Here is a 72,089-nt window from a genome sequence, read left to right on the forward strand (position 1 = left end):
ATGAAAGGTGGCGCGGTGGTAGCTGCGTTTTGGTTGGTAACGAGCGGAAGAGCATGGGTTCGATCCCCATGTGAAACATATTATTTTTTAAACGGATTTGGCTTTCAGATCCAGCGTCGCTCCCCCACGCGCTCTACAATGCTCCTTCAGATCTACGCCACCAGATCAATTGCAAAACCACATCCGAGGGATCAGAATGCAGCTCCATGGTATACCTTCAATAACTCACCACACACAATCATAGTCCAGGTTTCTTTTGTGTTATTTGTTGTTTATTGTTTTTTATTTTTATTTTATTTGTTAGATAAAATTAACTTGTTTTAATTAGGATCACAATATTAAATTAGGATTAGGACTATGATTAGGTTTTAGGTCTAAATTCCCGATTATTTCTATTTGCCCGATTAATTAATTTAATTAATTTTAATCACAACAAACCCTATAAAAGTTACCTACAAATTAGGGTTCGCCCAATCCCATTGGCCACGTGGCCAAAGATATTAGGATTTAATTTATTATTCATTCCGACTAAATCTATTGGTCGCAATGGTTAATAATCGATTAATTATTTAATCAAATCCAATAATTAAAATAATAATTAAATGGTTTTAACCATCTTATTGGTTACGATGATTAGCATATTTTCCCTTATCAATTCGTTATTATTTGTAATCGAATCTATCGATTATGAGGGGTAACGATAAATTAATAAATTAATAATTAAAACACTTCAATTTGCTAAAAGTGATAATCGAATCAATCGATTAGAATTGCCAGCAATCCTTTACTAATCTGTTAACTATGGTGATCGAATCTATTGATCATTGCGGCTAATAGTGCCATATCAAATCAGGGTTGTACGCCCGAATCTTAAAACACTAAACCACGATGCCACAGATTTTCATCTCTTCAATTCTGCGATATTCAAACTACGATAAGGTAATTCAAAATACCTTCGAACTTCGCATTTCAAATCAAATTCAAATACAATCAATTCAATTCTAAGGCGTACAATCCTGTGCCCGAACTACGTTGACTCTGATCCTCCATAAGGAGGTACGTAGGCACTTGGTAACAAGGCGAGTCCCCCTCCCTAAAATCTCAATTTTGCCCTTTTCAATTCATTAGCTATAAACCTCATAATGTCATAAACCTTATCTTTACAATGTTAGCCTTTAGGAAAGGGTTGAGGGTGCCTAACACCTTCCCTCGACCTGAATATAGTATCTTACCCCGATCTCTCAACTACGTAAGGTTTCCTATTCGCCTTGGTAGAATAGGTGGCGACTCTCTAAGTTAATTTTTAGGCAGGTTGCTACAGCTGGCGACTCTGCTGGGGACAACAGTTTTAGTTAATTATTATGCTCCTAAGGCTTGAGTGGGTTTAGGTTTATGGCTCGTGGTTTGTGGTTTAGGGTTTGTGGCGCACTTTAGGGTTGGCAAATTGCCACATTTAGGGTTTGGGGGAGGTTTATCTTTTAACGAACATTAAATTATTTATTTGTTTATTTGTTTTATGTTTTCATCTGCCTGAAAATATTTGCCTTTATTATTATATATTTGCTCTATTTTTATGTCGGTTAAACCTTAAGTGTGGGGGTTAACTTTGAGACCAAAAGGGGACATGAATCGCCTTACGAGTCTCACTGATAACTCCACTCGGAGTGGGTTAGGTATTTGGAAAGGTCCGAAACGAAGCTTGACTTTGTGGAGGGCTGGACTGGATACTTAGCTGATCTCTCCGGGAACCTACCCCAAAAATTCGAACCTCATGGATAAAATGAGTTGTTCCAAAATCCAAAGAGACAAAAAGTCTCGGCGGCTACGAATGACCCCATGAGACCTTCTAGAACCCCTATTAAAAGGTTGGCTCCCAAGGGCCGCTACGTCGAACCTATGGACCTAGGACTTTTGTGCTGCTGTGCTCTTTATATGTTTTACAATTTATATACTTCGAATATCTATGCGCTTCGATTTTGCAGGTATCCCTACGTGGTCCCTAGCCTGTAGGGACTCAAATTTCTAAAGTCCATGTCCTTCCCACGAAGGACACCTCCATTTACGCATGTTGATTGGCCTCATGATGGCCATGAGACTTAGTGACTGTCATGAACGGTCACTCCGCGCCTACGCACTCCCCAACATGTGGGGAGTTTCCTTTCATGTCTTCGTACTCTTACAACTATGTGTCCTTCCCACGAAGGACATATTCGTTTACGCACGTCGATTGGCCTCTCGATGGCCATGTGATTCAGTGATTGTCTTGAACGGTCACCCCGTGCTTACATCTACGTGTCCCCTAGCTTGTAGGGATTCTATTTCTAAAAAAAATCACATCCCTCATACGAAGGACAAATTCATTAGCATGCGTTTGATTGGCCTCTCGATGGCTATGAGATCTAGTGACTGTCCTGAACGGTCACTCCGTGCTTGTTTCCGCACACCCTCTAACTTGTAGGATATGGATGTCCATCTATACATCTTTCATCCCTAGCCTTTAGGGATTTCACTTCATCCAATATCGTCCTTATATAGGTTGTGTTCCGCATAGAGAACCTTCCCACTAAGGACAAATTCATTGGTACACGTTGATTGGCCTCTCGATGGCCATGAGACTTGGGGACTGTCTTGAACGGTCACCAGCCGCTACCTTCTACATACTCCCGAATCTAAGGGATTTCCATTGGCATGTCATAACGTCTATCTCGCAAGAATTTCAATAGGGTCTAATGTCGCCTCTAAGGCTATCCTTAGGATTACATGTCACACGTCTGCATTGCATACACGGAGTTACAATACAAGGAGTCCCGCATACCCATGCATTCGCATTTTCATGCAGTCATACATTTGCATCTACATTTGCATTTCTATCTTCACCCGCGTCCATACTTACCGTGCTAGCCGGTTTCCCGAAATTCCTGAAGAAGACCAAAGAGGATCATAAACTATGGAGAAAGGAGGAATAAGCCTAAGAAAAAAGGGATGCCTTTCATCATGCCAGCCGCATGTCCATGCCTTTCCGTAACGGGTTTGTAAATACAATAAAGGTTGTCATCGAGCAAGGATTAGTTCAACAAAGAAGTTCCCTCATAGATACACTCAAGATGTATCTAGTCATAAAGGGGTTCATCTTAGAACATATCAAACTTTCAAGGACGCTCTACGATAACCTGGGGGCAGGGATTAGTCCAACTGGGGCAAAATCCTAAACAGAGATGCATAAATACGATGGAGAGAAGTCGACGTGTGTTAACTCCACACCAAGGGGCAAAAGGGTCATAGGTTCTCTCTATCCATCTACAAACTCTGGAGGTTACAAACGGTGTGACACTATCCTTAAGAAAAGCAAAAGAGGTTCAGCCAAAGGAAACTCATGAAGTTCCGATACGACGAAAACCCACCGCTAACAATTTATTCCCTACAGGTTTGACATGTCCATGGAGAATTCGAGATTACCCTCACTTCTACAAGTTCATTAACTAAGAAGTAAAACAAGGTCGACGGAACTACAAAGGAGGTTGTCCCTAGGATCAATAGGTGTTTACCATGCTCAGAATTTCAACCCCTACGATCGCTAAGTGTTTCTCGGGATAAAAGTTGTACCTTCGGATTCTAATGGGATGACCATGCAGGTTTTGGAATCAATTCATTTCGCTCACTACAACGACTTTCTAGTCGCACATTTCTATTTTTAGGGTTATTAACAAACTGAAGGGAGAATGACGAATAAAAATAACTAAGTCCAGCTAAACATATGCTTTCAAAGTAAGACCGAGCCGAGGATGTACAGGCATTGTTTCATTTCCCAAACAGTGGAGATATAAGGATGTTAATCCCTAGTTACCCCCTCGAGCTAGGAGTTGGAGTTTGTTTCCACTTTATCAAATAAACCTTGATTTTAACCAGGGGAAGGGTAGATTTCAATTAATTCAATGGTGTATTTTGGTTGTTAAGAGAATCAGTCAATCCAAGCAAGAATTCAAGCAAGGTTCAAGCATAAAGTTCAAACATATCTTCTTCCTCGCGTTCATCCAAGATTGAGGAAGCAATGGAGATAACATTCACAACAATCTTCTTCCTCAATAGATCATTCAAGATCGAGGAAGTATCTAAGGCGAAGCTCACAAATCAAAGTCAACATGGCAGTCACAATATCCAAAATCCCAGGATCAATATTTCAAAGGGGTATTCAAAAGAAAAGAAGAATAAAGCGCCCGCTAGGTCAAAATGAAAAATTCCATAAAAGGAAATAAAAAAGACTTAGGCAAAATTGGGGCATCCCGATGGGTCAAATCCAAAAGAATTAGCTCATGCAAAAATAAGGGATAAAAACAAAGGCGAAATACACAAGATAATATTGTGACTGCTAAATCATTGAAGCTTCCCTACAATGCTTGGATCTTTACAAAATTTTTCATCAATACTTGGATCTCTACTAAGGCTTTTGCTTAAACATCAAAAAAAAAAAAAAAACAATTCTCTTACAAACAAAGCACATTCATTGGATTAGGCGAATTTTTAGGATCTGGAGAACATCAAGGAGAAAGGGGTGGGACGAATAAAATTTTGAGCCTTATATCCATTGTTTCTTAAAACATGAACCAGGCCAAGTTATAACATTTAAAAGTCCTAATTGAGGCAAGGTTAATCATGAAAGCATATTAAGCAGGATTTGTTATACTGACTCCTATGTTTGTTAAAACTACTTCTAATCACTATGCTTCTTCAAGCATTCTTTTCAAAACCATCCAGTCCTAATTCATAACGGACTTCGATTTCAAAACTTGCATACGCATCGCATTGGGGTTACTTCTCGAAAGGTACAACACCGTCTACGAATATACACTTAGCATCGAGGAAATCTCGAAACTTGGTTTAATCAAAGGTGATCATTCCTAATAAAAACCCTGGAGTCGGGGGAACCACATCTAGAGGGTTCTCCTAAACAGGGGTAAAAATTTCAAAGATCACAGGGGCATGCAATCAAACATCCTATTGACCAGGGGCATTCTTCCTAAGGTTCAATCGACTCGGGGCACACCTCGAAGCCATGACAAACAGGGGCATGTCAAACATGGGAAGAATTCAAATTCAAAGGATAGAACACCATGGATAACCCTCCATATTCTGGGGATCAAGAGCATACCCTTTAATCTAAACGTCGAGGCATATGATAAGGTTATTTCTCGAAATATTTCCTTCATGACTTGGCAACCAGGGGCATCTTTTTTCACTAAACATTGGGCAATCGGATATCAAATCCGTAAGGTGAACAATTCAAAGGTTAAAGGTGTGGAGATCCCGGAAAGGTTAAAGGTGGAGAACCTCTAAAGGTTAAAGGCGTGGAGAACCTCTAAAGGTTAAAGGCGTGGAGAACCTCAAAAGGTAAAAGGCATGGAGTAATTCAAAAGAGCCAAACTGGGGCAAGGCGAACAACAAAAGGGAAAGGCATTCTCGTACTTTACAACCTCGATCAAATATTTCTCCTAACTACGATCCTAAAAAACAGGTATCGGGGAATCGCGCTAGCATCACACCCCACCTTATCAAACAAACCTGCAACTCCAGCGAGTTATATACGCTTAAGTTATCAACAACCTATCATCGGAGTATCATGCAAATATATACAAATCATGCATTACATACATTGGTTGATACATAACACCGTGACTTTTTATGTGGTCTTCTTTAAGACAAATCTCACGGTCCTTTCTAGGAGCCTCCTCAAATAGTCTTATTCAAGACGAATGATCACCATTTCCAAGAACCTCTTTAGGAAGTCTTTTTCAAGACATTCTTTTCTAAAAACCTTTCTAGGTAGTCTTCTTTAAGACAATCATCGTCATTCCCAAAAAACCTTTTTAGGTAGTCCTCTTTAGGACGTTCATTTTCTGAGTACCTTTTCAGGCAGTCTTCTTCAAGACATTCATTTTCTGAGTACCTTTTCAGGTAGTCTTCTTCAAGACATTCCTTTTCTAAGTACCTTTTGAGGTAGTCTTCTTCAAGGCATTCCTATTCTAAGTACCTTTTCAGGCAGTCTTCTTCAAGACATTCATTTTCTGAGTACCTTTTCAGGTAGTCTTCTTCAAGACATTCCTCTTCTAAGCACCTTTTCAGGTAGTCTCCTTCGAGACATTCTTGTTCTAAGTACCTTTTCAGGCAGTCTTCTTCAAGACATTCATTTTCTGAGTACCTTTTCAGGTAGTCTTCTTCAAGACATTCCTCTTCTAAGCACCTTTTCAGGTAGTCTCCTTCGAGACATTCTTGTTCTAAGCACCTTTTCAGGCAGTCTTCTTCAAGACATTCATTTTCTGAGTACCTTTTCAAGTAATCTTCTTCGAGACATTCTTGTTCTAAGAACCTCTTCAGGTAGTCTTATTCAAGACAAATTTCTATCCATTCTAAGAACCTCTTCAGGTAGTCTTCTTCAAGACAAATTTTCATATCCATTCCAAAACCCTTTTCAGGTAGTCTTACAGAAGACATTATTTCGTTTCACTCATTACATCAATCAACATATATACATACGCATATCATCTGGGGGCATTCACATACTACATATTATAAAGTCCAGTTCTCGTCCTGGCAAAATCATCACGAAATCCAATTCTCGTTTGGTAGTCAGTTCCCGTCTGACTGTTACATCAAAATTCAAATCACACTACAAAAGCCTAGTCTCCAACCCTCGTGTTGTGATAGGTGTATTTTCCGACCCACGTGTCGTGAGTTTCCAACCCTCGTGTTGTGAAAGGTGTATTTTCTCCGACCTTCGAGTCGTGAGTCTCCAAACAGGTGAATCTTTTTCATGCAGGTGAGTTTACTACAAACATAGTAAATGATCCTAAATGGTGCAGGCGAAGTTGCTATGAGCATAGCAAATTATCCTAAATGGTGCAGGCGAATTCGCGATAACCCTCGCGAAGGACCCTAATGGTGCAGGTGAGTTTGTGATAACCCTCGCAAATGATCCTATTGGTGCAGGGGAGTTTGCGATAACCCTCGCAAATGATCCTAATGGTGCAGGTGAGTTTGCGATAACCCTCACAAATGATCCTATTGGTGCAGGTGAGCTTGTTAGAACCATAACAGGTGATCCCTCTTACAAATCCTCGCTATGTAAGACTCAGGCTTTAGCAGGACGGTTCTTTTTTCTCGCGCTTAAGCGCAAGGTTTTACAACCAGATTTTCCAAAAAAGGTTTATCACGTTAGTCCCTCGGCAGTGATATTCTCCAAAACTTCAACAACAAACAAAGGTTTTATCTTTCTTTTCAGCTACTAACATACATAACTAACAATCATGCATCATTCAACTAACATACTTCAGTCATACATAGTACATATACATACATCGCTCTCATTTATTTTGAGAAGCTCACTGCATCATGCATCGCATGCATCATACCATTGCATAAAATTCAGGTTGCCTCTCTAGGCTATGCTATAAAAAAAAATCAATCATCTGGTTCCTTCCAAAAGGCGTGTGCTTCACACTTAAAAGAATGGTATTCACCTTGGGTGGAATCTGTAAGCCCATCTCCCGCGGAAGTTCTTCTTGATAAATGCAAATTTTAGGGCATTTCAGTGTCCAATCATCTTCTACCTTCAGATCACGATAGGCAGACGTGCCTATCTGACTCTCCAGGTTTAAGAAGATTGAACAGGGCCAGCTGTCATACCCCAAAATTTGCCCGCCTTATTTCATCTTCAAGGGTTCAAAGCTCAATGGTTAAACTCAAGTCACTCTCTCCTATTCAAGGGTTCAGATCAGGGTTTTCTAATTAAAAAGTCAACTCAACTTTGACTGGTCATAACTCTCACATGGTTTGTCATAAATTGTCCAACCAGAGTTTGTTCTCAAGGAAATTTCGTCCTCTACAACTTTGATGTTGGGCCCGGAATAAAAAATGCACCATTTGGGAGATATGGACGAAAACAATACAGGTCCCTTTTAAAAGTCAATAAGAGCACCTTTTGAGTCAAAGCTCATAACTTGAGCATGGAAGCTTCAATCGAGGTGAAACAAAAATGGTCACTTAGAGGACACTCTGGGCTTTCTAAAAAGATAAAGAACACTTCCATATCATAAAAATTGATGAAGTTATGATAGTTGCAAGTTGGGCAAAATTAAGGAAATGCTTGAAGTACAAGAGTGAAGAAACTTGATCTTTTAAACCAATGGGCCAAGGTTCTTTGATTATAAACAGGCCCAATACCTAAATAGAGATCCATGGTCCAATTATTTTAGTTATATAACATTTATTTTTATTTTTGTGAATTTCCATTCATTTAAATAATTAATAAATCAAATAAAATAGGAAGCAATTGAATTAAATCATTAAAGTTATTTTGTGGCCATATCAAGTGATCAAAATACCAAATATGGGATGAGAATTGGGCAGACCATGATTGATGAAGTTCAAAATACCAAATATTCAAGATTTTTGTGCTAAAAGTTTAGGGAGTAACACGCCTATTGGTTACTCGTTTTCTAATTCCACCAGTTTACCAGGAGGTTTAATTACTATATGGAAAGAAGGTGACTTGGAGGTTTTACATAGCTTCAAAGGAAATAGGTTTTTGGGGATTAAAGTTTCATGGAAGAACCATCTTTATTATATTGTCAATATCTATTCGTCATGTATTTTGAATAAAAAGAAGGAGTTGTGGAGGAAGTTGTTGGAGTTGAAGGAAGCCCATAGGGAGATCGCTGCAAGATAATATTGTGGGTATTAATCTTTTTGCGGATTTTGTGGAGAAAAGTGAGTTGGTGGGTGTTCCTTATAAAGGAAAGAAGTTTTCTTGGTATAGTGGTGATGGTATGTCAATGAGTCGTATAGATTGGTTTCTAATATCGGATACAATTGTAGGTAGATGGCGGGTGATTGTTCAAAAAATTGGGGATAGAGACATAACGGATCATTGTCCCGTTTGGCATGTTTTGGATAATGAAGATTGGGGCCCTAAACCTTTCAAATTCAACAATGAATGGTTTTTGCTCAATTCTTTTATGCCTTTTGTGGAGAAGGAGTGGAAAGAGATTAGTGTGGAGGGAAGAGGGGATTTTATTTTGAAAGAAAAACTTAGAATTCTAAAAGGAAGATTAATGTGGTGGAACAAGAACGCGTCCGACAAGATTGATTTGGAGGTAGAGGAGAATGTGGAGGCTATCAATTTTGGGATGAGAGATTGGAAGTGGAGTTAGATGACAATCTCTCCGAGATTGTTATAGAGAGGAAAGATAAAATAATAATGAAAGGATGAAATACGATCATATTGAGTTGAAGAGTGAAGAAGATTTAAATGTTATGTGGACAACATATCATCGTAGGCTAACTAAGGGACCAATTGAGTTTGAGGCGACAATTTCTATATCTATCGACAACATAATCAAGATGTTGAAACATCTAGAATCATTTGGTAGTGTTTAGGTTTTCTTATTTATTATTGTTTTGTTAAATTATTTAATCGTCTATCTAAAGTTATGTTTATCTTCATGTGTTATCCTATGAACTTCTTCAGCTTCCTCCCATGGGTAGGCACCTTCAACGGCAACCAGTCCTATAACAACCCAAGTAAAAAGCATCAATTATTTTCAACGTATCAATAATAAATAGTCAAGTTCAGCATAACATACACATACTTCTCCCTACCATCGTTTGAATTCCACATGATCGGCATATTCATTTAGCACGTAACAATCATTAGGCCTCCTAGAAACCCTCCACCCGTGTGTACAAACGATTATGTCGTATACGGAACAATACCATTTGTCCCAACCGAAGAAGTAACCTCCATATCACTCGTAGCACTCGCCTTAGTAGCCATCTGCAGAGCAACATCCTTCTCAAAATGATGGGGCACTTCTATCTCGGTCACCATCTGTATATCAACCTCAACTACTTCTTAGACATCTTATGTAGCTTTCTCATCAACAGAATCTCTAGTTCATCCAGCAGTAGGTGTAGATCCTCTTCGTTATATAATGGAGAGTGCACGAAATGTCTTGAGTATCATTTGCCTCCTATGAGAATCAGCCGCGACTACTCTTCCAGCCTTGATATCCGAGTCCTGGATGTCATCTCCCATCTGATTAGCCCTCATTACAACAGATACAATTCTGTCACATTACCTAGAAACCATTGTGTCATGTGATCCTTCTGTACTTACAATAAATTAAAAAAAATATGAAATTTAAACTACCAAATTTTTAAAAATCCTAACTGTAATACGGTGAACTGACTTTATCGAAATGTGCGGATAGCAAGAGTCGCCACCGACTTTTATTTTATCCAAATATCGGAAAGGCTAAAAGAACAGGAAAAACCTTTTAAATAAAAACAGGGTTCAGGGGGTAATTATGCAAAGGGAAGGTGTAAGGCACCCTTTGCATCAATGGTTTTCCATGGGCTCTTAATTGCTTTGCTCGTTTTGTTTTCAGAAATGTAGAAGAAAAAGAATATGGACTTTAGCTCGTAAATGAGCGTATCCATTTTGAAGGATTATGAGAAAGAATATGAAAAAAGGTTTTTTAGAGCAAGGCAAAGCAATTAGGGGCAATTACCTTATAGTTTAAAAGCGTTCTTTTAGCCTTTCAGGGTGAAAAGGTCTTTCCATGCCATAAGAGGGCAGGAAGCCTTTCATTTGGAGGTTGAAGGGTCATCGAGAGTTCGTTCGCCATAAGACTGTCCCATGCCAAAGGGAGGCAGGTAGTCTAAGGGAAGAACCAAAATAGCCTTTTCGTAGGCAGCCAGAAGATACCTCAGCCTTTTCGTAGGCAACTTCCGAGGGTCGAAATCATGTTTAGTGTATCGAAGGCAGCATCATTAGGGACCCATGATCTTAACCGAGGCAACATGGCTGAGGTATCCTCGTATTCGAGGGACATGGCTATTCTGCAAAAACACACAAGGCAACAGGCAACAAGGCAACAGAGAGGTTAACCCAAAAGTGTGCGTGTGTGCACCAATCACGTGATTAAATTTAGTTATTTATATTATAATTAGTTATTCTAATCCAGTTCAAGCTTGCACTCCCTACATTACTAACCACAACAATTAATATTATACAGTTTAAGTGCCTTTAAAAGGCCAACCAATACAAGCCAGTAACAGATACATAATAATAGGGGAGGGGAATAAGAAACTAGCGGGTTTGGCATAAGTAATAATTAAGATCAAGATTTAGGGTTACCGATACTAGAGGCTTTGGCAATTGGCAAACCCTGAAAAGGTGGAAAAATGGCAAGCAAAAATAGAGTGAGTGTATCATCAGTTCATGGTCAATTAGGGTTAACCCTAATTTAATGAATAAAAATAACATTAAATAAATAAATGTTTAAAACAGAAAATAGCACTTAGCTTTAATTTGATCTGATATGGTTGGCGGTCGGAGGAAGCCTCGGGGTTAACCCTGAAAAATGGCAAAGAAAAGGCAGAAAAAGTGAATGTAGGCAAGATTTATTTAAAGGCAAACCTTAATTAGAAGGACACAAAATAGACTTTAAAACAATTAAATACTTAGCTTTGGATCTTGACCAGGCGCGTAGTCGGAAGGCATTTGAGAAGTAACCCTGAAAAGAATACACAACATAAAATATTTTTTAGTGTAGGGTTGATTCCCGTAAACCCTGATTAGGGCACAAGTTAACCATGGTTAATAGAATATAAAATCGATTTAATTAATTATTGGTTTTTCAACCTAATTAATTAAATCGGCGAAAATAAAGTTTCGATTAAATATCTAACCTTTAGCGTGTATTTTAATTAGTGGATAAAATTAATAATCAACTAAACAACTTAAGTTAACTAAAAAAACAATTAAAATACAATTAAAACAAATACATATATTTTTATTATTTATTATGTTTTTAGGAAAAGAAATTATGTTTTATGTAAAGAGAAATTTGTTTAGAAAGGGTTTTAAAATTAATAATCAAAACAAAAATAAAAACTAGACTATGTAATTAAAATAAAAGAAAAAAAAGAAATTTAGAAGGAAACTTAGCTGAATATTCTGGTGTTGCACCCTCTTGAAGGAACATGGTAGGCATGCAGGCTTGAAGACGTGGATCCCAGCGTTGGCTCGATCTGAGGGTAACAAAGTAGTGTATACCGTAGGCACAAATGGGCATGCTGCGTCGGATCTAGAGCCAAGAGTAATCTGAAACAAAAGCAAAAATAAATGGTTCGGAGTGGGGATCCAACCCCCTCCCTTATGCATATAAGCCTTAAGCGCTTCTGTTTTGCCGCTGGGTCACCCTTTGTCTCCTGTAAACGGATCTCCACGTAATAATAATATATTGTACAAAGAAACATTTAAAATTTTGAAAACAATACGCGCCCCCTTCGTCCCTGTCCTTTAGTTTTTCTGGAAAAATTTACAGAGCTTCACCCACAGTTCCAAGCGTGGCCGTAGCGTCGTCTCAACCGATCCTGCCAATTATCGTCAAAAAATACAAGAAAACGAACCAGATTGTATAAATATGGCACCATAAAATCCATTGGGATCGTTAATTTAACCCGGAATTGCTTCTAACCGTAAAACCCCTTTTCGAAGCTTATAAACCCCAAAAATGGCATCTCCTTACTGTGGTATTCAAACTTCAATTCAAGGATTCAGAAACAACAAACACATCATACTGTCATACCCCAAAATTTTCCCGCCTTATTTCATCTTCAAGGGTTCAAAGCTCAATGGTTAAACTCAAGTCACTCTCTCCTATTCAAGGGTTCAGATCAGGGTTTTCTAATTAAAAAGTCAACTCAACTTTGACTGGTCATAACTCTCACATGGTTTGTCATAAATTGTCCAACCAGAGTTTGTTCTCAAGGAAATTTCGTCCTCTACAACTTTGATGTTGGGCCCGGAATAAAAAATGCACCATTTGGGAGATATGGACGAAAACAATACAGGTCCCTTTTAAAAGTCAATAAGAGCACCTTTTGAGTCAAAGCTCATAACTTGAGCATGGAAGCTTCAATCGAGGTGAAACAAAAATGGTCACTTAGAGGACACTCTGGGCTTTCTAAAAAGATAAAGAACACTTCCATATCATAAAAATTGATGAAGTTATGATAGTTGCAAGTTGGGCAAAATTAAGGAAATGCTTGAAGTACAAGAGTGAAGAAACTTGATCTTTTAAACCAATGGGCCAAGGTTCTTTGATTATAAACAGGCCCAATACCTAAATAGAGATCCATGGTCCAATTATTTTAGTTATATAACATTTATTTTTATTTTTGTGAATTTCCATTCATTTAAATAATTAATAAATCAAATAAAATAGGAAGCAATTGAATTAAATCATTAAAGTTATTTTGTGGCCATATCAAGTGATCAAAATACCAAATATGGGATGAGAATTGGGCAGACCATGATTGATGAAGTTCAAAATACCAAATATTCAAGATTTTTGTGCTAAAAGTTTAGGGAGTAACACGCCTATTGGTTACTCGTTTTCTAATTCCACCAGTTTACCAGGAGGTTTAATTACTATATGGAAAGAAGGTGACTTGGAGGTTTTACATAGCTTCAAAGGAAATAGGTTTTTGGGGATTAAAGTTTCATGGAAGAACCATCTTTATTATATTGTCAATATCTATTCGTCATGTATTTTGAATAAAAAGAAGGAGTTGTGGAGGAAGTTGTTGGAGTTGAAGGAAGCCCATAGGGAGATCGCTGCAAGATAATATTGTGGGTATTAATCTTTTTGCGGATTTTGTGGAGAAAAGTGAGTTGGTGGGTGTTCCTTATAAAGGAAAGAAGTTTTCTTGGTATAGTGGTGATGGTATGTCAATGAGTCGTATAGATTGGTTTCTAATATCGGATACAATTGTAGGTAGATGGCGGGTGATTGTTCAAAAAATTGGGGATAGAGACATAACGGATCATTGTCCCGTTTGGCATGTTTTGGATAATGAAGATTGGGGCCCTAAACCTTTCAAATTCAACAATGAATGGTTTTTGCTCAATTCTTTTATGCCTTTTGTGGAGAAGGAGTGGAAAGAGATTAGTGTGGAGGGAAGAGGGGATTTTATTTTGAAAGAAAAACTTAGAATTCTAAAAGGAAGATTAATGTGGTGGAACAAGAACGCGTCCGACAAGATTGATTTGGAGGTAGAGGAGAATGTGGAGGCTATCAATTTTGGGATGAGAGATTGGAAGTGGAGTTAGATGACAATCTCTCCGAGATTGTTATAGAGAGGAAAGATAAAATAATAATGAAAGGATGAAATACGATCATATTGAGTTGAAGAGTGAAGAAGATTTAAATGTTATGTGGACAACATATCATCGTAGGCTAACTAAGGGACCAATTGAGTTTGAGGCGACAATTTCTATATCTATCGACAACATAATCAAGATGTTGAAACATCTAGAATCATTTGGTAGTGTTTAGGTTTTCTTATTTATTATTGTTTTGTTAAATTATTTAATCGTCTATCTAAAGTTATGTTTATCTTCATGTGTTATCCTATGAACTTCTTCAGCTTCCTCCCATGGGTAGGCACCTTCAACGGCAACCAGTCCTATAACAACCCAAGTAAAAAGCATCAATTATTTTCAACGTATCAATAATAAATAGTCAAGTTCAGCATAACATACACATACTTCTCCCTACCATCGTTTGAATTCCACATGATCGGCATATTCATTTAGCACGTAACAATCATTAGGCCTCCTAGAAACCCTCCACCCGTGTGTACAAACGATTATGTCGTATACGGAACAATACCATTTGTCCCAACCGAAGAAGTAACCTCCATATCACTCGTAGCACTCGCCTTAGTAGCCATCTGCAGAGCAACATCCTTCTCAAAATGATGGGGCACTTCTATCTCGGTCACCATCTGTATATCAACCTCAACTACTTCTTAGACATCTTATGTAGCTTTCTCATCAACAGAATCTCTAGTTCATCCAGCAGTAGGTGTAGATCCTCTTCGTTATATAATGGAGAGTGCACGAAATGTCTTGAGTATCATTTGCCTCCTATGAGAATCAGCCGCGACTACTCTTCCAGCCTTGATATCCGAGTCCTGGATGTCATCTCCCATCTGATTAGCCCTCATTACAACAGATACAATTCTGTCACATTACCTAGAAACCATTGTGTCATGTGATCCTTCTGTACTTACAATAAATTAAAAAAAATATGAAATTTAAACTACCAAATTTTTAAAAATCCTAACTGTAATACGGTGAACTGACTTTATCGAAATGTGCGGATAGCAAGAGTCGCCACCGACTTTTATTTTATCCAAATATCGGAAAGGCTAAAAGAACAGGAAAAACCTTTTAAATAAAAACAGGGTTCAGGGGGTAATTATGCAAAGGGAAGGTGTAAGGCACCCTTTGCATCAATGGTTTTCCATGGGCTCTTAATTGCTTTGCTCGTTTTGTTTTCAGAAATGTAGAAGAAAAAGAATATGGACTTTAGCTCGTAAATGAGCGTATCCATTTTGAAGGATTATGAGAAAGAATATGAAAAAAGGTTTTTTAGAGCAAGGCAAAGCAATTAGGGGCAATTACCTTATAGTTTAAAAGCGTTCTTTTAGCCTTTCAGGGTGAAAAGGTCTTTCCATGCCATAAGAGGGCAGGAAGCCTTTCATTTGGAGGTTGAAGGGTCATCGAGAGTTCGTTCGCCATAAGACTGTCCCATGCCAAAGGGAGGCAGGTAGTCTAAGGGAAGAACCAAAATAGCCTTTTCGTAGGCAGCCAGAAGATACCTCAGCCTTTTCGTAGGCAACTTCCGAGGGTCGAAATCATGTTTAGTGTATCGAAGGCAGCATCATTAGGGACCCATGATCTTAACCGAGGCAACATGGCTGAGGTATCCTCGTATTCGAGGGACATGGCTATTCTGCAAAAACACACAAGGCAACAGGCAACAAGGCAACAGAGAGGTTAACCCAAAAGTGTGCGTGTGTGCACCAATCACGTGATTAAATTTAGTTATTTATATTATAATTAGTTATTCTAATCCAGTTCAAGCTTGCACTCCCTACATTACTAACCACAACAATTAATATTATACAGTTTAAGTGCCTTTAAAAGGCCAACCAATACAAGCCAGTAACAGATACATAATAATAGGGGAGGGGAATAAGAAACTAGCGGGTTTGGCATAAGTAATAATTAAGATCAAGATTTAGGGTTACCGATACTAGAGGCTTTGGCAATTGGCAAACCCTGAAAAGGTGGAAAAATGGCAAGCAAAAATAGAGTGAGTGTATCATCAGTTCATGGTCAATTAGGGTTAACCCTAATTTAATGAATAAAAATAACATTAAATAAATAAATGTTTAAAACAGAAAATAGCACTTAGCTTTAATTTGATCTGATATGGTTGGCGGTCGGAGGAAGCCTCGGGGTTAACCCTGAAAAATGGCAAAGAAAAGGCAGAAAAAGTGAATGTAGGCAAGATTTATTTAAAGGCAAACCTTAATTAGAAGGACACAAAATAGACTTTAAAACAATTAAATACTTAGCTTTGGATCTTGACCAGGCGCGTAGTCGGAAGGCATTTGAGAAGTAACCCTGAAAAGAATACACAACATAAAATATTTTTTAGTGTAGGGTTGATTCCCGTAAACCCTGATTAGGGCACAAGTTAACCATGGTTAATAGAATATAAAATCGATTTAATTAATTATTGGTTTTTCAACCTAATTAATTAAATCGGCGAAAATAAAGTTTCGATTAAATATCTAACCTTTAGCGTGTATTTTAATTAGTGGATAAAATTAATAATCAACTAAACAACTTAAGTTAACTAAAAAAACAATTAAAATACAATTAAAACAAATACATATATTTTTATTATTTATTATGTTTTTAGGAAAAGAAATTATGTTTTATGTAAAGAGAAATTTGTTTAGAAAGGGTTTTAAAATTAATAATCAAAACAAAAATAAAAACTAGACTATGTAATTAAAATAAAAGAAAAAAAAGAAATTTAGAAGGAAACTTAGCTGAATATTCTGGTGTTGCACCCTCTTGAAGGAACATGGTAGGCATGCAGGCTTGAAGACGTGGATCCCAGCGTTGGCTCGATCTGAGGGTAACAAAGTAGTGTATACCGTAGGCACAAATGGGCATGCTGCGTCGGATCTAGAGCCAAGAGTAATCTGAAACAAAAGCAAAAATAAATGGTTCGGAGTGGGGATCCAACCCCCTCCCTTATGCATATAAGCCTTAAGCGCTTCTGTTTTGCCGCTGGGTCACCCTTTGTCTCCTGTAAACGGATCTCCACGTAATAATAATATATTGTACAAAGAAACATTTAAAATTTTGAAAACAATACGCGCCCCCTTCGTCCCTGTCCTTTAGTTTTTCTGGAAAAATTTACAGAGCTTCACCCACAGTTCCAAGCGTGGCCGTAGCGTCGTCTCAACCGATCCTGCCAATTATCGTCAAAAAATACAAGAAAACGAACCAGATTGTATAAATATGGCACCATAAAATCCATTGGGATCGTTAATTTAACCCGGAATTGCTTCTAACCGTAAAACCCCTTTTCGAAGCTTATAAACCCCAAAAATGGCATCTCCTTACTGTGGTATTCAAACTTCAATTCAAGGATTCAGAAACAACAAACACATCATACTGTCATACCCCAAAATTTTCCCGCCTTATTTCATCTTCAAGGGTTCAAAGCTCAATGGTTAAACTCAAGTCACTCTCTCCTATTCAAGGGTTCAGATCAGGGTTTTCTAATTAAAAAGTCAACTCAACTTTGACTGGTCATAACTCTCACATGGTTTGTCATAAATTGTCCAACCAGAGTTTGTTCTCAAGGAAATTTCGTCCTCTACAACTTTGATGTTGGGCCCGGAATAAAAAATGCACCATTTGGGAGATATGGACGAAAACAATACAGGTCCCTTTTAAAAGTCAATAAGAGCACCTTTTGAGTCAAAGCTCATAACTTGAGCATGGAAGCTTCAATCGAGGTGAAACAAAAATGGTCACTTAGAGGACACTCTGGGCTTTCTAAAAAGATAAAGAACACTTCCATATCATAAAAATTGATGAAGTTATGATAGTTGCAAGTTGGGCAAAATTAAGGAAATGCTTGAAGTACAAGAGTGAAGAAACTTGATCTTTTAAACCAATGGGCCAAGGTTCTTTGATTATAAACAGGCCCAATACCTAAATAGAGATCCATGGTCCAATTATTTTAGTTATATAACATTTATTTTTATTTTTGTGAATTTCCATTCATTTAAATAATTAATAAATCAAATAAAATAGGAAGCAATTGAATTAAATCATTAAAGTTATTTTGTGGCCATATCAAGTGATCAAAATACCAAATATGGGATGAGAATTGGGCAGACCATGATTGATAGAAGGATTGGATCCAAAAAATCAATTTTTGGAAAGTTGAAGAAATCAAGGTTATATCGAATCTAAATATTCTCAATTAGAAAGATTGAATCATTATTTGTTAACCTAATTGCATCTAACATATATATACAAGTGACTGAGAATACCAGAGGGGTTTTTTTTTGGCAGCCCTAAAAATGAGGTTCTAGCGCAAAAAATCAAAGAAAGGGAGCAATGCCGTTTTGGAATTAGAGGCCGGTTTAAGAAGATTCGTGGATCCTAACATGTTCCTGGAGTCTTTCTGAAGGGATCTCGATCATCATCTACGAACAAAGCATTAAGAATCATGCTCCTCGAACTCACGGAAAAATCACATGAAATTTCAGACATTTTTGACTTCCTGAGGACGAGACGAGTTCAACCATGGCTTTGTTTTTTTATTTATGTTGTGTGTGGTCGATTTTCGAAGTTACAAAACCTATGGCTATGGAGGAATGTCCGTCGCTATAGCCCAGATCTAATGCTACGGTTGCGCAAGGAAGATGAAGATGTGTCGCTGCGTGATTGGACCAATTCGAAAGTCTGGGCTTGCGCGCGCGTTTGCCTTTGGGGATTTTTGAGTACTCTATATTATCTTTATTGGTCACATAATAATCAACAAATGAAAGGTGGCGCGGTGGTAGCTGCGTTTTGGTTGGTAACGAGCGGAAGAGCATGGGTTCGATCCCCATGTGAAACATATTATTTTTTAAACGGATTTGGCTTTCAGATCCAGCGTCGCTCCCCCACGCGCTCTACAATGCTCCTTCAGATCTACGCCACCAGATCAATTGCAAAACCACATCCGAGGGATCAGAATGCAGCTCCATGGTATACCTTCAATAACTCACCACACACAATCATAGTCCAGGTTTCTTTTGTTTTATTTGTTGTTTATTGTTTTTTATTTTTATTTTATTTGTTAGATAAAATTAACTTGTTTTAATTAGGATCACAATATTAAATTAGGATTAGGACTATGATTAGGCTTTAGGTCTAAATTCCCGATTATTTCTATTTGCCCGATTAATTAATTTAATTAATTTTAATCACAACAAACCCTATAAAAGTTACCTACAAATTAGGGTTCGCCCAATCCCATTGGCCACGTGGCCAAAGATATTAGGATTTAATTTATTATTCGTTCCGACTAAATCTATTGGTCGCAATGGTTAATAATCGATTAATTATTTAATCAAATCAAATAATTAAAATAATAATTAAATGGTTTTAACCATCTTATTGGTTACGATGATTAGCATATTTTCCCTTATCAATTCGTTATTATTTGTAATCGAATCTATCGATTATGAGGGGTAACGATAAATTAATAAATTAATAATTAAAACACTTCAATTTGCTAAAAGTGATAATCGAATCAATCGATTAGAATTGCCAGCAATCCTTTACTAATCTGTTAACTATGGTGATCGAATCTATTGATCATTGCGGCTAATAGTGCCATATCAAATCAGGGTTGTACGCCCGAATCTTAAAACACTAAACCACGATGCCACAGATTTTCATCTCTTCAATTCTGCGATGTTCAAACTACGATAAGGTAATTCAAAATACCTTCGAACTTCGCATTTCAAATCAAATTCAAATACAATCAATTCAATTCTAAGGCGTACAATCCTGTGCCCGAACTACGTTGACTCTGATCCTCCATAAGGAGGTACGTAGGCACTTGGTAACAAGGCGAGTCCCCCTCCCTAAAATCTCAATTTTGCCCTTTTCAATTCATTAGCTATAAACCTCATAATGTCATAAACCTTATCTTTACAATGTTAGCCTTTAGGAAAGGGTTGAGGGTGCCTAACACCTTCCCTCGACCTGAATATAGTATCTTACCCCGATCTCTCAACTACGTAAGGTTTCCTATTCGCCTTGGTAGAATAGGTGGCGACTCTCTAAGTTAATTTTTAGGCAGGTTGCTACACATACAAAACAGTATTCTACGAATTAAACATGTCTATGGTATGTATATTTGAGGCAACCGAATTTGGAAAAAATTGAGGCAAACCTCGGCAAATTGGGGCTGATTCTGAATGCGTTGGTTGAGGATTACGGTTGTAATGGCTTCAGACAATTCCTAGCAATCGATTTGTATCCTTTGTTTGGCCTAAATCTCCCTGAAATCTTGAATCCGAATTTGGTTTTCTCCTTGGATTTTTGAGCTTCGTCCCTGTTCCTCTTGACTGCAATCCTCATCAACCTTTTTTTTTAATGTCTTGTATTCCCTTAGTACTTATAGGACCTTGATTTAGGTTAACAAAATTGGTCCATATCTTTTGATTTTGCAACATTGGATGCCATGGAATATTGAGAAGATTTGATAAAAATTTGAACCAAATTTTACCAAAATTGGCCGATCCTCCCTTTGCACATTTTTTGAATCATTATGGACCATTGGATTGGAGTTGGAATTGATGGTGGAGATTGCTTTTCAAATATATCCTATTTTTTATAACTTTATTCACATTATTTGATTTTTAAAAAAATTAAATAAATAGAATATTAATATGAAAATAGGTTTTAGTAAGCTCTTGGGCCTCCTTTAGTCGTATGAAATAGGATTTGGCAAGCCCATTACTCAAAAATACTTATTTGGCCAATTAGAGTTTTGTGCATTTTCACTAATTTTTCACCAACTTGCGCAGGCCACAACTCTTTCAAAAATTATCATATGGAGGCGTTATAGGACTTTCTGGAAAGCTCAAGGAGTCCTCTACAAGGCTCTTTGGAAGCTATTTTGCATTTGATAATTTTATCTTGATGATATAGCTCCTGACAAAAAACAGCTTTTTGCGATCTTCTTGAAGGACCTGTAATGTATTGATTTGAATTTGTCTAAGAGAAATAGCATGGGCAAATTTTGGGGTATGACAGCTGCCCCTGTTCAATTTTCTTATATCTGAAGATGTAGAGTGGTTTGTGCGCCAGTCAGAATATGAAGGTAGAAGAGGATTGAACACTAGAATACCCAGAAATTTGCCCTTGCTGAAGTAGGGACCTTTGTCGGAGATAGGTTTGAAGATGCCATCCAGGTGTATGATGGAGATGGGCTTAAAGATGCCATCCAGCTTTGATAGAATTGAGAACCAGAATACGTCGTACATTAGATCATTTCTGGAGAATAGATTGAGTCATGCGTTAGTCTGAATTTAGTCTACATCAGCAGATGATGTCTGGAAAACCGTACGTTAGGCTCGAAGGATGAGTCGTGTGTTAGACTGTATCCAATTTGCATCTGTAGATGTCTGGAAAACCGTGCGTTAGGTTGGATCTAAGCTTAGTATGTTGAGAAATGTTTGTTGGAGATTGATCGTGTCAGCACCGTTTGTAGTAACTGGATTAGACTTGGGAAGGGTGATTATTTCTGAACTATCTCTAGAGAATACCCAGAACTAAGTATCAGAATTAAATTTTCGTCTTGATTTTCTCTGAACTATCTCTGGAGAATACCCGAAACTAAGTATCAGAATTAAATCTTCATTTTGATTATTTTTGAACTATCTTTGGAGGAAATCCAAAATTAAGTATCAGAATTAAATCTTCGTCTTGATTATTTCTGAGCTATCTCTGGAGGAAACCCAAAATTAAGTATCAGAATTAAATTTTCGTCTTGATTTTCTCTGAACTATCTCTGGAAGAAATCCAAAATTAAGTATCAGAATTAAATCTTCGTCTTGATTATTTCTGAACTATCTCTGGAGGAAACCCAAAATTAAGTATCAGAATTAAATCTTCGTCTTGATTATTTCTGAGCTATCTTTGGAAGAAATCCAAAATTAAGTATCAGAATTAAATCTTCGTCTTGATTATTTCTGAACTATCTTTGGAGGAAATCAAAAATTAAGAGTCAGAAGTAAATCTCTATCTTGATTATTTCTGAGCTATCTTTGGAAGAAATCCAAAATTAAGTATCAGAATTAAATCTTTGTCTTGAATGAGTGTCAGAATTAAATCGTTGAATTGATTATATCTGCACTATATCTAGAAGATGTATAAGTAGACTGCAAAAGAAACATTAGTTTTATGCAATGTCGTGATGCATGCATTGTAAATTTTTTGAAATGAATGAGAGTGTTTTGCATATGTCATGAGACGTATGTATGTTATAAATTAACTATGATACATGATGTATGAACATGAGTTATGCTATTTTTAAGTATCTTGATTGAGAAAGTAAATCTCTAGGTCGTTGCGACTCTGATGCCTGATTTTGTTCTGAAGATACGCAGCTGAGGATTTATGATTTCTGCTTGGGGATGATCAGTAACTTGATATACCCTGACTGGGGATTAGAGATATTAACAAACCATGTTTGGCGCAGAGAAGCAGGTCGGGGAACAGACGATGTCAAAGATGTGAACTCTGTTGAGGAGCTATGTCTTTGTCGGGACGAGAGCATTTGAAGACATTTTCTTGGGGATTGCTCTGTGGGGATATGATCTTGTGAAGTCAGGAAGGCATGGATTCCCTGAACATTGCCCCCAGTATTATGGTAACTACCATTCCTGGATTCGTATTGATTAGAAAACACCAATAAATGTTGATCGAAGCGTTGAACATGCCTTGTGTACTTTGCCCCCAGCTAGTAGGAACTTGAAGAGACTCACCTCGCGAGGACTTTATGAAGTGTATATAATAAGTGACATGCCCCTAGTAATCGTACACTTAAGATGATGCCACTGACTGTTTGGCCTTTTAAGAGATTCTTGGAATCTTGACTTGATTGCCCCAGATTGATTGGGAAAAACGTGTCATGCCCCTTGTATACGTAGGAGACATTGTTTCTTGAAGTAATATTGTCTGTCGGGATAACTTTCAGTCATTAGTTGTACCCTGTGCAAATTCTTTCTGTTGCTAACATTTGATATTATGTAGCAGAATTTGTTTAATAACGAATTCATGAGATGCAATGCATACGTTTGTCTTGAGTTTTTGAAAAACATTAAAACAAGAGATGTAAAAGCGTGATATTTATAAAACGTGATGTTTGTAAAGAACATGATATCAACTCAGCATTTGTGGTAAACCTTAAGGAGTCGGGGTACCTTTGTTGTGACAGTATGCTTTCAAACTAACCAGGCTTCAATTAGGACTTTTAAGGGTTGTAACGTGGCTCGGTTCACGGTTTAAGAAACAAAAGATAAAGGCTCAAAACTTGATTGTACCCACCCCTCTTCGTGATGATCTTCAGTCCTAAGATCAGTTAATTCAAATTATGCATTCACGTTCCAAGATACTTTTGGATTTGCACCTTTGATAATGATGGTGGTTCACAAGCAAAGAGAACTTTTGAGATGGCAGTCACTTCTTCCTTTTGATAGTCACAACATTGTGTTGTTCAGGAATTTATTGACTTCTCTTTTTTCAACTTTTTGATATCCCTAACTTTTGCCTGAACTGTCTATCTTGAGCTTACAGTCAGCGGGATGCCTTGATTTTTGCCTAAGTCTTCTTTTTGATTTTTGACTTAGCAGGCTTTTCTTTGTATATATGTTTTTTCATCATTTTTGTTTTTGAAAGATATTGACTGCCTTGCTTGATGATTGATGAACCATCATTGGCTTTTGATTGACATCTCCAACACTTCTTTGATGTGTGCGGATGAACGCTTGTGATTGAAACCTTTGTTGAAAGGTGTATTGAATGATTATCTTAAAATAGAATGCACAGCCAAATTAACTGAGAACTACCCTGCCCCAGGTTATGATCAAGGGTTTTGATTAGTACAAGAAAGAAACTTCTACTTCTTAGGCTCAAAGGGGTTGACGAGGGATTAACATCCTTATATCTCCACTGTTTAGGAATTGAAACAATGCCTGTACATCGTCAGCATAGTCCGCTCAAAAGCATACTGTATGAGGTTGCGGTATCATTTCGTCATCCTCCCTTTAAAGGCTTACGGCTTAGCAGGAGTTGAATATCACAAAACACATGCAAAGTAAATACATAATTAAAAATGAGAGATAGCGAAATAATTTATTCAAGACAAACATATGCAATGCACTGATGATGATTATTAAAACAGATAATGTCTATCATAATTTGAATGTTTAAACAAACAGGAAAGAAATTGCAACTGAAAGTAAATCTAATGATCTAAAAGTCTATCTTTCTAGCCATCCACAGTATTAGAAATCTTGTTGTGATTAGGCATGGGAGCAATGATCACATTAGGAGTTGCAGGAGGGTCGAACTCAATTTCACCAGCGTCGATCATATCTTGGATCTTATTCTTCAACGGCCAACAATTTTCAGTGTCGTGTCCAGGACTATTAGAATGATACGCGCACCTCGCATTAGGCTTGTAACTAGGAGCAGAGGTATTAGGATTCTTAGGAGGATCCCTCAGGGTAATCAAATTTGCCTTTTGCAGGTGTTGTAAGGTTTGAGCTAGCGACATATTGATCTTTGTGAATTGACGTCTGGGTGTATCTTGTTTGTTTTGACGACCTTGTTGAGGCGCCGGTGTGGAGCTCAGAACTGCCCCAATAGATTGATCATGGTTTATCCTTTTCTGCCCATACACAGCATTGGAATCTGACCTCCCATTGAAATGCTTCTTTGTAGTACCTGAGGATGTAGCCACTTGAATCTTACCACTTCGAATGCCACTCTCGACACGTTCCCCAATCAGTATGAGTTCGATGAATCCAGATGATGAACTTCCCAGCAAATGACTATAGAAAGGACCAGTCAGTGTACTCATAAACATATCGACCAATTCTCTGTCAGCTAAGGAGGGTTTGACTCTTCCAGCTAGATCTCTCCATTTTTGGGCATACTCCTTGAAACGTTCCTCGGGTCACATAGACATGCTTTGTAGTTGCATGCGAGTTGGTGCGAGGTCAGTGTTGTATTGGTATTGCTGATAAAAAGCAACAACCAAATCTTCCCAGGTACGGATGTGGGTACTCTCCAGTTGATAGTACCATTCGAGTTGAGTTCCAGATAAGCTCTCTTGGAAAAAGTGGATCCAGAGCTTCTTATCAGCAGTATGAGGTTGAATCTTCCTTACATAAGACCTCAAGTGTAGTTTAGGACAGGAGACTCCATCATACTTAGCAAAGGCGGGAGTTTTGAATTTTGGAGGAATAACGACCCCAGGAACGAGTCCAAGCTCTTCAAAATCCAGCCCAGGTACCTTCTGAATTTCCACGCTTCTCAGACGCTCTTCTAACATCTTGTATTTGTCATCTGGATGTTCGTCCTCATGGTAATAGTCCTCTTCTTCTTCAGAGAGTTTGGAAGAATCGTGGTTACTTTTTGCATCAGTTTTGATACTAGCATCATCATCTTGCTTATCCTCATCACTGTCTTCAGAGGTTTCAACATCCCGGAGTTGCAAGATCGGTCTAAGCTTTTTCACTCGAGTCTTCTTACCCTCTTTGGGAGTTTCAGCTTCTTCAACCTTTTTGAGTGGGCCTTTGAACCTTCTTCCCAGATTGAGAACACCTTTAGGTTTCTTGGTCTTCTTTTGCTTCTTAGTCAGAAGGGATTTCAGCTCATCTTGCCCCTTGGACAAATTCAGGATCAAGGCTTGGAATTCAACATTTTGAGCTTGGAGATCCTTAACTGATTGTTCGAGATTCATGATGCTAAAATAAACAGCGAGGACAGATGAGAGACTCATTGTAAGATACCTATTATGCGATGTTATGAATGCAAATGCAGTATTTTCATGGATTCTAAGGAATTTAGTTAGAAACTTAATCAGCCACAGCTTCAACCGGAGAACCTTGGCTTTCATTTTTTAGCGTCCTTCTTTAAGAATCAAGCTCAACATATCGAGTGGGTCATCGCCTCTGATTCGAAATACTTCTGAATTTGAAAGTATATGGCTAGAGGAAAATAAATCCCCTTGCCCCTTGATATGTATCGAGTTTCTCAATTGGAAGGTACGTGGCCAGAGGAAAATAAATCCTCTTGCCCCTTGATCGGAATTCGGTCCTTGATAAGAGCACCTGAAATTGTGCGTCCTAAATTCCTAAGATCCTTGAAAGGGTTAGTTAAATCATGTTATGCTTATGATGTCATGATGTTATGCGAATGCAGTTCATTAGGCATAGTGTGAGATAGTATGGACAAACGAGTCCTTTCAACAAATCCTGCGAGGAAACGAAGGTTAGTAGCAAACATAAACAAGTCACACAAGTCACACAATTCACACAAGTCACACAATTCCCTTAGGTTCGGCTTGCATGGAGTTTAGATCATGTGAAGTACCCTTCCCCAAAGGTATTTCTAAGGATAGAGATGATATCAGCAACGGGTTCTACCGAGTTACCCAGAATTGTCAGCCCTCCTAAAGCACCCTCGAACATGATACATACATACCATGCAATGATACTTTGAGAAAGGACCTATCTGAGTTGTAGTATCGGGTAGCGACTATGCTCTCAACATACATCAAGAGTAGTCCCCCCACTACGTTCCTAATAGTCAAGATGGGTTAAAGGTAACTAAAGGTCCTTAAGCTCCGACTCACCCACAAACATCCGCACGAACCTCCCTCATACAAGAGAAGCATGCAAACACCCATAGAGGCCTAACTTAAGCGTGAACTCTCATATTGACCAATCCTCCACATACACGAAAGAGGTCGCCATGACTATGCCACTTCCTATCTTAGATGTACTTGAATCCGAGTGTAGGATTCGTCCTTCAGTTAATTCCCAAAACAGCCCTGAAAAAATAAAGCAAGCAAAGCAAACAATAGAAAACAATTAAGTGAATCCTAAACTTTTAAGGTAACCCCTCTTTTATTCGAAAGCGTCCCCAGCAGAGTCGCCAGTTCTGTAATACGGTGAACTGACTTTATCGAAATGTGCGGATAGCAAGAGTCGCCACCGAATTTTATTTTATCCAAATATCGGAAAGGCTAAAAGAACAGGAAAAACCTTTTAAATAAAAATAGGGTTCGGGGGGTAATTATGCAAAGGGAAGGTGTAAGGCACCCTTTGCATCCATGGTTTTCCATGGGCTCTTAATTGCTTTGCTCGTTTTGTTTTCAGAAATGTAAAAGAAAAAGAATATGGACTTTAGCTTGTAAATGAGCGTAGCCATTTTGAAGGATTATGAGAAAGAATATGAAAAAAGGTTTTTTAGAGCAAGGCAAAGCAATTAGGGGCAATTACCTTATAGTTTAAAAGCGTTCTTTTAGCCTTTCAGGGTGAAAGGGTCTTTCCATGCCATAAGAGGGCAGGAAGCCTTTCATTTGGAGGTTGAAGGGTTATCGAGAGTTCGTTCGCCATAAGACTGTCCCATGCCATAGGGAGGCAGGTAGTCTAAGGGAAGAACCAGAATAGCCTTTTCGTAGGCAGCCAGAAGATACCTCAGCCTTTTCGTAGGCAACTTCCGAGGGTCGAGATCATGTTTAGTGTATCGAAGGCAGCATCATTAGGGACCCATGATCTTAACCGAGGCAACATGGCTGAGGTATCCTCGTATTCGAGGGACATGGCTATTCTGCAAAAACACAAGGCAACAGGCAACAGAGAGGTTACCCCAAAAGTGTGCGTGTGTGCACCAATCACGTGATTAAATTCAGTTATTTATCTTATAATTAGTTATTCTAATCCAGTTCAAGCTTGCACTCCCTACATTACTAACCACAACAATTAATATTATACAGTTTAAGTGCCTTTAAAAGGCCAACCAATACAAGCCAAGAACAGATACATAATAATAGGGGAGGGGAATAAGAAACCAGCGGGTTTGGCATAAGTAATAATTAAGATCAAGGTTTAGGGTTACCGATATTCGAGGCTTTGGCAATTGGCAAACCCTGAAAAGGTGGAAAAATGGCAAGCAAAAATAGAGTGAGTGTTTTATCAGTTCTGGGTCAATAAGGGTTAACCCTAATTTAATAAATAAAAATAACATTAAATAAATAAATGTTTAAAACATAAAATAGCACTTAGCTTTAATTTGATCTGATATGGTTGGCGGTCGGAGGAAGCCTCGGGGTTAACCCTGAAAAATGGCAAAGAAAAGGCAGAAAAAGTGAATGTAGGCAAGATCTATTTAAAGGCAAACCCTAATTAGAAGGACACAAAATAGACTTTAAAACAATTAAATACTTAGCTTTGGATCTTGACCAGGCGCGTAGTCGGAAGGCATTTGAGAAGTAACCCTGAAAATAATACACAACAAAAAATATTTTTTAGTGTAGGGTTGATTCCCGTAAACCCTGATTAGGGCACAAGTTAACCATGGTTAATAGAATATAAAATCGATTTAATTAATTATTGGTTTTTCAACCTAATTAATTAAATCGGAGAAAATTAAGTTTTGATTAAATATCTAACCTTTAGCATGTATTTTAATCAGTGGATAAAATTAATAATCAACTAAACAACTTAAGTTAACTAAAAAAAAAACAATTAAAATACAATTAAAATACAATTAAAACAAATACATATATTTTTATTATTTATTATGTTTTTAGGAAAAGAAATTAAGTTTTATGTAAAGAGAAATTTGTTTAGAAAGGGTTTTAAAATAAATAATCAAAACAAAAATAAAAACTAGACTATGTAATTAAAATAAAAGAAAAAAAAAAGAAATTTAAAAGGAAACTTAGCTGAATATTCTGGTGTTGTACCCTCTTGAAGGAACATGGTAGGCATGCAGGCTTGAAGACGTGGATCCCAGCGTTGGCTCGATCTTTGGGTAACAAAGTAGAGTATACCGTAGGCACAAATGGGCATGCTGCGTCGGATCTAGAGCCAAGAGTAATCTGAAACAAAAGCAAAAATAAATGGTTCGGAGTGGGGATCGAACCCCCTCCCTTATGCATATAAGCCTTAAGCGCCTCTCTTTTGCCGCTGGGTTTTGGCAAGCCCATTACTCAAAAATACTCATTTGGCCAATTAGAGTTTTGTGCATTTTCACTAATTTTTCACCAACTTGCGCAGGCCACAACTCTTTCAAAAATTATCATATGGAGGCGTTATAGGACTTTCTGGAAAGCTCAAGGAGTCCTCTACAAGGCTCTTTGGAAGCTATTTTGCATTTGATAATTTTATCTTGATGATATGGCTCCTGACAAAAAACAGCTTTTTGTGATCTTCTTGAAGGACCTGTAATGTATTGATTTGAATTTGTCTAAGAGAAATAGCATGGGCAAATTTTGGGGAATTACACTAACGACTTCATCCTTTTTCCCGAATTTTTTGAAATTTTTGATTAACCAAATAAAAATTGTTCAAAACTGGTTTTTTCAAAATCATTCATATAAGCACAAGCATTTTTACTGTGTTTGTCAAAATATCTAATAGAAACCCAGCATTTTTACTAGTTTTTTTTAAATTCCAGAAAAATGTATGTATTTTTATCGGGGTTTTAAAAATATCCTATAGAAGGTATGCATTTTTACCGGACTTTTCTAAAAATCTGACAAAAATGCATATAAATCTTCCAAAAAATATATTAACAACTAATTTATGAAAATTGGATAATATAATTTTACTTGACACATGTGTCAAAAATGGGATAATATAATTTATACATGCTACCTATATTTGATAACATTAATAATTTGAGAAATCGCGAGTTTAAGAAAATAATCTGTTATGGTTTGAAAAAAAACCTATTTTTTATGGGTTTCTCTAGTGTCAAACATCGACATGTAGACCTTCTGTGGAAGACACTTCTTTTATTAGAATTTGATCAAGGAATAGGGGAGAGAGAGAGAGAGAGAGAGAGAGAGAGAGAGAGAGAGAGAGAGAGTTTTCAATGAGTTTCTAACCGAATTTGTTATTCTCAAAGTTGATTACAAAAGAGAGGGAAACTAAACTTATATAATTCAGTTCATAATGTGTTGACTCAACACATTATGTTATATAGTTAATTACATGCTAACTTAGCTTAGTTGCTCAATTCTAACAGTTTACTCTAATATTTTCCCCTCGATTTCATGGTCCTCCTTGTGCAAGGGATGACTTATCTTGAACTTGAAGCTTATCTCTGAGTTGTAAAAACCTGAGAGCCGACATGGGTTTTGTATGCATATCAGCATACTAATCCACTGCAGATATATACTGCAAAACCAGACTATTGTTCGATACTTTCTCCCTAAGAAAGAATATATCTAATTCCATGTGTTTTGTCTTAGCATGAAGAATAGGTTTGTGTGCCAGAGCAACACTACTCAAGTTGTCACAAAATATAATAGGTGTAGTGAATGATACTCTTAGTTTAGTAAGGAGAGACTTTATCTAGAGAACTTCAAAGGTGGTGTTAGCCAGAGCCCTGTACTCAGCTTCAATGTTGGACATGGCAATAACAGTTTGCTTCTGGGAAGTTGATGGTGGACCTCATGGAGTCATATTGGTTTGATTTTTTAATTTCTTTGATTATTAGTCCATTTTACGCGTTGTGAACAGTTTGATATTGAAAATTTGATCCAGTGTTCGTCTAAGGTTGAGAAAGAATCTTTCTAGTGCGACACGTGTGAATTTTGATCTGGGAATATGATAGTGGAATTCCAAGAGTCTGATTATTTAAATTTTTTAATTTATATGTTTGTTTGTCATTTTAACACGTTGTGGACAATCTAATGTTGAAAATTCGAGTCAGTGCTCGTCCAACACTTTAAAGACGCCACCTTAAGATGGTAGATGAACACAGCTAAAATAAGTCATGATAGTGACGATTTTTACTGACCGAATTTTAACTTTGGTCTCTAATTCTTTAGTCGCAAATATCAATGACGGATATTGTTATGTTCATTTAATTCTTTTAACCTTGATTTATAAAAATCTAATTTATTTTCATATTCTAAAAGGTGTTTTGTAATTCTTTTAATTTCAAAATCAACTCCTATTATTAAATAATAATCTAGTATATCATATAATATTTTTATGTGACCTCTTGTTCTTTTAATTAAACTATTAAATTCTATAATTTGTAATTTTTCTATAATTTGAATCTTAGTGCTCTGATACCAAAAATGAAATCTCATTATTTATTGAAATAATTTTATAATTTATTTTTATTAGCTTAATCATCATCAAAATAGTCCCAAATTTCTTCATTTTCTATTAAAGCTAAATCTATTATAAATTCATCATCATAAAAACTTTCAACTAATAAAATACAATTTATATCACTTTCTAGTGCATAATCTATTTCATTTTCAAAAAGTATAGCTTGTGCACATAATTTCCATAATTTTGTTTTTAAGTCATTTGGTAAAGTAAATTTCCAAATACATCTTAGTTTTTCATAAAAATCTTTCTCTTTATTTTCAATATTATCAAAATAAGTTATATTTATTTCTTTTATTTTTATAACTATTTCTTTTTCTTTTTCTTTTATACTAAATTCAGCAATACTCATTTTGTTTAAATTTATAATCTATTTTTTAAATATGTTGTTAAGTCCTTTACTTGGTTTGAAAGTTTATCAACATCACTTTCTTCAATTTTTTTCAGGTTCATAAAATCTAAATGGTTTTGGTATTTGATTTTTTCGTAACTCTAAAAACTTTAATTTATTCATAAAAGTTCATAACTCAGTTATTTCATTTTTCTTTGGATAATAAAATTTTCCTATATCTTCAAAAAGACTTGGAATATCAATTCTATTATTATTTCTAAAGGTAATACTATATGGTGAGAATTAGTTAATGCATAATTAACACAATAAGTGATTGAAATATTTTATCTCCTGATCTCATTAAATTTCCTCTAAGAAAATTGTGTTCAAGAGTTAAAATTTGCTCTAATATTTTAGTATTTAAAGGTATTCTAATATTTGGATGTATTTCAAATTTTAGTTTACCATAAGCTAAATTTCCTTCTACTACTCCAAGTATTTTATCTACTGGGCCTGTAATTCTATCATCTTTTAATATTAGTTCTACTGGAGAATTTATTCCTTCTTAAAAAGTTGCTTTGATTAATACTTGCACTGCTTCTATATGAATATATCCTATTTTATTTCTATGTTCATCTTTCTTTATATTTTTCTTGCGTTCCATGAGTTTCTTCTTATTTAATAATTGTATATAGGTATGTCCTTGGGCATCTGTTATATCAGTTGGTGTTTCATTAATTATTTTACAATAATATATAATATTATCCTTTTGGTTAAATCTTTTCATTATTCCTCCAATTCTATCATTTCCCTTCATATTTGCATCCTTAGTTAAATCTAAGTCTTCCTTTTGTATTTTTTGAAATAAGGTTGGATCTATTAAAATACTTCCTTCGTAATTTCCATCTTCTTCAGTAATATGTAAATGTTCTATATCATTTACTATTTCTTTTTCCATTTTTGTTATGCTAGACATGTAAGAAAATTACAACACTTAATAAAAGCAAGTAAATAAAGAAATTATACCTGATCATGATTTCTTCTAAAATTTTGGTCCACCGCTGCTTCCGTAAGTTTATGTGAGATAGTTGATTTGTAGATATATATATATATATATATATATATATATATATATATATATATATATATATATATATGTTGTATAATTTAATTGAATGATTCTTGAATAAGTAGAAACATGGTTTTATTGATATAAGTTTATGTTACAACAATGCACACAAAAGGTGCCAAGCTAAATCCTAAAGGATTAGCATATGTTTCTAAAGAGAAACTTACACAAACGTTGTTTTCTACAACTTGCTTCTTCCCATTGTAGAAGCACTTATTTATAGCCCTAAGCACACATTATAATATTATTTTCTGTTCATAATGATGCATAGTACTATTCATCTATAGTACTACTTATTTAAGACACTTAAACACTACATGACAAATGACTTTACTTTTTATCTACATCATGACTCTATTATTTCTTCCCCTTATCCTCATCTTCATGACTCTTTTATTGCTTTCCTTTATCCTCATCTTCATGACTCTATTATTTCTTCATCCTTGTCCTCATCCTTAAGACACATGGACTTTTCTAGACACTTGGTCACTTCCACTGCATCTTTTTCTTGAAAACATCTTTCACATGCATGATTTTCACTCTTTTTTATACTTGAACATAACTCCTTAAGTACACATGGCTTATAATTCATTATCTCCTTATTAAATGCGTAGAATGGTAGCTCAAAAGATGTCAATAGATGGATATCTCTATCCTTTAGTACCTTTCCACTTGTCTTGCTTAGTAGTAGGAGATTAGGTGCTTTGTACAATACTTTCATACATGAATTCTTTCCAATAGCTTGACATTGAAAGAATATGCTTGAAAGTTGATTGGATAAAATTATATTTAAGTGATCATCATCATACATTTCTTCTTTTGAGTCATCTCTTAAAGGAAATTGATTATTGCTTACTCCAATGAAGACAAAGTGCTTGGCTGGTTGATTCGTTGTAAAATCCGGATAGGCTGAATAAAATTTTAAATAAATATTTCTTTCTCCAGCAGTATTCTTTTTAAAATTCTTGACTGATTCTTTAAAATTATATGGGAAAAGATTAATTTCTTCCAGATTTTTACTTAAATTAAGGCATTCAATAAGTCCAAATTGGAACGTATTAAATGTTAGTAATTGGGATGCTCCTGGTGTAATTATAGCTTTTACTCCAAAAAGCTTTCTATCCACCATATAGAAACAATTAGTATTTTCTTTCTCAGTCCAGTAAGTAAGTCTTTTTAAATTCTTCTTAAATTTTTCTTTAGAGAATTTAACCTGGTTTTCATTCTCTTTTCGAGATATAATTGGCAAATTATCCAGGGAAGAAGGGATTCTTCCTAAGATTTTCATGGATGTTCTTTCGGGTGCATTATTCTTTGTTGTTTCTGAAAAAGTTCTTGGACCAAGATAAATCTCTTTTCTTGATTTTTCTGATTCTCTATGATCATTCATTGCTTTTTCAGCTTCTTCTTTGGTGGCATACCCTTTATAAGTAACTCCTGAGATTTTTGTACAGTGAGGGGCTGCTTTATACCATTCATCATAAATTCCTGGAAGTGGTCCGTTAAATACTGCATACCATTTCTTAGGTTCTTTTAATTTAATCTCTTCAAAAGGATTCTTCATTCTAAGTTGAGATTTTATAATTTCTATTTCCTTATTGATTAATTCCACTTCCTTTCCAATCAGTTCTTGCTCTTTTATTTTGTGAATTCTCAGTGCTTCTTTTAACTCCAATTGTTGTTTCAAAATTTCTTCTGAGATTCGCTCCATTCTCTAGAAAGTATATCTGCAAGTACGTTCTTTTCGCCTTTAATGTGAGTAATTGAGTAATTATTTCATCTGCCATCTTATAAGCCTGCCTTGCTTGTAAGTTCCTTTATGTTTAATATTTTTGAAACCTGCAACATAAGTAGAATCGGTTCAAACAAGAAATTCTTTATCAAGAACATAAATTCGATGTTTTTCTAACATCCGAATTGTAGCAACCTGCCCTAAAAATTAAAGATTTAGAGTCGCCACCTATTCTACCAGGGCGAATAGGAAACTCTATGCAGTTTAAGAAATATGGGTAAGATTATTATAATCAGGTCGAGGGAAGGTGTTAGGCATCCTCAACCCTTTCCTAAGGTTTGATCTTAAAGTAAAGGCTTGTGGCTAAACATAAAGAAAGGTGACAGAAAGTTAATAGGGTTAATGATTAGATTTAAACTTGATTAGAATTTTGAGGAAGGGGACTCGCCTTGTTACCAAGTGCCTACGTATCTCCTTAGGGAGAATCAGAGTCAACGTAGTTCGGGCACAGGGTTGTACGCCTTTGAATTTGATATGATATGGTTTGAAGGCTTTTTGAATGGCCTATCGTAGTTTTGAAACGCGAAGTTCGAAAGTATTTTGAATTACCTTATCGTAGATTTGAAAATCGCAGTATTGAAGAGATGAAAATCCGTAGTTTCGTGGTTTAGTGTGTTTTAAAGGTTTCGCGTTCAACCCTGGTTTGATGTGTTTTTCGTTAGGTGCGATGATCAATAGCTTTGACCATTATAATTAACGAATTACATAAGGTATTGCTGGCTATTATGACCGATAGATTCGGTCGTCACAGACAGCAAATGAGGTGTATTTTAATCTTGTAATTAAATTATGAGTTTTATCATTGCCTATCATAACCAATAGGTTCGGTTACTACATGACAACGAATTCCGTTATTTACGTTTTATTATTTTATCTCTCGCCAATGCGACTAATGGATTTAGTCGGATCGAGGAGAGAATTAAACAAGAATTAGTCAAATTGATATTAATGAATAAATTGATTAGATTAAATTTATTTCTCGCCAATGCGACTAATAGATATTGTCGGATCGAGGAGAAAATTACATTAATCAAGAATCAATTCAATAAGAACTAATGTTTTTCAAAGGGCCAGTAGGATTGGGCAAACCCTAATGTATTGATAACCTCCCTAGGGTTTTTGTGATTTTTAGCAATTAAAAACAATTAAATTAATTAAATCAAATAATCGAGATAAACAAAAAAATCATTCTAAAAATTCATAACCCTAAGCCTATATTCTTCCCTTGATTAAAAAAAAAAGTTAATTGAATTAAAATAATTAATTAATTTTTTTTCTAAACAAATAAGTAACAAAAGTAAAAAAAATATATGATGAAACCTGGTTATTATTCTGTGTGTATGCCCTTGGAAGGAATATGGTATGCCTGCATATTCCTGTGCGTCAGATCTAACATCAAGATCATCCAAGGGTCTTTCTATGCGGGCGTACCATGGTTAATCGCGAGGGGATAACATAGGATCTGCAGAGCATACACTTTATAAAAAATAAAGCGTGGAGGGTATGGTTCGAACCCAGGCCCTCACGCTGATCACTAAACATACATACCACTCGGACTGCGTCTTTTGTCTGCTTTTCCAACAACGCGCGCAAAACATAAGAACAAGCGCATCCCAGAAATTTTGAATAAAAACCTGCGCCGCTACGGTTCCTCCAGCGTTTCCGCCATGCTTTTTCCGGACCAGCAGATTTCATACTCATATAACACAGCAAATAAATGTTAAAAAATCAAATGGTTCAATTGGAAATTACATTTTGGACGTGATAATGTCTTCTTTTTGGTCCAATTTTACTTATTTTGAGGAACCCTAGTTTAGAGCTTGGATAACCTAGCAATGGTGAAACACCACACTTGCATTCAAACTCAAATTAAATTGCCCAGAAACGTTGTATGCTTCACCACGAACACGAATACGCAGTCAAATCGGGCTAACACCGCGGGAATGTGGCTGCAAAATTGAAATCCGAGTTTTTGTTTTTCCCTTGAAATTTTGCGCGTGAGTTGCTCAAGGCTGCCGGAAAAAAATCCCCCTCTGACTGTCTAAATCCCGTCCTTTTATAATGTCAATTTAGGTTTTTTTCAATAATCCTTGATTGATTCAGATTAAAATCTGATTGAGATTTTGTTGCAATAAGAGATTTGGGAGTGATATTTGGAAGGCTTGCAAATCTTTTTTTCCATGAACGTGAACAGAATTTGGCCAAATTGGTTTTTTTCTCTTTTTTTTCATTTTAATAGCCTAATAATTAATAGTACCCATAATAAAATAATAATAACATTGAAATACTAATATAATATATTTTTATTTAACTAAAAGAAATCTATAACACTAATCAATAAATATTAACCCTAAATAATAATACTAATTCTAATAAGACTATTATTACCCTAAAAATAATCCTAACGTATATAATTACCAAAACCTAATTACAATAATAAACCTAATTAATTCTTATACTACCTAATAGTAATCTTATTAATACTAGCAATTTTGCCTCTGTTTAGGAGAACCCCCTAGATGTGGTTCCCCCATTCCAGAGTCTTTATTAGAAATGATCGCCTTTGATTAACGAATTTTGAGATCTTCTGGATGCTAAGTGTATATTCGTAGATGACGTTGTACCCTCTGAGAAGTAACTCCAATGCGATGCATATGCAAGTTTTGAAATCGAAGTCCGTTATGAATTAGGACTAGACGATTAGAAAAGAACGTTTGAAGAAACGTAATGGTTAGAAATAGTTTTAACAAACCTAGGAGTCAGTATAACAAATCCTGCTTAATATGCTTTCGTAGTTAACCTTGCCTCAATTAGGACTTTTGAATGTTGTAACTTGGCCTCGGTTCAGGGTTTAAGAAACAACGGATATAAGGCTCAAGATTTATTTAACCCACCATTTTCTCCTTGATGTTTTCCAAATCCTAAAAATTCGCCTAATCCAATGAATGTTCTTTGTTTGTAAGAGATTCGTTTCAGTTTCGATGTTGAGCAGAAGCCTTAGTAGAGGTCCAAGCACCGATGAAGAATGTTGTAAAGATCCAAGCATTGATGTGAAGCTTTGGTGGTTTAGTAGTCACAAGATTATCCTTTGTATTTCGCCTTTGTTTTTATCCCTTATTTTTGCATGAACCAATTCCTTTGAGTTTGATCCATCGGGATGCCCTAATTTTTGCCTAAGTCATTTCGTTTGTTTTCATGGAATTTTCCATTTTAACTTAGCGGGCGCTTTTCTCCTTTTTCTTTTGAATGCTTCTTTTGAGATTTGATCCTTGGATATTGAATGTTGTGACTGCTATGTTGACTTTGATTTGCAAGCTTCGACCTTGATACGTCCTTGATCTTGAATGATGTATTGAGGACGAAGATTGTTGTGAATGTTATCTCCATTTCTCCCTCATTCTTAGATGAATCTGAGGAAGAAGATATGCTTGAACCTTTGCTTTGCTTGATCCTTATGCTTGAACCTTTGCTTCATTGATTGATTCTCTTGACAACCAAAATACACCATTGAATTAATCGAAATCTACCCTGCCCCTGGTTGAAATCAAGGTTTATTTGAAAAGTAGAAAAAAACTCCAACTCGTGACTCGAGGGGGTGACGAGGGATTAACATCCTTATATCTCCACTGTTTAGGGATGGAAACAATGCCTGTACATCGTCGGTTCGGTCTTACCTTGAAAGCATACGTTTAGCGAGACTTAGTTATTTGTATTCGTCATTCTCCCTTAAGTTTGTTAATAATCCTAATTTTGAAATTGAAAATAGAATAGAGGTATGCGAGTGAAAAGTCGTATTAGTGAGCGAATGAAGCGAATTAATTGATTCCAAAACCTACATGGTCATCCCATTAGAATTGCTAATCCGAAGGTACAACTTCTATCCTGAGTAACACTCAGCGATCATGGGGGTTGAAATTATGAGCATGACAAAACCTATTGATCCTAGGGACAATCTCCTTTGTAAATCCGTTGACCTTGTTTTACTCCCTAGTTCATGGACTTGTAGGAGTGAAGGGTAATCTTGAACTTTCCTCGAGCACGTCAAACCTGTTGGGAATAAAATGTCAGCGGCGGGTTTTCGTCGTATCGGAACTTCATGAGTTTCCATTGACTGAACCACTTTTGCTTTTTCTAAGGATAGTATCACACCGTTCGGAATCTTTGGAGTTCGTAGATTGATAAAGAAAACTTATGACCCTTTTTCCCCTCGGTGGGGAGTTAACATATGTCGCCTTTCCTCCATCGTAGTTATGCATTGCCACAGTTGGACTGACCCTTGCCCCCAAGTTATCGTAGAGCATCCTTGTAAGTTTTGATATGTTCTAAGATGAACCCCTTAATGACTAGATACCTCTTAAGTGTATCTACGAGGGAACTTCTTTGTTGAACTAATCCTTGCTCGATGATAACCTTGGTTGTATTTACAATCCTGTTACGACAAGGCGTGGACATGCGGCTGGCATGGTGAAAGACATCCTTTTTTTTGTAAGAACAAGATCATTCTCGATATTTTATCCTCCTTTCTCCATAGTTTACGATCCTTTGATTTTTTTTCATGAGTCTCGGGAAATAGGCTAGCACGGAAAGTGTGGATGCAGGCGAAGATGCGAATGTAAATGTATCAATGCATGAAAATGCAAACGCATGCGTATGCGAGAGACTCCCTTTTTTATGTATTACAACTCCTTGTATGTAATGCCATGCAGACGTGCGACAGATATAATCCTAAGGATAGCCTATGCGGATTTAGGGATGACATTAGACCCTAGTGAAATCCTTGCAAGATAGATGTTATGACACGCCAATGGAAATCCCTTAGATTAGGGAGTATGCAGAAGGTAGCGGCTGGTGACCGTTCAAGACAGTCACCAAGTCTCATGGCCATCGAGAGGCCGTTCGACGTGTACCAATGAAGTTGTCCCTCGTGGGAAGGTTCTCTATGCGGAACACAACCTATCTAAAGACGATATCGAATGAAGTGAAATCCCTACAAGCTAGGGATGAAGGATGTATAGATGGGAATACAAAACCCTACAAGTTAGGGGGGGCGCGAGAGCGAGCACGGGGTGACCGTTCAAGACAATCACTAGATCTCATGGCCATCGAGAGGCCAATCGACGTGTGCTAACAAAGATCTCCTTCGTACGAAGGATGCGATTTTAGAAATAGAATCACTACAGGCTAGGGAATGCGTGGATGTAAGCATGGGGTGACCGTTCAAGACAGTCACTGGATCTCATGGCCATCGAGAGGCCAATCGACGTGCATAAACGAATATGTCCTTCGTGGGAAGGACGCATAGTTGTAAAAATACAAAGATATAAAAGGAAACTCCCTACAGGCTAGGGAGTGCGTAGATGCAGGCGCGGGGTGACTGTTCATGACAGTCACTAAGTCTCATGGCCATCGAGACGCCAATCAACGTGCATAAATGGAGGTGTCCTTCGTGGGAAGGACATGGTCTTAGAAATAGAGTCCTTGCAGGCTAGGGAACACATAGGAATACCTGCAAAAATTAAAACGCAAGATATTCAAAGTATATAAATTGCAAACATATGATAAGCATTTAAGCACGAAAGCCCTAGGTTCATAGGTTCGACGTAACGGCTTAGGGTGCCTACCCTTCCCATTGGTATTTTCTAGAAGGTCTCATGGGGTCGTTCGTAGCCGCCGAGACTTTTTGTCTCTTTGGATTTTAGAACAACTCATTTATCCATGAGGTTCGAGTTTTAAGGGTAGGTTCCCAGAAATATCAGCCTGATACCAAGTCCTGCCCTCAACAAGGTCAAGCCTCGTATCAGACATTTCCAGATATTCAACCCACTCTGAGTGGAATTATAACAAGACTCGTAGGCGATGTAGTTCCCCTCTGGTCTTAAATATAATTCCCACGCTTAGGTTTAACAACAATACATATATCCCAAAAAAAAAACAATGAAATAACACATATTCAAATAAATAAATATTTAATTGAATTGCAGTAAATTAATGAATTGCGATAAATGAGTGTAATGGCAAATAAATAATAAATAAATAAATAAATAAATAAAATTTAAATATTTATAAAAAATCATAAACCCTAAAAATGGTGAATTAGCCAAACCCTAAAAATTTCGCCAAAAACCTAAACCGTTTACAAAAAAAACCTAAACCCTCTCAAGCCTTAGGAGCATAATAATTCACCATTATAGTTATCCCCAGCAGAGTCGCCAGCTATAGCAACCTGCCCTAAAAATTAAAGATTTAGAGTCGCCACCTATTCTACCAGGGCGAATAGGAAACCCTACGCAGTTTAATAAATCTGGGTAAGATTATTATAATCAGGTCGAGGGAAGGTGTTAGGCACCCTCAACCCTTTCCTAAGGTTTGATCTTAAAGTAAAGGCTTGTGGCTAAACATAAAGAAAGGTGACAGAAAGTTAATAGGGTAAATGATTAGATTTAAACCTGATTAGAATTTTGAGGAAGGAGACTCGCCTTGTTACCAAGTGCCTACGTATCTCCTTAGGGAGAATCAGAGTCAACGTAGTTCGGGCACAGGGTTGTACGCCTTTGAGTTTGATATGATATGGTTTGAAGGCTTTTTGAATGGCCTATCGTAGTTTTGAAACGCGAAGTTCGAAAGTATTTTGAATTACCTTATCGTAGATTTGAAAATCGCAGTATTGAAGAGATGAAAATCCGTAGTTTCGTGGTTTAGGGTGTTTTAAATGTTTGGGTACAACCCTGGTTTGATGTGTTTTCGTTAGGTGCGATGATCAATAGCTTTGACCATTATAATTAACGAATTACATGAGGTATTGCTGGTTATTGTGACCGATAGATTCGATCGTCACAGACAGCAAATGAGGTGTATTTTAATCTTGTAATTAAATTATGAGTTTTATCATTGCCTATCATAACCAATAGGTTCGGTTACTACATGACAACGAATTCAGTTATTTACGTTTTATTATTTTATCTCTCGCCAATGCGACTAATGGATTTAGTCGGATCGAGGAGAGAATTAAACAAGAATTAGTCAAATTGATATTAACGAATAAATTGATTAGATTAAATTTATTTCTCGCCAATGCGACTAATAGATATAGTCGGATCGAGGAGAAAATTACATTAATCAAGAGTCAATTCAATAAGAACTAATGTTTTTCAAAGGGCCAGTAGGATTGGGCAAACCCTAATGTATTGATAACCTCCCTAGGGTTTTTGTGATTTTTAGCAATTAAAAACAATTAAATTACTTAAATCAAATAACCGAGATAAACAAAAAAAATCATTCTAAAAATTCATAACCCTAATCCTATATTTTACCCTTGATTAAAAAAAAAGTTAATTGAATTAAAATAATTAATTGATTTTTTTTCTAAATAAATAAGTAACAAAAGTAAAAAAAATATACGATGAAACCTGGTCATTATTCTGTGTGTATGCCCTTGGAAAGAATATGGTATGCCTGCATATTCCTGTGCGTCGGATCTAACATCAAGATCATCCAAGGGTCTTTCTATGCGGGCGTACCATGGTTAATTGCGAGGGGATAACATAGGATCTGCAGAGCATACACTTTATAAAAAATAAAGCGTGGAGGGTAGGGTTCGAACCCAGGCCCTCACGCTGATCACTAAACATACATACCACTCGGGCTGCGTCTTTTGTCTGCTTTTCCAACGACGCGCGCAGAACATAAGAGTAAGCGCATCCCAGAAATTTTGAATAAAAACCTGTGCCGCTACTGTTCCTCCAGCGTTTCCGCCATGCTTTTTCCGGACCTGCAGATTTCATACTCATATAACACAGCAAATAAATGTTAAAAAATCACATGGTTCAATTGGAAATTACGTTCTGGACGTGATAATGTCTTCTTTTTGGTCCAATTTTACTTATTTTGAGGAACCCAATTTAGAGCTTGGATAACCTAGCAATGGTGAAACACCACACTTGCATTCAAACTCAAATTAAATTGCCCAGAAACGTTGTATGCTTCACCACGAACACGAATACGCAGTCAAATCGGGCTAACACCGCAGGAATGTGGCTGCGAAATTGAAATCCGTGTTTTTGTTTTTCCCTTGAAATTTTGCGCGTGAGTTGCTCAAGGCTGCCGAAAAAAAAAATCCCCCTCTGACTGTGTAAATCCCATCCTTTTATAATGGCAATTTAGGTTTTTTTTCAATAATCCTTGTTTGATTCAGATTAAAATCTGATTGAGATTTTGTTGCAATAAGAGATTTGGGAGTGATATTTAGAAGGCTTGCAAATCTTTTTTTCCATGAACGTGAACAGATTTTGGCCAAATTGGTTTTTTTCTCTTTTTTTTCATTTTAATAGCCTAATAATTAATAGTACCCATAATAAAATCATAATAACATTGAAATACTAATATAATATATTTTTATTTAACTAAAAGAAATCTATAACACAAATCAATAAATATTAACCCTAAATAATAATACTAATTCTAATAAGACTATTATTACCCTAAAAATAATCCTAACATATATAATTACTAAAACCTAATTATAATTATAAACCTAATTAATCCTTATACTACCTAATAGTAATCCTATTAATACTAATAATAATAATAATAATTAATAATGCTAAATACTAATAGTTAGTCATGATAAAAAAATAATAATAATCGAAACAAATGTTAGTAAAACCCAAAATACTCCCAAAAATGATAAAACCCTTGTAATAATTGGGCCCAGCGTTTGGGTCCTTAACATCTGTTAATTACGCCCTTGTTTTAACTCAACCTGATTTATAAGAGAGCGGGTTTGACAATAGAAATGTCAAACCCCATGACTCTTAATTTTGAACCTTGATGGATTAACAGACGTAGATTTGATCGGGCAAATTTTGGGGTATGACACGAATTAATGCTAATGTTTCTTTTTCATGAGTAGGATAATTAATTTCACTGTTTGAAAAGGTTCCAGACATATATCTGCATAGTAATTCTCTCTTTTGGCCAGGGGGCTTAGCCTTCATAACACCACCCCAACATTCATTTGATGCGTCAATTTCAATAATAATTAGATCATCATATGATGGGCGATATAATTCAGGAAGATCTCGACATAAATATTTCAAGTTAGTAATAAGTATTTCGTCTTCTTCGGTCCATGACCAAATAGCATCCTTCTTAAGTTTTTGTTGAAGTAATTTTCTTTCAGCTGCAAGATTTTTATTAAAACCTTCATTTGAAATATATGTTAGTAATCCAAGAAATCTTTGTAATTCCTTTTTGTCTTTTAGTTTAGTGGGAAATCTTTGAAGTATTTCTAATACATGTTTTTGCATTATTATTTTCCCTTTTTCAATTTCTAATCCTAAATAATTGATTTTATTTCTAGCTACTATAGCTTTTTTCTTACTTAATATTACTCCATGTTCTAAACACCTATTAAGTACTAATTCTACCTTTTTAAGTGATCATCTAGATCCTTATTTGAAAAAACTAATATATCATCAATATAAATAAGACAAAAATATTTGAATTCTTTAAGGATAGAATCCATCCTGCGTTGGAAAATACCTGGTGATTGTTTCATTCCCATTGGAAGAACATTCCATTCATATTGACCTTGAGGACAACTAAATGTTGTTAAAGCTTTAGATTCTTCTGACAATCTTATTTGATAAAATCCAGATTTACAATCAAAAGTACTAAACCAATTCATATTTCTAACTCTTTCAATAATTAAATCCTTTCTTGGAAGAAAATACGCATCTCCTTCCATAGCATCATTTATTTGTTTATAATTAATTACCATCCTTCTCTTTCCTCTTTTAATCTCATTATGATTTTCAACATAAAATGCTGGTGCTGAATGTTTACTTTTTGATGGTCTTATTAATCCTTTTTCACACATTTGCTTAATATCTTCAGCAAATTCATCTCTATCTTGTATTGTGTATATCATGGGTTTTCATTTAATTTCTTTTGTTGGATATTTTAGTTTCAATTCAACTAGTTCCATGTTTTTATTATTAATTTTAGGATCTAGTGGGTTTTCACTACACACTTTGTTGTGAAAAACGATGTCAAGAACAAAATATAATAGGAATTAGGGAAGATAAGAAGAACACAAGAATTGGTTATAACTGTTATTCTTTTACTTTCTCTTAACACAAGATTACAAGTTTACAAGAATAACAAATAACCTCTCTCACCCTAAATTAGGATTTGCAGCTTAGCAATGATGAGAGACTAGTATGCTATTTATAATAAAACCTAACATACTAACTAATGGGCTTTTTCCACAAGGCCCATTACACAAGCCAACTTAATAAACAAGCTAACTTAACAAATTAGGGTTTAAACACTAAAACCTAATTTAACATGCTAACAACCCTAGCATCTTCGACACAAGCATGTGAACAACCTTCGACTTCATGCTTAATCCTATCGAACCAGGAAGCTACCCTTCGGCCATACTAGAGTTCGATCCAATATCTCACAAATCTCCACCTTGGACCTAACTCTACAACATCAAGGGAACAAACTAGCTTTCTTCGTGCAGCTTTATCAACTGCATACAGTGGAAAAACTTGCAACTCGGCAATGTCTTGGTGATCATATCAGCAGCATTTTCTTCAGTCGAAACCTTCAACACTTGGACTTCTCCACGCTCGATTACTCCTCTGACGAAATGCAGCCTCACATCAATGTGCTTAGTTCGCTCTGTTAGAACAAGATTTGTTCTGATCAATATTCTTAGTTTTGATGATAACAAGTTTATGAATTTTGTATGAGATAATGTGGTACTCTAATACTATGCAATTTCCATTTCAGGAATTATATAAAGAGTACGCACAAAATCAGCGCAAGAAGCACTGACTCAGAAGGTTCAGCATGCAACATCAAAACATGGTCTGGCAAGACATCAGAAGATGGTCAAGCAGAATCAGAACATGGGTCTATGGAAGCATGAGAAGAACTTGAGATCAGAAGCAGAAGCACTGAAGTTCTCATGGTATCACGCTCAGAAGCACTTCAAGGTCAGAAGACAAGAAGATGCTCTGCACCAAGCTGTTTGACTCTGATGACATTCAAACGTTGTTTACATAAACATCAGATCAGAAGCAAGTACTAGACTGGCAGGCTACGCTGACTGACAAAAGGAACGTTAGAAGCTATTAAAGGCAATGTCAGTAGACACAGCGGAAACAAGGCTCGAGGTAGTTGACAAAAGAGTAAAACATTAAATGCAATGTTGTACGGAATACGCAAAGCATTAAATGCTCCTAACGGTCATCTTCTCAAGTGCCTATAAATATGAAGTTCTGATGAGAAGCTACGTTACGAATTCTGAATACAACACTTGTGCACTATCCAAAAACGCTGTCAAATTCAAATGCTCTCAAACTTCATCATAAAGCTCACAACATTGCTGTTGTAATATCTTAGTGAGATTTAAGCTTAAACTTAAGAGAAAATCACAGTTGTGATAATAGCTTTATAAGAAGCATTGTAACTCTTAAAAGAATTTGTTTACATTAATTTGTAAGTTCTAGAGTGATCAGGTTGTTGATCAGTATACTCTAGCAAGTCTTAGAAGTTGTCTAAGCAGTTTGTTCCTAGAGTGATCAGGTTGTGATCAGGATACTCTAGAAGACTTAGCAGTTGGCTAAGTGGAAAACCATTGTAATCAAGTGTGATAAGTGGATTAAATCCTCAGGTGAGGTAAATCACTCCAAGGGGGTGGACTGGAGTAGTTTAGTTAACAACGAACCAGGATAAAAATCATTGTGCAAATTGTTTTTATCTTACAAGTTTTAAAGCTACACTTATTCAAACCCCCCCTTTCTAAGTGTTTTTCTATCCTTCAATTGGCATCAGAGCGCCGGTTCTAAGGTGCAAGCACTTAACCGTGTTTAGAAAAGATTCAGGAAGAGAAAAATGCTTCAGTAAAAGATGGCTGGTGAAATTCCAACAAACACACCTACATCTACATCTGGCTCTGCTGAGCAATACAATGGAAATGGTAACAATGGTTATACTAGACCACCAGTATTTGATGGTGAAAACTTTGAATACTGAAAAGATAAACTGGAAAGTTACTTCCTTGGTCTAGATTGTGACTTATGGGATCTTCTGGTGGATGGTTACAAACATCCAGTGAACGCTACTGGCGTAAGTCTTACAAGACAAGAAATGAATGATGATCAAAAGAAGCTTTTCAAAAATCATCATAAATGTAGGACTGTTTTGCTGAATGCTATCTCTCATGCTGAGTATGAGAAGATATCTAACAGGGAAACTGCCCATGATATATATGAGTCATTGAAAATGACCCATGAAGGAAATGCTCAAGTCAAGGAGACCAAAGCTCTTGCTCTAATCCAGAAATATGAAGCCTTCAAGATGGAGGACGATGAAGATATTGAGAAGATGTTCTCAAGATTTCAAACGCTAACTGCTGGATTAAGAGTTCTGGACAAAGGTTACACCAAGGCTGATCATGTAAAGAAGATCATCAGAAGCTTACCCAGAAGATGGGGTCAAATGCTGACTGCATTCAAGATTGCAAAGAATCTGAATGAGGTTTCTTTGGAAGAGCTAATCAGTGCCTTGAGAAGCCATGAGATAGAGCTGGATGCAAATGAGCCTCAGAAGAAAGGTAAGTCTATTGCATTAAAATCTAATATTAAAAAATGCACTAACGCTTTTCAGGCTGAAGAAGTAGATTCTGAAGAATCAGAATCAGAAGAAGAAGATGAACTGTCCATGATCTCCAGAAGGGTAAACCAACTCTGGAAGAGCAAACAAAGGAAGTTCAAAAGCTTCAGAAGTTCAAAGAAGTTTGAACGAGGAGAATCTTCTGGTGGCAGAAGATCTGACAAGAAGAAGGTCGTCTGCTATGAGTGCAATGAGCCTAGACACTTCAAGAATGAATGTCCAAAACTTCAGAAGGAGAATCCCAAGAAGAAGTTTCATAAGAAGAAAGGTCTTATGGCAACATGGGATGATTCTGAATCAGAATCAGAATCAGACTCTGAAGGAGAGCAAGCCAACTTTGCACTGATGGCTACAGTGGATGATGGATCAGAATCTACATCATAATCAGATTCTGAAGAGGTATTTTCTGAACTATCTAGAGAAGAGTTAGTTTCCAGTTTAACTGAACTTCTGGAACTCAAGGCTCATCTTAGTATCAAATACAAAAAGCAGAAAAAGCAATTTGAATTTGAAACTAAGAAGCTGGAAGTGGAAAATTCTGAACTGAAGGAAAAAGTTTTAAAATTATCCAAAGATAGTGGATCTCCTTCTGAATCAGAAAAATCCATTCCTAGTCTCAATCATATTCTGAAAGAATATGACTCGAGCTTCAGAAAGTTCCTATCTAGAAGTATTGGCAGAAGTCATCTTGCTTCTATGATATATGGTGTTTCTGGAAACAAAAGGTTTGGTTTTGGCTATGAGGGTGATACCTCACATAAATTTGAACCTGTTGATGATTTGAAAATCACATACAAGCCATTGTATGATCAGTTCAAATATGGCCACTCACATGAGATCAAGCTCACATCACATGCACAGAGTTTTAACACAACACACACCAAGAAGCATGTGACACAACCTAAAAGATATCATGCTGACAAACCCAAAGAATATCATGCTGTTTCTCCTGTCACTTATCATGCTAAACCCAAGTTCAACCAGAACTTGAGGAAAACTAACAAGAAAGGACCTAGGAAATTGTGGGTACCTAAGGAGAAGATAATTTCTGTTGCAGATATCCTTAGCAACAAAGAAGGCAAAGCACAAAATGTCATGGTACCTGGACTCTGGGTGCTCGCGACACATGACGGGAAGAAGGTCTATGTTCCAAGACCTGGTGCTTAAGTCTGGTGGAGAAGTCAAGTTTGGAGGAGATCAGAAGGGCAAGATTATTGGCTCTGGAACCATAAGTATTGGTAACTCTCCTTCCATAACTAATGTACTTCTTGTAGAAGGATTAGCGCATAACTTATTATCCATAAGTCAATTAAGTGACAATGGTTATGACATAATCTTCAATCAAAAGTCTTGCAAGGTTGTAAGTCAGAAGGATGGCTCAATCCTATTTACAGGCAAGAGAAAGAACAACATCTATAAAATTGATCTTTCAGATCTTGAGAAGCAGAAGGTAACTTGCCTTATGTCTGTTTCTGAAGAGCAATGGGTCTGGCACAGAAGATTAGGACATGCTAGTTTGAGAAAGATTTCTCAGATTAACAAACTAAATCTGGTCAGAGGTCTCCCAAATCTGAAATATAAATCAGATGCTCTTTGTGAAGCATGTCAGAAGGGCAAGTTCTCCAAACCTGCATTCAAATCTAAGAATGTTGTCTCTTCCTCAAGGCCGTTAGAACTTCTGCACATTGATCTGTTTGGACCAGTCAAAACAGCATCTGTCAGAGGGAAGAAATATGGATTAGTCATCATAGATGATTATAGCCGCTGGACATGGGTAAAGTTCTTAAAACACAAGGATGAGTCTCATTCAGTGTTCTTTGAATTCTGTACTCAGATCCAATCTGAGAAGGAGTGCAAAATCTTAAAGGTCAGAAGTGATCATGGTGGCGAATTTGAGAACAGATTCTTCGAGGAGTTCTTCAAAGAAAATGGTATTGCCCATGATTTCTCTTGCCCTAGAACTCCACAGCAAAATGGAGTTGTAGAGCGAAAGAATAGGACTCTGCAAGAAATGGCCAGAACCATGATCAATGAGACCAATATGGCTAAGCACTTTTGGGCAGAAGCAATAAACACTGCATGTTATATTCAGAATAGAATCTCTATAAGACCTATTCTAAATAAGACTCCTTATGAATTGTGGAAGAACAAAAAGCCCAACATTTCTTATTTTCATCCGTTTGGATGTGTATGTTTTATTCTGAATACTAAAGATCATCTTGGTAAGTTTGATTCTAAGGCACAAAAATGTTTTCTTCTTGGATATTCTGAATGCTCTAAAGGCTACAGAGTATACAATACTGAAACATTGGTTGTAGAAGAATCAATCAATATCAGGTTTTATGATAAGCTTGGTCTTGAAAAGCCAAAGCAGTTTGAGAATTTTGCAGATATAGATATTGACATATCAGAAGTTGTAGAACCAAGAAGCAAAGCTCCAGAAGCTGAAATTTTAAGAATTAAAGAATCAGAAGATCAAGTTGCTGCATCTTTAGAGAATCTCAGAATTTCTGAAGAGCCAACAGTCAGAAGATCTTCTAGACTCACCTCTGCTCACTCAGAAGATGTGATCCTTGGAAAGAAAGATGATCCCATCAGAACAAGAGCATTCCTTAAGAACAATGCAGAATGTCAATTAGGTCTTGTTTCTTTGATCGAGCCAACTTCTGTTGATCAAGCTCTAGAAGATCCAGACTGGATAATTGCTATGCAAGAAGAACTAAATCAGTTTACAAGGAATGATGTATGGGATTTGGTTCCTAGACCAAAAGGATTCAACATCATTGGTACTAAGTGGGTGTTCAGAAACAAGCTTAGCGAAAAGGGAGAAGTGGTAAGAAACAAAGCCAGACTGGTAGCTCAGGGATATAGTCAGCAAGAAGGGATTGACTATACAGAAACCTTTGCACCAGTGGCCAGGTTAGAATCTATTCGTTTACTAATTTCTTTTGCCACTCAACATAACATCACTCTATATCAGATGGATGTTAAGAGTGCCTTCTTAAATGGTTATATAGATGAGGAAGTCTATGTCCATCAACCTCCTGGTTTTGAAGACTCTAAATCTCCAGAATATGTTTTCAAACTTAAGAAATCATTGTATGGATTGAAGCAAGCTCCCAGAGCTTGGTATGAAAGATTAAGTTCTTTCCTTCTGGACAATGGTTTCACTAGAGGTCATGTGGACACAACTCTTTTCTGTAAAACATCTAAGAAGGATATTTTAATTTGTCAAATTTATGTTGATGATATTATCTTTGGAACATCTAATGCTTCACTTGGAAAGGAGTTTGCTAAGTCTATGCAGGCTGAATTTGAAATGAGTATGATGGGTGAACTCATGTATTTCCTTGGGATTCAAATCAACCAAACTTCTGATGGAACTTATGTTCATCAAACGAAGTATGTGAAAGAACTTCTGAAGAAGTTTAATCTTTCTGAGAGCAAAGAAGCCAAAACCCTTATGCATCCAACATGTGTTCTAGGGAAGGATGAGGTAAGTAAGAAGGTAGATCAGAAGTTGTACAGAGGTATGATTGGATCTCTTCTATACTTAATTGCTTCTAGACCTGACATTCTATTCAGTGTTTGTTTGTGTGCTAGATTCCAATAAGATCCTAGAGAATCTCACTTAACTGCTGTTAAGAGAATTCTGAGGTATCTCAAAGGTTCTACTAACGTTGGTTTAGTCTACAGAAGATCTAAAGAATACAACTTAGTAGGATTCTGTGATGCTGACTATGCTGGAGATAGAATTGAAAGGAAAAGTACTTCAGGAAGCTGTCAATTTCTTGGAAGTCATCTGATCTCCTGGTACAGCAAGAAGCAAGCTACCATAGCTCTCTCAACAACAGAAGCAGAATATGTTGCTGCTGTTGGGTGTAGCACACAAATGCTCTGGATGAAGAGTCAGCTAGAAGATTATCAGATATATGAGAGTAACATTCCTATTTTCTGTGATAATACTTCTGCTATATGTTTATCTAAGAATCCTATCTTACATTCCAAAGCTAAACATATTGAGATTAAACATCATTTCATTAGGGACTATGTTCAGAAGGGTGTTATCTCTTTAAACTTTGTGGATACAGACCATCAATGGGCTGATATCTTTACAAAACCCCTTGCTGAAGATAGGTTTAAGTTCATTCTAAAGAATATCAGTATGGACTTATGCCCAGAATGAGAAGATGAGAAGATCTGTGTATGAATAACTTCTGAAATGTGTTAGGACTAGGCAGCTATAAGAAGTTCTGATAATGATCAATTAGAAGTTCTGATTTTGTTATTACTAACGTTTCATTATCTAAGTTGATTCAGAAGCTCTTTTATATTAAAACAGTTGTCACCAGTCTTTCCAGAAAATAAACAAGTGTTCACTATTTTTGGACAAGCATGCGTGCAGTTGAGGAGACGCCGCCCTAGGTAACTGTGCAAATCATTTCATTTTGTTACTTTATCTCTCCTAACGTCATTTCTCATTAAATGAATATCGATGTCATTTTTTTTGTAATCATTTCTTTTAAACAGTTTTCTTTTTATTTTATTTTATTTTCTTTTTCAAACCGTTTAAATAACCCGCTTCATCTTCATTTCATCTTTCTCTCTCTCTCTCTCTGTCTCTCTCTCTCTCTCTCTCTCTCCATTTGTGTATCTCTCTTTGCATTCGTTTCCTTCAAACCCTAGTTTCTGATCTGAAACCAAGCATAATCATCATGTATTCATCTTCAAGTTCATCAAGCCCTGCAGAAAGACTTACTTCTACTCAGATTCTTTTACGCAAATATGGGTATGCTCCTCTGAAAACCTGCATGATTCCCACTTAAGAACTGGAAGTTCTCTGTGAGTCCGCTGTGGACTTCAACAATCTAAGAACAAATGACTTCCAATGTGATGCAAGGATATTAGCACAGGGATGGTCAAACTATCTCGATAGATTGGTTGGACCGGTCCTCAACCTGGAAGGGTTAACTGGTATCAGGTTGAAACACAAATCTCTCATGCTATTTGGCTTGAATCTCATAAAACTGGTACTTTAAGGTCGTTTTATCAAGTGTGGGATGAGATTATCCTGGGTTCTCTTCACCACAGGAAGCAGTTATTCTCCTCCTCCGCCTACATTAGTCCTGATCACAAGTATACTCTCTTCTGCATTGGCAGAAAGATAGAACTCAACATCTCTCACATTCTGTTTGAGAATCTGAAGACTTCCATTGTTGAGTCTAGAGAAGAAGAAAGGGCGAAGAGTCCTCATATTCCAAGAAACACTATTCCTTTCGCCAGAATGATATCTGATATTCTGACGGAAAGTAATCTGTTGTATTCTATTAGGACCCTTGGAGAGTCCCAATTTCTTGGAGTTGTTCAAGGACCTATCTTCAACGGTGTTGATCTGTTCAGACTTGATCTCATCCAGAAGGTATCTTCTGTTGGTACAAGCTTTCCGGATATTCTGTCAAGGAGAGTTCCTGTTGAAGGTTTTGCCACTTTGTTTCATTTAGAACTTCACAAGGCTGTCAAGCACCACTTGGAAGATTCTGTTAGGAAACAATCTGAAGTTGATCCTGCGTGGATCGGTGGCAGAGTGCTTCTATCAAAAGCTGATCTTCAGAAGAAGGATCAGAAGAAACAACAAGCTAGGCTAAAAAGAAAGGCTCAAGAAGATGAGGCCAAGCAAGCTAAGAAGCAGAGGATCACCTATGATCCTGACAAGGTGAACAGTCCAGAATATCAGCAGAAGAAAATTAGAGATTCCTTTCGTACTCCCAGATCTGCAAATGCTCCTTTTGTAATTGTCTCCAGGCATGTTTTTACTCCTCCTTCTGTACCTCAATCTTCTACCCAACCACCTCCTTCTGAACCACAAAACACCTTCACTATACCAAATCCTCTTCCACCTTCTCTTTCTACTCCTATCTTAAACCCTACACCACTAAATATTCTTCCTCCAACTCCTTCTGATAAGCCATCCTCATCAACCCCCATTATAATTATTCCTTCTTCACCTACTTCAATCATAGATATCCCATCTTCTTCAAACATTGCACCTCCATCTTCTCTATCCCATCCCCTACCTACCAGAAAATCCAACCCATACTGCCTTCTCTACCCTGACTACAAATTCACCTTCAACCCACCTGAACCTGAACCCCATATCTACCTGGAGTTGTTCAGAAGTGAAATGATCAATAGGCTGGACCTCTTGAAGGATGCTTTCCTCAATGGTCTTGATGATGTTTCTACGAGAAACCTCTGGAGAAGCTTTCGCCAGGATTTTCAAGTAGGAGCTATGGGAGTACAGAAGAGACTAGTGGCTGCTGCCCCTGGTTATGCTGGTTATTTTCTGGAGGGTGATAATGGTATCTACTATCATCCCCTCAGAAACAGGGTTGCTGTTGAGGAGAAGAGATTTGTGGATGAGCTGGAAGAAGCAAGAATTGCTGCTGCAATGGAAGCTAACCCTTGCAGGGAGATTGTGGTCTGGAGACCTCAATATCCTGTACTGCTCGGAGACTTCAGGACTCTCTTTAGAATTTCTGAGGGAAAACCCTTTTGAGGAAGACCCAAGCTTGGTCATTACATAAGTTGTTGACCCACCAGAAGTTGAAGGTTCTTCTGCTCCTCGGAATCTTGCTGCCATTCTTCAGGCACTTGAGAATGGAGATTCTGAGGTTCCTGCTGCAGAGTATGAAAGAAGTTATGAAGCTTCTTCTGATGAACCTTCTCGTCTTGCAAGGACTTTGGAAGTCATTCAGAAGAACCAGGATGAGCAGAGATCAATCAACGCCGAGGTTAGTGCTTTCATGGAAAGGCAGAATGAGAGCAACAATGGGATTCATGATATGCTGGCCAAGATCATGTTAAAGCTAGGGTCATCTTAGATTGAGTCTTAGATTGTTTTCTTTTGCTGTGCTACATCTGTTTTTTCTTTGCATCTTCCCTTGCCCTTCCTCTTGTACTTCTGAACCTTTTCTCTGTGCTTAATGAAAATTATCCTTTTTCTTCTATGTGTTTGTCCTTTTGTTTTTCATCTGAATCTTTTATGTTTTTGATGTTATGACAAAAAGGGGGAGAAAAATGTGATAAATGATCTGATTTATTTTATCAGTTACTGGGAGAAAGGCTCCACATTTCTAACAGAACTTGCAAAGTTCTATGTCTTTGAGTGTTGTTTTGCAGGAATTGAAGATCCTCTTTAAAGCTCAACATGAGAAGCAAAGACATGGGGAAAAGCAATTCTATAAAGAATCAAGCTCATAGAAATTGAAGCAAGCTAAGTGCTATAAAGCTTCAAGAATCAGAAGCAAGAAGGAAGAATGTTCTGATATTCTGATGATAGAATATACTTTCATTCTTATTCCTTATATGTTCTGATGCATGTTTTTAGTTACAAAATATGCTCTGCAACATTATGTTTGTGTGCTCTGATACATAATTATATGTTCTGATACATATTTTATGTTCTGATTCATTCATGCTGACTTTTGTCGTTTAGTTTGATCGGTATCATTTCAGGATGTAAAGATGCTCTGATGATGCTCTGGTACATTCAACAATGTTCTGATACAATCTAGCATGCAATGACTCAAGAAGAAATTCAAGCTCTGAAGCTGTCCAATGGAAGAAAGAATCATAAGCTATGAATATTCTGAAGATCTAGGAAATTCAAGTTCTGAAGCTGTCCTATGGAAGCAAGAATCAGAAGCTGCGAATGTTCTGAAGATCTAAGCATATGTGAAAGTCTCTACTGAAATACTCAGGGAAGTCTTTTATTTATAAAATTCTTCTAGTATTTATTTCAGGGGGAGATTATTTATCTCAGGGGGAGATTGTTAATCTCAGGGGGAGACATATTCACACATTGTCTATATGCTTATGCTATAGCTGTGTAATTGTCTTTAGCCGTCTGATATTCTGATCGCAAATTCATATCATTTATGTATGTTTTTGTCATCATCAAAAAGGGGGAGATTGTTAGAACAAGATTTGTTCTGATCAATATTCTTAGTTTTGATGATAACAAGCATATGAATTTTGTATGAGATAATGTGGTACTCTAATACTATGCAATTTCCATTTCAGGAATTATATAAAGAGTATGCACAAAATCAGCGCAAGAAGCACTGACTCAGAAGGTTCAGCATGCAACATCAGAACATGGTCTGGCAAGACATCAGAAGATGGTCAAGCAGAATCAGAAAATGGGTCTATGGAAGCATCAGAAGAAATTGAGATCAGAAGCAAAAGCACTGAAGTTCTCATGGTATCATGCTCAGAATCACTTCAAGGTCAGAAGACAAGAAGATGCTCTGCACCAAGCTATTTGACTATGATGACATTCAAACGTTGTTTACACAAACATCAGATCAGAAGCAAGTACTAGAGTGGCAGGCTACGCTGACTGACAAAAGGAACTTTAGAAGCTATTAAAGGCAACGTTAGTAGACACAGCGGAAACAAGGCTCGAGGTAGTTGACAAAAGAGTGAAACATTAAATGCAATGCTGTACGGAATACGCAAAGCATTAAATGCTCCCAACGGTCATCTTCTCAAGTGCCTATAAATATGAAGTTCTGATGAGAAGCTACGTTACGAATTCTGAATACAACACTTGCGCACTATCCAGAAACGCTGTCAAATTCAAAAGCTCTCAAACTTCATCATCAAGCTCACTACATTGCTGTTGTAATATCTTAGTGAGATTTAAGCTTAAACTTTGAGAAAATCACACTTGTGATAATAGCTTTATAAGAAGCATTGTAACTCTTAAAAGAATTTGTTTACATTAATTTGTAAGTTCTAGAGTGATCAGGTTGTTGATCAGTATACTCTAGCAAGTCTTAGAAGTTGTCTAAGCAGTTTGTTCCTAGAGTGATCAGGTTGTGATCAGGATACTCTAGAAGACTTAGCAGTTGGCTAAGTGGAAAACCATTGTAATCAAGTGTGATTAGTGGATTAAATCCTCAGGTGAGGTAAATCACTCCAAGGGGGTGGACTGGAATAGTTTAGTTAACAACGAACCATGATAAAAATCATTGTGCAAATTGTTTTTATCTTACAAGTTTTAAAGCTACACTTATTCAAACCCCCCCTTTCTAAGTGTTTTTCTATCCTTCACGCTCATCATAGGCTGAATTCTTCGACAGGTGTATTGCACAGAGCACCTTCTTTAGTCCAGCACTAGTGAACATGCATCTGACTCTCTCCAAAATAGTTTGATTAAACCTTTCTGCCAAACCATTTTGCTGTGGAGTACCTGCAGTAGTCTGTGCCTTGCAATACTAGAGGCAGCACAAAAACTGTCGAATGCCTCATTGCAAAATTCAAGGCCATTGTCGGTTCTCAACCTCTTGACCTTTTTGCCAGTCTGATTTTCAACCAGAGTCTTCCAACTTTTGAAATTCTCAAAAGTTTCATCCTTATTCTTCTGGATGAATATCCATAATTTTCTAGAATAATCATCTACTATGGATAGAAAATACCTTGCTCCTGAATGTGATGGACACCTTGAAGGCCCCTAAAGATCAGCATGGATGTAATCAAGAGATCCAAGTGTTCTTTGTTTTCCTTTGTTAAACTTCACTCTGCAAGATTTTCCAAGTACACAGGGTTCACAAAACTTCAGCTTTTGGACTTTGTCTCCATCAAGCAGATTTTGTTTCCCTAATTCGACCAGGCCCCTTTCACTGACATGGCCCAATCTCATGTGCCAGATTTCTGTCTTCGACAAAGGTTTCGTAGATGCAACATTTGTCGAACAACTTATAACTTCAGCCTCAAAGGGTATACAAGCCTTGTTTCTTAACGCCTCTCAAGACTTCCTTCGAACCCTTCATGACTCTTAGGATACTTTTATATCCTTAGAAAACATATCCTTTCTTGTTGAATTCACCAAGAGAAAGTAGATTTCTCTTCAAATCAGGAACATACCTGACTTCAGTCAATAACCTTATTGACTCATCATGGAGTTTGAACCTCACAAATCCAGCACCTGCAATCTTGCAAGCCTTGTTGTTTCCCAGCAATAGTGATCCACCATCTTGATCACATAATTCCTCGAACAAGTCTTTGTTTGGAGTCATGTGCCAAGTGCAACCTGAATCCATAATCCACTCTCTTCTCGAGTCACTACTTGAAACCACAAGAACATCAGATGATTCGAAATCATCTTGAACAATGGCTGCATTGCCATTATCCTTACCTCCATGATCTTTCAGGCGTTCAGGGCACACCTTTCTTGTGTGACCCTCCTTCTTACAATGATAGCATCGAATGCCAGATGCTTCGCCACTGTAAGACTTCGACTAGCTTTTGCCCTTCTTCTTGTCAAACTTACCATCCTTTCGTAAGAGTTTTCCTTTAACGGCCAAACTTCGCCAACAGTCGAAGGTTTATGCTCCTTTCGTTTGTTCAGGTCCTTTGAATATAGGGCTGATTGAACTTCTTCAAAGGTCAGGGACTCTCTTCCATACAGGAGAGTTTCTTTGAAGTGAGCATGTGATCGAGGCAAAGCGCACAATAGTAACAGCGCTTGATCTTCATCATCAATCTTTACATCAATATTTTCAAGATCAAGAATCAGCTTGTTGAATATATCCAAGTGCTCAACCAACACTTTGTCTTCAACCATCTTGAATGAATACAAATCCTGCTTCAGGTAGAGTCGATTTATCAGCGATTTGGTCATATACAAACTTTCAAGTTTCGCCCATAACCCTGATGCCGTCGTCTCCTTTGATACCTGTCTAAGAACCTTATCACCAAGGCTCAACAAAATTGCGCTGTGTGCCTTCTCGATCATAGTCGTCTTCTCCGCTGCCGTTAATGCAGCATTCATGGCTGCCTCTCTCTTCAACGCTTCCATACAACCCTGCTGAACCAGTAGGACTTTCATCTTCAAGCGCCACAGACCGAAATCATTCACTCCGGTGAACTTTTCAATCTCATACTTTGTTGACGGCATCTTCTCCACGCTCACCGCACCAATTTGTTGTGAAAAATGATGTCAAGAACAAAATATAATAGGAATTTGGGAAGGAAAGAAGAACACAAGAATTGGTTATAACTGCTATTCTTTTACTTTCTCTTAAAACAAGATTACAAGTTTACAAGAATAACAAATAACCTCTCTCACCCTAAATTAGGATTTGCAGCTTAGCAATGATGAGAGACTAGTATGCTATTTATTACAAAACCTAACATACTAACTAATGGGCTTTTTCCACAAGGCCCATTACACAAGCCAACTTAATAAACAAGTTAACTTAACAAATTAGGGTTTAAACACTAAAACCTAATTTAACATGCTAACAACCCTAACATCTTCGACACAAGCATGTGAACAACCTTCGACTTCATGCTTAATCCTGTCGAACCAAGAAGCTACCCTTCGACCATACTAGAGTTCGATCCAATATCTCACAAATCTCCACCTTGGACTTAACTCTACAACATCAAGGGAACAAACTAGCTTTCTTCATGCTTAATCCTGTCGAACCAAGAAGCTACCCTTCGACCATACTAGAGTTCGATCCAATATCTCACACACTTTATCTAATAGTTCTTCAATATGTATTGGGATTTTTCTTCCTGGTTTTAAATTAATTAATGCATAACGCATTTTTCTACAAACTAAATCTATAATTTCACCATGTTTTAGTCTGGAGAGCTCTGATTGTTTTCATGAATAAATTGTTTGTGAGGAATGAATAATAGGGATATCTATAATTTCTTTCAATTGTTTTCCTTTAATATATGGAGCCTTAATCGATATATTCTCTAAGTATTGGCAAAAGGGTGCATATAATCGTAAAAAATTATTTCCTATTATTATATCTAACCCTGTTTCTTGTTGATATATTATAGGTACTATGAATAATTTATTTTTAATATTTAAAGTAATTCTTGTAGCTACCCAATTTAGTGGGTGTATTGAGCCATCTGCTATCTGAATCTTTAATGGTTTCTCTAATATTTTCCATTTACTAAATAATGCTTTGGTTGCTATACAAATACTTGCTCCTGTATCTATATAGGCTTCAGTTTCTTTGTTTTCTTTTTCAATTTTAATTTTGATATATGTACTATTCAAATTCTGTTTCTTCTGAAGATTATTCATCCTCTATATATTCATATACACTAGAGTCAGAATCACTTAGTTCATCTTCTAATGTTTCTAAATTATATATTTTATATAATTTCTTTATTAGTTTTGATTTTTCTTTAAGATCTTTTTCTTTCTTTGTTGGACATTCATTAGCATAATGACCTTCTACATTGCATATCCAACATACGCATTTCTTTTTTCCTTTTGGACAATATTTTTTAGGTGTTTGTTTTCTCTTTCTAAAATACTTTCTTCTAGTATTTTTATAGGCCTTTTTTCTTGGATAAGTTTTTCTTAATTTATGTTTTCTTTTATAACTTTTTCTACTTCGTTGATTACAACCATAATTTCCTGGTTGCTCTATCTCTGGTATATCACAACAAAGTGAGGTTTTACCTCTATTTAATTGTTTAGCTCTTGTACTCTTTATGCATTGTCGTCTTAATTCATTATATAGAATTTGAATAATTTCTCCTAAGCTATCACCTATTTCAATTGGTTGAGATTTCCATATATCTCTTATTTTTGCACTAAGTGGGTATGGTAACTTGGATATAAAGACTCCTCGATATATTTCCCTAGTTTCATTATCTAATTCATAATAGTATTTTTTATACTCACAAATGAAACTATCTATTTCACACATATTACATACCTGCATATTAATTAGATGAATTTCTGCCTTTTCTCGCAAAATTTTATTTACTTCTGTTTTATGTTCAAGAGTGTTGTAGCCTATGAATTCTTTATATATTAATTCCATTATTAGTTTAGCAAATTGTTGATTATTATTTTCTACCATTCCTATATATTGATTCCATGTTTCATCATTAATACTTGTTAAGAATTTCAGCACATTTCCTGTTGTTCTATAAGCTATTAAATTCTTGACATCCTTTAGGTTTATCTTAGAAAATTGTTCATCGGTTGCTATAAGCATAATCATATCATTAGACCACCTTTGTAGTATATCCTCTGGATTTCTTACACAGTCTAAGTTTAATAATCTTTTAGATTTATTTTCATCATAGTAAGGTTTAAATTCTTCCGCAACTTTTGTCCATTTTCCACTAGCCTTTGCATAACCTCTTTGATTCATAGTTTCATTTTCATAGTTTTCCCAAGAACTACGAGGATTCCAACTCTCTTCACGTTTTCTTCTTTGTTTAGAATTACTTGTTTCTCCTTTTTCCATAAATATTTCGTCTATATCTGATTCAGATCCTAATTCAGATCCTATTTCTGAAGAATTATAATTTAATATTACTTATTCATTCTCTTCCTTAGTTTCTATTTTTTCTATTTTTTCTACTTGTTTATTTTCTTCTATTATTTGTAGTTGTTCCATCAATTGTCTAATTTCCTCAATATCATTAGATCTTCTTAATGCTTCTATGTATTCAGTTTTTATCCCCTCCATGAAGATGATGGGTTTATTAACATAAATGTAGTTATAGGTTCTTGTTTAACTACTTTTAGTAGGTTTACTTCTTTTGTTCTAACTAACATTTCTTCTAAATCTTTTATTGTTATACTTCTATTACTTTCTTCATGTTTTAACAAGGTTTCTAATTGATAAAGAATTTTTCTAATTTTTTGAATATTTATATCTTCATCAATTTCTTTATCTCTATTAATTTCATCAAGGGTTTCATGTATATTATTTATTTCATTAAGACCATTTTTTATTTTATTAAATGTATAATATGCAATTCTATTGGTATTTTCTATTAATAATATAATATTTTTATTTATTTCATTCATTGTGTTATTTAAATCTTTATACATCACATCAATTTCTTCAGATAATGACATTATTTTAAATTTCCGTGGCTATTTCAACTTTTTTTAGTAGTGGAACCTATCTCGCTTGAATGTCACCAGCTATCATGATTCGGTAAAGAAGTTGATCCATCAATTCCAAAAAGAAAACATAGGAGGTTTTCCACAACAACTTAGTCCATTAATTTGCAGTTAGACGACAACCTTGTTTTGAAACAATAATAGAGTGTTTGGATCTTTCATATGGCCATAATCTTCTTTTTTCCCGACCCATTATTTAAACAACTCAGAGTACATGATATCGCGCGAGTTGCTACTATCGATAAGGATTCAAGAGACATCAAATTACTAGACTTTTGTTGTAATCACCCAGGGAAATATTTCATTATAAATTCTTCACCATCTTCTTAGAGTCTTGGAATCTCAACATAGACCGATGAACAATATGGTCGGCCCAAAATTATAAACTTTTTAATACTTCTAATTAATTTTATATAATATATTATGTCAAATCTAATATTTACTGTGTTTCTATAAAGTAAATTATATTTTTTTTAATTTGAATATCAAAATTAGATTTAAAATAAGTCATATTAAATTCAGTTGTATAAGTGTATTATTCAAATATTAAAACAACTGATAGCAGAAATTTGTATATTTAAAAATATAAATTGGAAACAGTAGTACTTCGGAAACATTTTGAAAGTCTACTATTATCATTAATTCCAATATATTAATACACAGGACCACCCTAGATCCATTTCATTACAACTTCAATATTAAAAACATAACAAAATCTACCAACTAAATCTAATGGTCACTAAAATCAGATAGAGAGACATCATTTTTAGGGAAGATACTTGGAACATACACGATATAGTCTGAGGGATAAAAGCGTTAGTTTGACGTTGGGCTTTTGTGAGTAAAATTATACAACCCAATTGTAATTTTTACGAGTCTAGTAGACTTCCTCTTTACTATTTGTCGTAAGAGGCAATTGCCGTTTAATTTTCTCCTCGTGCTTTTTAGCCGGGTTTTTTTTTATCAAGTTTCTTGTGATTCTCTTATTAATATAATCCTTGCTTAAAAAAAAATCTATTAGCCTGCTCCTTATTTTAAGCGTTAAACAAAAAATATAGGCAGTTTTTTTAAGAATAGCTGTTAATTAAATTAAATAACATATTTTATAGGTTTTTGAAATACAATTGACTCTTCTTTCTGTACAAATTTAGTAAAACGAAATCTTCTATACGTTTTGCTTTGGGATGATAGTACTAATTTTACTTGAAAACAAATTAAACCAAAGGAATAAATATATAATTATGAATAGTTATATAGATATAATTAAAATATATTATGTTATTAATGTATGACAATTAATAGAACTTTAAACCAATGTACATAAAATAACACCTTCAAGTAGGGTGGTTATTATTTTTTAGCTAACAAGTATGTTTGGATGTTACAAGAGATAAATCACTCTTTTTATGATCCATTACCTTTCATTCACATGTTTTTACATGAGATAAATCACTCTTTTTATAGATAAATGTGATTGTTAATAATAGTCAAAGGTTAAGGATACTGCAAAAGTATGAAAGCACACACAATATACTCTTTATTCACTCAAAGTCTCAAACATCAATACATAAAACAAGTGAAAATTACACTCTGATGACCAATGACTGTATCTTCACATGCACAAAAAAACCAAAATTATAAATCATCATATCATTAAAATTTTTGACTAAATCGTGATATCCACCTCAAAGGATATGCATCATCAAGTCCAAAAAATACTGCTTTTGAATAATATCATTATTATTCATACCCATCCCAACCTACTCATCATTTCAATATCATCATTATCAGGTACGGTTGGTGGTGGCGGCGGCGGTGGTAGTAGTGGCGGCGGTGGTGCCATAGGGAGTTGGACTTGGCTTTGAGCAGCCATGACTTGACTTTCGATTGGATTTTCACTATCACCTGATTCAATCCTTCTACCAATCTTCCTCAAATTATGATCAATCATGCAAGAAAGATCATTCAAAACATCCATCGACATATCGTTCTGCTCGACATTCCCAGCATTGAGACATTGAAACATCAGCATGGTTGTCTCTGTCTCTTTGTTATCCGCCCATTGCCTTTTAAGTTGCTTTTCAGCCTTCCCAATTCTTTGTTTGAGAAAACTCTCTTGATCCACCATCCTTCTGCTTTGATCAAACTCAGGCGCTGTCTTGAATTTCAAAAGCACCTTTTCAACTCCCGACGTCGACGGCCAGATCTCAGGTTGAGGATCATATGGGCCATAAACTATCGCACAAGCATCAATACCGCAAAGGGTTGATAATTCCTCGACCTTCTTCAATAAACCCTTCGTCCTTTTCTTGTAAGTTGTTTTCCTTGCAGTATCATTCTCAATGAAAGCAAGCTTCACCTTCTTTCTAGTCATGGTTTTTGACAAGAATAAGATGAAAATCGATAGAGAAAAAGAAGTAAACTTGATGGTTGGTAATTTTCGTTTTGTGAATTATGTGTTGTATATATAGAGACCACATTGGATATACGTACGTGGTTAGGTGCATGGATCTATATTTTTCCAACTGGCATTTTTGTAACGGTAAAATGAATTTATTTTCATTCCATCCATGTAGATATACTATAAAAATAGATATACGTAATCTCTAGATTCATGTACGTTTGGGATAATTGACAATTCATAGTATTTATCTATGTTGGGATCCACGGAATATCTACATCATTATTTCTCAAATTCAACACGTGGATTATTTCATAATGGAGAAAGATTGGAGTTGGTTGGGCTACATGTAAAGGGTGGGCTTCTTTGGATTTTGTTTTGCAACAATTTCTTTATCAAAACCCACCCACACACCTACCTCCCTCTTCTTAAGAAATTTTAAATTGGCTCCTATATTTCGAAAATGCATTTTCGAATACACTTTTTTTTTTAAAAAGGTTAAATTTCGGATGTGCACTTTCGAATTAAGCAGAAACAAAACAGAAAAAAAACATTTTGTTGTGTGCAGTCTTTTTTGTTAAATTTCACAAATTGAACCAAATGACAACAAGTAAATGAGAATGACATAAACACTGACAACATTACGAATAAGTTTATTATATATGTATTGAATCGATTTGATTTTACATTCTAGACGACAATACATACAAAAAATGACACACATCCGGTCATAACAAACAAAAAATCCGGTCTAATCTAAAATGCCCCGAACGATCCGGTGGCGCTTAAATCTAAAACTGGTAAGTTCTTCGACCTCTCTCTATTTTCCTCCCGCTCTTGCTTCATCATTTTTTCAAACTCCGCCATTCTTTCAAAAAAGGGATCCGGCCAAGCATCCGCCTCTTTTGTATGATGTGTCGTCCACTGACAAGAAGTAGCCGGAATAGGACACCCCAGTTTCAAAAAAAACTTGCACAAAGTGACGCGATCTTACATACCCGATACAAATGATGCGGATGGACACACATCTCGTCAAATCGACACACACCCGGTTGTACGCACCTGCTATAAGATGGCCCATATCGGGGAATGACATCCACTTTGAAATCGGTGCGTGACCGGTTAATGATTCATGAATTTTATCAAAGTTTTCTTGATTCTCATAAAGTCGGCCGTAGATATTCATATGCGAAGTCAACTCCGAAATAAGTGCCCGTCGAATAAGAGTGTGATTTTCTTCTCCTATTCTGAGCAAACCAACAACGGCCCGATACCCATAGTTACCGTCGGTACCCACATCAACTATATTATCAATATATTTGTGCATAAATATCGACTTCTCATCAATGTAGATCATCTGAGGTTTTTTAATCGGAGGTGTGTAAGGCGGCTGCGAAATACGTGCTCCTTTGTTTGCACTACACTTGGAATTTAGTGTGGGTGAATCCAGGATCAATGCATCAACATGTGCACAATAAGAGGGATCTTGTTTATTTGATGTGTCATCTTGAATACTTTTCGGCTTTTAGGCGCACCTTTGGTTTTAACCGGTTGAGATGGAGGTTTCAAATCAGTGGTCTCCAGAAACACAATTTTTTGCAATTGTTCTTTGGGTTAAATATGTCTGGGGTCTTTATAAATATTCGACTCTGCAATTTTGATCCCTTTAAAAATTTTCTTCGAATAATGGTCCTCGCAAACTTTTGCGTCCGCAATTTTGGTCCCTGTCGTCAAGTTTCCTTGACAGAAGCTGACGTGGCACAAATTGCGGGGATTTTAAACCTCCTCTAAACTAACCCAGAAAAAAAAACCAAAAAATCTGGTCTGCACATCATTTTTCCCAGGGAATTTAAGTTGCGAGATCTTAAAATCCTCAGGTTAGAATATTGCAGGAGTGATGAAGACAACTAATAATAAGTGGATGCAATGAATTGAAGCATATAATTGCTGAAAGTGGAATATGTGTTTGGTGAATTGTCAAGCAAAATGGCCATCTTAGTCTATGAGGACAATGACCGTAATTAATTGTCCAAAATTGGATCTACCATGGTTGAAATTGCAGGTTGGCTATGATAAGAGACAACATCATCATCTAAATGAAGTGAGTACTCACATTGAAATGCTTTGTAGTATGTATATACAATTTCCTTTTTTTATAATACTACCTACCTTTGGATATTACATTTCAGATTTGGAGTTTCCAATGTCTTCAGCGTTTAACAGTGGGCAATTTTGCAAAATTGAAATGTTTATTCTCCATGGAAACACATAGAAGCTTACCAGAGTTGGTGTATCTTGGCATTTGCGACTGTCAAGAATTGGAACAAATTGTTGCAGTAAAGGAAGAACTCTTGGAACTTCCTAATGCTGAATTGTATTTTCCAAAGCTAAAAGATATGTTTGTCTATAGCTGCAACAAATTGAAAAGCCTTTTCTCTCTTGCAATGGTCAGAATGCTTCCACAACTAAGTACACTTTATAAAAAGATTCATTGTAAAGTATCCCAAAAAAGCTCATTTACAACAATAAGCAGATGGAGCAATACCTTGAAAGATATGTGAATTTAATTGAGGAAATATATCGTTTATGGAACAGAATTGAAGGTGCAGACCAATTTTTTTTGTTTTTCTGGGCTAGTTTAGAAGAGGTTTAAAACCCCCGCAATTTGTGCCACGTCAGCTTCTATCAATGAAACTTGACGACAGGGACCAAAATTGTGGATGGAAAAGTTTGGAAGGACCATTATTCGAAGAAATTTTTTTAAAGGACCAAAATTGCAAGGTCACATATTTATTGAGACTAAAAACGTATTTAACCCTTGTTCTTTTATGTGCAATTTCATGGTGTCATCCGCTTTAGAAAACTTATCCATTATCTCTTCAAACTCTTCGGAGATGGTAATTTTGGATTCACCTTCTTTTTCAGGTTAGAAATCATCAAAACGTAGCTTTCTCCAATGATCGATTACTTCATCCATGCGTAATGGGGAATTCAACTTCATCTTTTTGGAAAGTATATGGGCACATGGAAACCCATAGTTTTTCTAATTGTGCACCCATATTTTGAACTATCCGGACCCGTTATCTCCGCCCGCTTCGCTTCATGAAAAATAAAATTCAATCCCGCAAGCTATGTTGTAAATCAATTGCGAGTATAGATTTTTTCCCTTAAACCGGTGTTCCACAACCGTCTTGCTCCGACCAAACATTGTTTGAATTTCATTGTGTTATAATTTTGGAGCATTTGGTTCACCGTGTCCCATCCCTTACACAGATCCACTTTTCTAACACCCAACCATGTCTAACACGGTTCTTCCCGTAAGTGAGTTATTATACTACTCGAGCGGTTAAGTGGAAAGTCGAATTAAAATGGTCAGTTTAATCTGAGAAATAATATTATTATTTTGGAATAATTATTCAATTAAGTGTGATTGGTTGGTATTAGTAAAATGGACGTGTGATTGTAGGCCCACTAAAAGGAATAGTATTATTTGGTTATATTTGATAAAAAGAGAAAAATTGAGCTATCACTAACTATTAGAGGAAAGTGGCTATATGAAGCAATGGTTTTGGAGGATGGGTTGTCGTGAAGAACAGAAGGAAAAAGAGATACGCGAGTTGTGTTGGGAAGGAGAAAACGGAAGAAGTTTGCAGAGCCGGAAGCTTGAAATTCGACCGAAAATTAAGAGTGGTCTCCAATCTAAGGTAAGGGCGGAGTTCGATCTTTATAACTGGGAATATGATGAAACGTATGTGGGAATTCGGGTCTTAAATTTTATCTTTGTGTATGCTTTTGGTGATTTGTTGTATGTGATGTTCCTGAAAGAAATTGCATGATGACTGATGCTGTATTGAAAATTTATTAACTACATTATATTAGTTGGTGATGTGGTGAATGTAATTGTTTCGTTTTATTAAATCTATGAATGCTGTGAGGAATGGTGTCTCGGAGATTTAAATTGATCAAAATTAATATGGGAAAGAATGGAACTGAGAGGAAGAAGATGAAAGAATGAATCAAAAAGAAGGAAGAAAATTGGTGGTGGGGACCACCAGAAGAGATGGGCGGGCGCCCTAGCTTTTTCCATTGTGGGACGGACGTCCCTTATGAATGTGGCGGGGGCCACACTATTTTTTTAAGTGGTTTGTTTAATTAGTTGTTTAATCAGGTATGAGGATAACATTTCACCAAAACGGACTCATAACTAATACCATTTAAATGCTACATTAATGTAGTTTGCAAATTCATCACTCGAGTAGCCAGCATGATAATAATTATTCCAGTTAGAGTGTTTAGTAGAAGTAGCATAATTAATAGAATTAGTGTAAATAATAGAGAATTAAGATAGTTTAATTAGTGTTGTTGTAGCAGAGCATGTTGAAAATTGGTAATAGCAAATGAGTGGCAGAAAATAGAATGATACGGCTCTAGCTGAGATAAATGAAGTATACATGCAGTTTGGTTGGTACTATAGTTAGAATAGAATAACAGATGTAATATATTAGCAGTAGTAAAATCATTAGCAGTAGTATAAGTACCTCATAACTGGGACAAAGTTTGGAATTTTGCCAGGAAGCATTGGTTGGTGGAAGTAGTACCTTGATGACAGAAGGAATAATAATATGTTAGCAGACTTTCGTAGCATAAGAAATTTTAAATATCAGGGACTAGTAATAATAATAGGACTAATGAAAACAGTATCACGTATGCGTATTAAAATATTTAACCGATAAAATTAAATAACCGATTTGGGACGAGAATTGTTCGAATAACTACGGAATGCGCGTGGATTGTTTTCGGATCGAAATTGGCGTATTGACTAATTGTTGAAAATATATGAATTGTCGTGGAATTATTTGTACCAATTTGTTGCGGTGTTTTACCGTTGTTGTTGATGTGTATTGTGATGCTTTTGCCATTGTTGTGAATTGTTGTGATGTTTTGTTGTTATTGTCGATAGTTGTTGTCGTTAATTTTGTGGCTGATTTCGGTGTCGTGCCGGATTAATATTGAGTTGTAGGCCTATGTCCAATGACGTTGTGGTGTTATTATTCTGTTAATTTTGTGATGTGCAGAAAATTTAGTGACGATGTGTTTGAAGGATAGAAAAACACTTAGAAAGGGGGGGGGGGGGGTTGAATAAGTGTAGCTTTAAAACTTGTAAGATAAAAACTATTTGCACGAAGATTTTTATCCTGGTTCGTTGTTAACTAAACTACTCCAGTCCACCCCTTTGGAGCGATTTACCTCACCTGAGGATTTAATCCACTAATCACACAAGATTACAATGGTTTTCCACTTAGACAACTTCTAAGTCTTCTAGAGTATACTGATCACAACCTGATCACTCTAGGAACAAATTGCTTAGATACCCTCTAAGACTTTCTAGAGTATTCTGATCAACAACCTGATCACTCTAGTTCTTACAAATAAATGTAAACAATTTCTTTTAAGAGTTACAATGCTTCTTATAAAGCTATTATCACAACTGTAATTTTCTCTTAAGTTTAAGCTTAATCTCACTAATATATTACAACAGCAATGTAGTGAGGTTGAAGATGAAGTTTGAGAGCTTTTTGAATTTGCCAGCGTTTTTGTATATTAGCGCAAGTGTTGTATTCAGCTTCTCATCATAAATTCTATTTATAGGCGTTTGAGAAGATGACCGTTGGGAGCATTTAATGCTTTGCGTGATCCGTACAACATTGCATTTAATGTTTCACTCTTTTGTCAACTACCTCGAGCCTTGCTTTCGCTGTGTCTACAGACGTTGCCTTTAATAGCTACTAACGTTCCTTTTGTCAGTCAGCGTAGCCTGCCATCTTGTACTTGCTTCTGATCTGATGATTGTGTAAACAACGCTTGAATATCATTAGAGTCAAACAGCTTGGTGCAGAGCATCTTCTTGTCTTCTGACCTTGAAGTGCTTCTTAGCGTGATACCATGAGAACTTCAGTGCTTCTGCTTCTGATCTCAAGTCCTTCTGATGCTTCCATAGACCATGTTCTGATTCTGCTTGACCATCTTCTGATGTCTTGCCACACCATGTTCTGATGTTGCATGCTGAACCTTCTGAGTCAGTGCTTCTTGCGCTGATTTTGTGCATACTCTTTATGTGATTCCTGAAATGGAAATTACATAGGATTAGAGTACCACATTATCTCATACAAAATTCACATACATTGTTATCATCAAAACTAAGAATATTGATCAGAACAAATCTTGTTCTAACAATCTCCCCCTTTTTGATGATGACAAAAACATATATAAATGATATGAATTTGCAATCAGAATATCAGATGGCTAAAGACAATTACACAGTTATAGCATAAGCATATAAACATAGTGTGTGAATATGTCTCCCCCTGAGATTAACAATCTCCCCCTGAGATAAATAATCTCCCCCTGAAATAAATACTGGAAGAAATTTATAAATAAAGTACTTCCCTGAGTATTTTCCATTTCAGTTGAGACGATCACATATGCATAGATCTTCAGAACATTCATAGCTTCTGCTTCTTGCTTCTATAGGACAGCTTCAGAGCTTGAATTTATTCTTGGATCATTGCATACTAGACTGTATCAGAACATTGTTGAATGTACCGGAGCATCATCAGAGCATCTCTACATCCTGAAATGTTACAAAACAACCTACACGACAAAAGTCAGAGCATGAATGAACCAGAACATAAAATATGTATCAGAACATATAATATGTATCAGAGCATAAACAATAATGTTTCGGAGTATATTTAGAACACAAACATGCATCAGAACATTTAAGAGATAAGAATGAGTTAGAGCATATTCTATCATCAGAATATCATAACATTCTTCCTTCTTGCTTCTGATCTTGAAGCTTCATAGCACTCAGCTTGCTTCAATTTCCATGAGCTTGTTTTCATGCAAAATTGCTTTTCCCATGTCTTTGCTTCTCATGTTGAGCTTTTAAGATTGTCTTCAATCCTGCAAAACACTTAAAGACACAGAACTTGCAAATTCTTGTTAGAAATGTGGAGACTTTCTCCCAGCAACTGATAATATAAATCAGATCATTTTATCACATTTTCTCCCCCTTTTTGTCATAACATCAAAACACAAAAGATTCATATGAAAAAAAATATGAGAGAAAAGAAGATAATTTTCATTGATAGCAAAAAAAATTATCAGAAGGTACAAGGAAGATGCATAGAAGACAGATGCAAGAAACAAAGAAACAACTAAGACACAAAGGACTAAGACGACCCTAACTTAGACATTATCTTGGCCAGTATGTCATGAATCCCAGCATTGCTCTCAGTCTGCCTCTCCATGAAAGAGCGGAACTCAGCATTGACATCTTCTTGCTTGTCCATACGAGAAGCTAGCTCAGCTTGGTTCTTCTGAATAACCTCTAGAGTCTTCACCAGAAGAGAGGGTTCACCAGAAGAAGCTTCACAACTTCTGTTCAGAGGGACAACAATCTCAATAGCAGCTTCCATTGTTAGATCATCATCATGATTTTCCTCAACAGGAATAGTCTCAGCAGGATGATCTTCAACATCAGCTTCTCCCATATAAGCATCTTCTTCATACTCAGGAGCAGGAAGATCAGAATCTCCATTCTCAAGAGCTTGAAGAATGGCAGCAAGATTCCTTGGAGCAGAAGGACCTTCAACTTCTGGAGGATCAACAACTTTTGGAATGACCAAATTGGGGTCCTCCTCAGAAGGATTTTCCCTTAGAAAGTCAAACAGTGACTTGAAGTCTCCAGTCAGAACTGGATACTTAGGTCTCCAGACCACTATTTCCCTGCAAGGATTATCCAGCAATTCATCAACAAACATATTCTCCTCAAGAACTCTCCTGTTTCTAATGGGATGATAATATACACCATCATCAGCTTCCAGTCGATAGCCAGCATAACCAGGTGCAGCAGCCACTAGTCTCTTATGGACTTTCATTGCTTCAACCTGAAAATCCTGCCGAAAGCTTCTCCAAAGGTTTCTAGTAGAAACATCATCAAGATCATTGAGGAAAGCGTCTCGCAAGAGATCCAGCCAGAGACAAATTCATGCTTGAACAACTCCAGGAAGATATGAGGTTCAGGTTCAGGAGGGTTGAAGGTGAATTTGTAGTCAGGGTAAAGGAGGCAATATGGGTTGGATTTTCTGGGAGGTAAGGGATGAGATAGAGAAGGTGGAGCTGCTGTGGTGGATGAAGATGGAATATCTGTGGGGAGGATTGATGAGGATAGGATACCAGAAGATGTGGGAGGATAGACATTTAGTGGAGTGGGGTTCAAAACAGGTGAAGAAAGAGATGGTTGAGGAGGATTTGGAATGGTGAAGGTGTTGTGAGGTTCAGAAGGAGGAGGTTGGGTAGAAGATTGAGGTTCAGAAGAAGGTGGTTGGCATACTTGCC

The 72,089-nt window shown here is 36.3% G+C and overlaps 2 protein-coding genes across 2 annotated transcripts; both read right to left on the bottom strand.

Moving 5' to 3' along the window:
• Positions 1-14,440: 14,440 nt before the first annotated feature.
• On the bottom strand, positions 14,441-60,617 carry LOC131658573 (uncharacterized). The gene is made up of 3 exons (XM_058927853.1): positions 60,078-60,617; positions 14,736-14,850; positions 14,441-14,529 (listed from the first exon to the last, which is right to left on the bottom strand). Exons 1-3 carry the CDS (start codon positions 60,615-60,617, stop codon positions 14,441-14,443), a joined length of 744 nt encoding a protein of 247 aa, XP_058783836.1.
• A 2,412-nt stretch (positions 60,618-63,029) lies between these two features.
• Positions 63,030-63,701, bottom strand: LOC131658574 (agamous-like MADS-box protein AGL80). Its single transcript, XM_058927854.1, has one exon. The coding sequence runs from the start codon at positions 63,657-63,659 to the stop codon at positions 63,030-63,032; it is 630 nt and encodes a 209-aa protein (XP_058783837.1). The 5' UTR covers positions 63,660-63,701.
• Between the last annotated feature and the right edge of the window lie 8,388 nt (positions 63,702-72,089).

Source organism: Vicia villosa, linkage group LG3 (assembly GCF_029867415.1).
Source record: "Vicia villosa cultivar HV-30 ecotype Madison, WI linkage group LG3, Vvil1.0, whole genome shotgun sequence".
In the NCBI taxonomy this organism is placed as follows: Eukaryota; Viridiplantae; Streptophyta; class Magnoliopsida; order Fabales; family Fabaceae; genus Vicia; species Vicia villosa.

Excerpts from the sequence above, each read along its gene's own strand:
- LOC131658573 (XM_058927853.1), bottom strand. The coding sequence starts at position 60,617 with ATGGAAAAAGGAGAAACAAGTAATTCTAAACAAAGAAGAAAACGTGAA. Across the intron at positions 14,851-60,077 it reads TTCATCTAATTAATATGCAG|ATGGTGACCGAGATAGAAGT; the intron begins GTATGTAATATG and ends GTTGATATACAG. Across the intron at positions 14,530-14,735 it reads TTCTTCGGTTGGGACAAATG|GACTGGTTGCCGTTGAAGGT; the intron begins GTATTGTTCCGT and ends GGGTTGTTATAG.
- LOC131658574 (XM_058927854.1), bottom strand. The coding sequence starts at position 63,659 with ATGACTAGAAAGAAGGTGAAGCTTGCTTTCATTGAGAATGATACTGCA.